This window comes from Wolffia australiana, chromosome 18 (assembly GCF_029677425.1).
Source record: "Wolffia australiana isolate 7733 chromosome 18, ASM2967742v1".
Lineage (NCBI taxonomy): Eukaryota > Viridiplantae > Streptophyta > Magnoliopsida > Alismatales > Araceae > Wolffia > Wolffia australiana.
The window spans coordinates 7,457,967-7,530,055 of NC_135852.1; the positions used below are offsets into that span (position 1 = coordinate 7,457,967).

The window sequence follows — 72,089 nt, forward strand, 5'->3', positions numbered from 1 at the left end:
TTTAACTTTAGGTTCGATGTTAGGAGCATTTAGAAGCAATCTCAATTTTACTACATCTATAAAGGGTTGGGCCACCTCGAATGACCTGAGCCACCTGTAGGGAGACCTGCAAATATGGTTTTCACGAGGTTATGGCTGAGATTGGTGGGCACCCACCCAGCTAGAGGAACTAAGAAATTAATAGAGTACAAAGTGTCTTCAAGATTTACCTTATGGTGATTGTTTAGAGGGTAATCGGGGGTTTATTTCAGAGGTTCGGCATTTGCAAGAGGCAGATATGGGATATGAAATATGACAACAACAAATGGAATGTGGTGAAAAGAAAAATATATCATAGATGGTTATAACTAGTAGATCCAATGTCCTACTAAGACTTACATATCTACAAGTGCATCCACAAATTGCAGTAAAACGAGGCATGAATGTGAGATTCCAACAAAATGATCGGCTGGATAGAGACGACACTGCTTCCCACCATGTCCGTCCTTGTGTGTCATAGATACAAAGTGAGTGCACCAAAAAAGAATGGGAACTAGGTTTTCCATGGCAAAGCATCCAACGCATAACTGCACAGTCACACGATCTTTGCTGAGACATAGGAGCATTCAATGGAACCAGTGAACTATACTTGCCTCTAGATAGATGCGTGGGACAGACTCATGGTACTGGCTTCCCACCCTTCCTTTGCATTGATAAAAATGTGATTTAATAGTGGGAAGAGCAGAAACGAAGTCTTCTACGTAGTTCTTATGCTCAACATAACATAGTTTTGTTATTCTAAATCTTCATATTCTTTATCCATCACTCTGGTCTTGCTCGTGAAATTGCACCTTCATTGACTTTCTAATATTCACCTTCATCTTCATTTACTTCCTAACATTCATCTTCATGTTCATTTACTTCATTACCCATTTGTAAAATTGCCCCCACCTAATGGAGTTTTCAGAAAGCTTTCTTGATTCAGATTAAAATGAAAGCCTCCCTCAATCCAACTCTCAGTAAAAATAAAACATCATGGTGCCTTTCCACTTTTCCAATAAATATTATGGAATAGCATTGCAGTGGCTAAGGTAATTCAAGTGGGAGAGCCGTGTTATTGGTAATTTTGTTGCACAGTTAAAAGAGTGCTTGTGTATGTAACGATAGTGAACGTGTAAGAAAAAGCTGTTGTCAATTTTTGTTGTATGTTCCATCGTTGACCTATCTATATTTCTACGATGGCCCAAGTGCAGGCATATTCTTCAGCCAGAGAGAGACTTTTGAATTGTGAGGCACCCTATCTATATATAAGTTTGACTATATGAAATGACTTTAATTTCAAATCATTCACTTGCTTCAGCTACTCATGATATGGATGTGGCAGTATCAACTCAATTACTTAATGTTTATGTGGAGCAAGAATTTTTTTTGGAATTCTCGCAAAGAGTCATTGGAGTTCAATATATGAGGAGGTTTCACACGCTTGATGAATGGCTCTCTGTTAAAATTAGCAATAATCTAGCCAATGCTAATGTTAAAAGGAATAATGAGGGAACCATGTGGCAGGTCATTCTTCGTGTACTTAACACAGTTAAAACTAGATAAGGGAACCATGAGAAGGAAAGACCCCAAGTACTCTTAGCTGTGGGACAACCGAGAACAATAAGATCCAACCTATCTCTAGAAATACAAGCCTAAGCACACTAATGTAGCTAGACAAAAAAATTAAGAAATGAAAACAAAACTGAAGGCTTTCAAGACGGTAAAAAACCACTAGATGAGTAATTTTAAGAAGTAATCATTCAGATCATCCAACTAAGGTCATGTTTCAGTTCTGTACAAGGAAATATCTCAAAAATGATGATGATCAATTTGCAAGAGTAAATTTATGATTTTTAGAAGACAAATATTTTATTTGTAGCACAGCAAGGCCCATCATTTCAATTTCATGCTTTGAACATACTTACATATTATTGAGTACTGTGAAAATGATTTTTACCTTTGTTTCATGATTATTAAGAAGGGTATTAATATGGTTCTAACCTGAATAACCATAAAGAAAATGATTAATAATTTTCTCCAAAATGTTATTCCAGAATCTGATCTATAACGGGTAAATGATAATGATATTTCTTCGTAATTAAGTGTTATCTAATCTATACTTACTCTCCATCGAGAAGCTACCTCGGTTTGAATCACTTCCTCGTTTCATTTCCTTTACAGTGATCCGTCTTTTTGGGTACTATTTGCACTAGACTGACCAAAAAATATTTCAAATAACATTAATCACATCACCTTTGAACCATTTAAGAATTTATGCTTTCAAATGTGAGGGTTTAACCTCCTTTGAATCTCTGTAGATGGCATGGAATTCTCTTCAAGAACACTGATATGTTCACATATATGAGATGGAATTCCTTGATATTTGTGCTTCTTCAGAACATCTATTTAATCATGTTTTTGTTTAGTAGTTTAAATAGCTGAAATAATGACATATAAATTTTCATTAGGGCTAAGGAAATGTTATTTAAATTGAGAAGGTAAAGGTTTTATTTGAAGTTTTAGTTGAGAGAAAAATTCAGGTGGGTTTTGAGCCTCACTTGATGAACCAGAAATGTAAGTCAAATAAAACCTTTACCTTCTCAATTTAAATAACAGAAATTCAGGTGGGTTAGAGCCTCACTTGATGAACCAGAAATGTAAGTCAAATATATCGTTCAACTCATCTGGTTTATGCAACATTATTTTTAATTTTCCTTATGAGCACATGGTAAGCAAGGCAATTGTCATACGTAACATTAGGGCGTGACTCTTCAGATAACAGATACGAAACTGGGCGCATGTATCCGAATATCTGCATTATTATATATAACAGATACGAAATGTGATATCAGGTAAGCAAGGCAATTGCCATACATAACAGATTCATTTAACATTCATTCATTATCTGCATTATCATAATCGATATCCGATATTTGATGTCGGATATCGATGTCAGAATACAGAAATAATTTTGGATGTTATCTGTTACAGGTGCGTTATCCATCTCTGTTCATTGGAATAATGGATTTCAGTGTTTCATTATCTGATATCGCGTACGGATATCAGATAACAGGAAAGATATTCGTAATGGGCCAACAATATTTATGTTTTGTTGGCCCAATACGTGGGTCCAATTTGTTTTCCTCTAGTAGGGCTTCGATTCTGACTCAAACTAGGGCTGCGATTTTGCTGGTGGAGCTGGAGGTGGCCAAGGAGCTGGTGGAAGAGCTGTTGGTGGAGTAGCTGCTGGAGACGGAGCTAGAAGTGCTGGCAAAGAGTTGCTGCTCGAAGAACAGCTGAAGGTTGAAGATGCCAGAGCCATCTATTGAAGACAATTGCTGAAGACCACTTGGAGCTGTTGAAGACGTTGTCGCTAGATCTATATGATGACGAGGGTTCTCCTCGCTTCATATCTGTCCTCCACCCAACAATGGTTCATCATGCATTGATCTGTACGTATGAATATTGTTTTTCATTATTCATAATGTTGCATTGCATACCGCCGCACATGCATAAATCTATATCACCGGTACTTGCTAGCCACACCACAACTTCCGTGTGAGCTGGTAGAGACTCTCGCGATCTCTCGATCGCGAGCTCTCACAATCTTGGTGTGATTTATATGCCGAGTATGTGATTTATTGTGCATTCTATAAATTTTGTTTACTTTATTCTAGATAAATTAAACAAAATTTATGTGAATTCCCCCAGACCCAATGCATGGGAATAAGGAGTAAAAATGATATGCAAAAAAAATTCATGACACTTTCTAACCATTTTACATTCCCAAACAAGGATCAGCCAGTTTTGCCCGATGGGTGATATCTTCTTCTTCTCAAACAACTTCAGCCATCACAATATTCATTAAACACAAATATTTAGCCTTCTCAAACAATTATTGAAGGATCTTGAAACTACTTTGTCACTTGACGTGCAATTGTAAGAGAATTCTATCTTGCACTCTATCGTCTAATCCTCCTGCGATTTCTCATTCTTTGCATTTCATTCATTCTCTCTCTCTCCCTCTTACCTACATACCTATATACCACATCATCTATTTGTCCATCAAATGAAGCAGGTTCTATGCAGTCTATACATGTTTATTTATAGTAAAAGCATCATCTATTTTTTGGTGCTATTTGTCTATCATCAAATTCCAAATTCCAAGTCATAATGTGCGACAACCATGAAGTCATCATTGGAATTAATAGACCGTCTATGTTATTTTTGCAATCTTATTTATGGAAATATTTTATTTTTCAAAATACTATTTAGATTCCCTTTTTTAACATCCATACATTAAACATACACCTTACACTTCAACCAAGCAGTTGCCATGACAACGGTAGAGAGCACTTTACCTCAAATAGATGAATAGTTGGCATTTGAGGAATTACCAACAGAGCATACTGCTGATGTGTTGGAGCCCCGTGGACGAGAAAAAAGATCACCCATTCTATAGTACTTCACAATTGAGGATTCGACATACGAGTGTGAAATTTGTCGCACGAAGAATGTGACAAAGGTGTTTCATCTGAAGCGCCCAATAGACGGTAGTACAAACGTCTTTTGGCGTCATTTCAAATTTTTTCATCTGAAAGAACATGATGGGCTTGATGGCAGAACTAGTATGCAACGATGTATAGATGACTTAGGAGACGACATGACATCAGATATCTTCGATAGAAGGTGAGTTTGAGGGCCTAACACCAAAAGAGACCAAGGACATCATTAGTGGACTAGTTTGTTGCACAAGCTTGCCATGGCATTGGGTTGATATAGATGCTTGGGAGGAGACATGGAGATTTTCCACACAGAGTGAGGTACCCTCACCGAGTGCCTAAGCCATCAAGGCAAGGACAATGAAGTTGTTTGAGAGGATGAAGATAGAGATCATTCGCACATTAGCAAATCTCGACCGTGTGGCGGTGACAGCTAATGGTTGACGATAGAAAATGGTTGTTGACTATTGGGCATAATAGTTCATTGGATCGACACTCGTTGGGTGTATTGTGAACTTGTCCTTGCCGTTCGCGAGCTTTGTCAGAACCACGACGGGGAGTCTATGACAGAAATTCTTGATGAGGTTCTTGAAGAGTATGGACTTGACTCAAAGGTGAGTAATGTTAGGAATATTGTATTTGATACTTTTCAATGTACACTCTAATGTTTAATGTGCTTTCCATTGCAGTTATGTGCCGTTACCATTGAAAACGCATCAAGCAACAAAAGAATGATGGCCATATTAGGAAGAAGATTGCGTGGAAGGAGCATAGGGTTCATTGCCAAGTGACACGTTCCATGCATCGCACATATAGCAAACATTGTCGTTCAAACTACACCGAAGAGCTTTTGTATACCCACTACGACACCCATAGTCGAGGAGGAGAGTGATATTGGCATGACTGCCAATATGTATGACAGTGAATCAAACGTGGAGGAGGGCGAAGAGGACATCTCATTGCAGTAGCGCAGCAGTTTGCTTGGGGACATAGGGACTAAAGTAAGATCATTAGTTTGAGCTATCCGTCGATCAACAAATTAGTAGATATAGTATGCTGATTTCTGCAGGACACATAAATTAAAGCCTAGATTACCCTCACTTGACTACCTGACACAATGGAGTAGCATGCACCAGATGCTAGAAGAAGCTATTGCCAAACGGGATGTGATTGATGTAGGGGCTGCATTCTTCATGACTAGGGTAGCTAGATGAAGATCTCGCGTAATGAATGGGAGTTGCTTAAAAAGTTTGCCTTCTTACTGGGACCTTTCACGTACACAACCGATCATGTTAGCAGATCGAAGGAGTCTGTCACTGGGGATATCCTCCTCATGCAAGTATTAGCACGACACATGGACGACGTCATGAAGCAGACTGTTGAGTCCACGCTGCTCACCAGCAAGAGACTGCCATAGGATGAACGGGCATCATTGGAGCATGCAGTTGTCGCCATGTAGATTAAACTAGCCGAATATGAGAAGCTGTTGTGGAACAACGATGCCGTCCTAGCTGCCTCATTACTTGAACCATTTTGCAAGGGGTTAGTGTTTGACGAGGCATCATATTTGAAGGTCATATTCTTTGTTCGAGGAATTCTCCCTACCACACCGACATCTTCCCATGACTGACGTGATACAACCATGCCCCCATAGCAACAACCATCAAAAGCTTGGGTCAAAAAGGCCCTTAGCAGCGAACCGTCTACAAGAACAACCACACCAGCTTTCCCATTGGAGGAAATGGAGACATTCGTACGTACAACACACCAAGGAGGGGGAGACTTTGCATGTGCCTGGCGGGGAACTAAGGGTGTTCTTGTCTATACATCACTATCAGAAAATAAACTTGAGTTTCTATCAGTGCCTGCTATAAGTGTTTCCTCAGAATAGTTGTTCTTCGCTGGTAGAGTAGTTGTCACTTATGAGAGATCGCGTTTGGAGGGGATGAGTATTGATGCGCATGTCTATGTAAAGTGTTAGTGTCGAGGAGGAAAAACTAAATGGTATGATATTTGCCTCGATGGTGACATTGATGTTGAGCCAGATACATCAGGTATGATTCTAATTTATCTTTAAATATGTTATACATATGTATGGTAAATTGACATGGCTCTTTATTTCAGATGTCGTGGTAGCTTTCGAGCAGTAGGACTCTTGTGATGCTGCATTACATGGGATTTATGATGAAGTCCGTGCAGCGTTGTGAAGACGAATCTAACCTTTTCCCCAAACACAAACTTTTCAGTACTCTTGTTTTGTTACAAGTTCATCGTCTTACGACACTTTAGTATTTTCTTACTACACTTACCACTTTAGTATTTTCTGTACTCTTTTCTTACTACAAGTTCATTGTCTTACGACACTTTAGTATTTGCTTACTACACATACCACTTTAGTATTTTAGTACTCTTTTCTTACTATACTTTATTTACTACAGCTTGTTTGACGTATGATAATTTTTACTTTATAATACACCCAATATTACCTAAGCCATATATACCACGACAAGTGCCATGACGTCAGGTGATGAACTAGCAATAGAACATCGACACCTTCCATGTTGGAGCATGCGCCTACTCGTTCAACGCCTGGCAAAGAAACCGCAAGCCTCAACTGTGCATGTCATCAGCTCTGACTTTGAAGATGACATCGATAGTAATGGATGGTCTGGCAAAAATAACAAAGACAAAACTTTCAATGCCCCTCAATTCTCACCAGAGCAAATTGAGTTGATTGATGCCAGTACGATACAAATCCTTGCAAGCCTTCACTTCAATTCAAGTGAGCCCATACCAGAGCCACACATCACAGTGAGCTGTGATCCATTTTCTGAGCCATTGGTAGACCACACCTATTGGATCCACTAGAACTTTACCCCAGCAATGATTAATTTTGTCGAGTTTCAAGTCGCATGTAGCATCCATAAAATGCAACATCCGAAAAGAGATGACCGCAGAAACGGATGGCTTGTGGAATGAGAACCTATGATGTTTGTTATGTTTAGTTGTTTAAGGACCATCTTCACTTTTATAATGTACATTTGGTTGAGTTCCTCAACTTTACATTCATGTGGAACATTAGTTACCGTTAATCTTTTATAATGTGCATCTATGTGTTGGTTGTTGTTAATTTTGTTGCGGATGTCGATATCAGCAATAAGCAGTCTACGACTTCCAAAAATCTTCTCAAACTCAACAATGGCATCCATGCTTCATCATTTAGTATGATTTTTCCTATACAACTTCATATAATAAATTTTATCAAAACAGGTGAACCATGTTTGTAATCCGTTATCCGTTCCGATATTGTAGACGATATCATATCTCTTATCCTCTTAACGATATCGACATCCGATATTGTTATCACACTAACAATTTCCAGAACCGTTATCCGTTAACTAAGTCATAACAATATCCATGATTGATATCTGACACAAATGTCGTCCACGTTTGACATTTTTTTGCGTATGGATAACACATACGGATATCGTTAGTCACACTCTACATAACATGCTATTTTTAGTAGTCATTTAATGTCTTTTATGTGCATATTCACATTCAAATCGTCATAAATGCATGTTATTAACACTTAAAATTATATATTGCCACTTATTAATGAATTTCATATTTTGCCTAGTTTAGAATTACATTTGTTCTGACATTAATTTGTAAATAAAATAATTTTTATTTATTAAATATTCATTTAGATTTTTTCATAGACTTTGATGGGTTTATTAAATATTAAAATGAGATTCTGATTTTTCTGTATTTTTAATTATTTTAATAGATCTCATAGTTGTCACACTCTACATAACATGCTATTTTTAGTAGTCATTTAATGTCTTTTATGTGCATATTCACATTCAAATCGTCATAAATGCATGTTATTAACACTTAAAATTATATATTGCCACTTATTAATGAATTTCATATTTTGCCTAGTTTAGAATTACATTTGTTCTGACATTAATTTGTAAATAAAATAATTTTTATTTATTAAATATTCATTTAGATTTTTTCATAGACTTTGATGGGTTTATTAAATATTAAAATGAGATTCTGATTTTTCTGTATTTTTAATTATTTTAATAGATCTCATAGTTGTCACACTCTACATAACATGCTATTTTTAGTAGTCATTTAATGTCTTTTATGTGCATATTCACATTCAAATCGTCATAAATGCATGTTATTAACACTTAAAATTATATATTGCCACTTATTAATGAATTTCATATTTTGCCTAGTTTAGAATTACATTTTTTCTGACATTAATTTGTAAATAAAATAATTTTTATTTATTAAATATTCATTTAGATTTTTTCATAGACTTTGATGGGTTTATTAAATATTAAAATGAGATTCTGATTTTTCTGTATTTTTAATTATTTTAATAGATTTCATAAATAATATTATAACTCAGAAAATACAACTTTAAATCTATTTAAATTTTTTGAATGAACATTTTGACATTTTTGCTCTTAGAAGTGCATGACATGCTAGCAATCCACAATAAAAATTGAAGGAGAGATAAGATTCGATGGCTTAGATTGGTCCAAATTAAAGTGATGATATCTTATAGTCTAGAGAGAATGTTGGGCTAAACTTTGAGGGCAGTCACATGTTTCCCTCCTCTAATCATCCATCATCTTCCGTCTAGAAATAGAACCCTCAGTCCTTGTAAAAAGGCACAACTGGGTTTTGTTCCTAATTACGATTACCGTAGTGATTTTCTTGTTAACGTTTTTGTTGGTTTACAGTTGCACTCTAAGAATGATGGATTGACGGAGTGAGGTTCAGATAAACATATGTGAAGAAAAAGTACCACTCGGCCCCTTAGGCATATGATGATCAGGTTCATGTGATGTTTATCCTTGTTGACTTATGTCTTTGTCATTTTCATGAATAATTATCCCCACTATCCTAGAGGGCACCATCCGAAAGGCCAGCTCCAACTCTGCCACTCGTTGGCATGTAGCCTCCTGCATCTCCATCACACATACATCGGTAAAATCATCATCATTTAATCCTACTCCATCACTCATTTCTGGGAATCTGCCTTCATCCTGTCACAAGCATTGATGGTATCTCTTTCATTCATTCCACTCCACTCACGTCAATCACCATCAAACATTAATTGCACCACCAAACACTGGCTAAAGTATCAAATTCAAATTATCTTGTATGTTTCTATTAGAAATATATATCAAAATTCTGAAATTTATTCTATTACATTTGAATTAATTTGGTTAAATAGGACTTATATTTATGATTTTCCTAGAACTATTAATTACCGTTTACTACTTTACTTTCATGAAATATGATTTAATTCCAAAAATAAATAAAAAATAGAAACTCAAGATAAATTTCACTATTTGATACTTGTTTACTGCAGTTTAGACTCTTACTCGGCCTATGGTCATTAGGAATATTATAAATATTCTTATATAAACCAGAATCCCGAAACACCATACTTAACCCTAGGTTATGGTTCATCAGAAGGTTTGAATACATCGAGAGTAAGTATTGAATACATGATATAAGGCTTTAATCTATATATATATATTATTATATATTTCAGAAATTTCATCTAAAATATTAAAATAACACTAATGAAAAGTAATTCAAAAGAATTATATTATTATTCACTGTCTTCTTTATCCAAAGTTATTTATAATTTATAGAATGATTTCAGGAGGTTTATTATAATTTTATGCCATGAAGATGAAGATAGATATTCCCTGATGAGTGGCGGGGTGGGGGTGAGGGATGAAGGCAGGTACACGACAATGAACAACTTAGTTGGAGGTTGCATGCATGATAATAAAATCCTAGGCTATCGACAAGGATAACTTTGGAAAAAGGACTAAGACGTGAGTAAATAAAGACAAAAGTCACTTGATCATCGTTGTCATGTGCCCACTGACTCGAGTGATGCTTTTTCTTCATGTCTTAAACTGGAGTCAATAACAGACCCAAATGAGATTTGAATCATCAATCTCTCTGCTAATCATAATTAGGAACAAAATCCATCACTGGCTTTTTATAAGGATGGGGTAACTGACTAAGATGGTGGATGATATACAAAGTAAATATGGAACCACCCTCTAAATTTCATTCTGAAAATATGAATGTTGTCAGTGTTTCAATTTGGAGCACTTTTAGCCATCTAGTTTTCTCTCTCATCTGGTTTCTTTCTCTCCTCCGTGTTGCTTGGTAAATTGCTAGTGATGAATGAAATTATAGGAATGAAAAAACAACAGATTTATTTCAAATATTTAAGTAAATTCAGAACTATATTTCCTGAAATTGAAAAATATTTTATTTATTAATTTAACATCACAAAAGTTCCATGAACCAAAACATATGTAAAATAAAAATATCTTTTTTAAAGATATGACAAAGCCCAACATATTCAAACAAATCTAAATGAATATTTATAATTTGTAAATTTGTTTTGAATGAAACTAATGTCAGATCATTATGTTAAAATGCGATAAAATCAAGAATAATTGGAAACCTATTCTAAGAGTGCAATAAATCTTTTGAAGCTTTAGTAACATAAATTTGTTTTTTAGGATCATTTTAATTGAAATAACTATATTGAATATTTTTAATCACTACTAAAATTAGCATGATCTTTACATTTATTAGTCATGCCCTCTTGATTTTTTGCTTTATAATTAAGAATAATTGGCCTAAATTTATCACTATCTTCCATAAGTCACACACACAAAAGTTACTCATGATCATCATGAAGATACTGCATGAGTCTATCTATATTTAACTCTACCTTAGTAGCCATTTAGATTCCACAATTCATTTATCCTAATCTGTTGCTGAATTTCTATGGCTTGGAATTTTCAGCCCAAATGGTTGGAGAAAGAATCTCAATTAGACTCTTCTTTCCATCTACTGCAATAAAATGTATATTTTCTTCAATTCTGAACTCTCAAAATGATATAATCTAACTTTACACAAGGCTATCTAAAAGATCCATCAACAAGCTGTTATTCTGAAAATGTAGGCTCAATGTCTCTAATCTTGAATTTATCATAACTAGATTTTGGCATGATGTTTGCCAGTCCACCTGAATCTAATAAGAATCTTGAAAACATATTGCATCTTACGTCACATGTTTGTAAGCCTAAAAATGGTGTGATTAAATGCAAGTTTAATTGTGTCCTTTGGATTTAAGCGTATGCAATAAAATTTAGAAAATTCCTTTTTCAAAATATAGAAATTATATAATGAGAACGGGTTGATCCATAGGGAGGCCATTGTCCTCAAAATCTAGTTTACAGTTCTTGGAGCAAGAAATGGAAGGAAGGAATGGAATGCCTAATTAATAGAGAGAGGATGCTAAAGAGAGAAGGGAATCAAACAATCTGAACCTTTTTCCTGAAGATTCAGATAAACTGAATGCATGATGAGAATGATTCTGTTGTTTAGGGCATGATCCCCTAAAAAGGATCAATATCTAAGTGAAGAAATGGATGGAAAGAAAATACTAACTCTTCTTATTTTGATTTTCTCTTGAGGGAAGCAAGATCATGAAGGGAAACTGGATATTATTGTTGAATAGAATGTAGGTAACAATATATTCAATCTAAATGAGATCCTATCAATGGTAGATTACTTATCTAATTTGTTTATCATTTCAGATTGCACTCTTGAACGAAGATGATGCTCTGCTCTCAATAACTCCTCTAGAGCATGAATATTTCGCCCATGGTTGGTTTTTGAATATTGAGAGGAAAGAAGAAACTCACCAGATTAACTCAAGAACTGCAGAAAAAATTTAATTCCAAGGTTTTCTATGTCATTCTTGGCCAACTAGGGTTAGGGCAATTACAAGGTGGATTTTCGCCCTTCCTGGCGTTATTTTACAATCCGTCGAGTGGATGGAAAATGATGGATATTATGCGACCGTCAAGCGAATCACACTTCTATGTTTATTTAAGTTTATTGAATAAAATATTTGCATTCATTATTATAATAAAGTTTATGAATACGTGCAATGACTTAGTGGATTATGATGAAATCAAAATACAGTAATCTCTAGTCTTTAAACATGTAGTCTAAATATTCCTATTCGATGGATAGTCGAGACAGACATTGAATTATCTGGATAGAATAGTACTAGCTGATCCTACTTATACTAAGGACATATAGCTAATCCTGTAGCTATTAGTGTGGTGACACTAAGGACAGATAGTGGGTGCTCTTTGGAGAAAGAGTTCACTGAATTGATCCATACAAATCCCTGAATGATATTATACCTAAACGTCAGTAAGGTTGATTCAAGTTATGGTTGTATTAACTTACCTGAGACACCAAGGACATTTCGTGAGGGGACGACTACATTTTGACTATGACTTAGGAGCCTCTAATCATGGATTCAAATAAGTTATAGGTCTGATATAGTAAGAAGCATATCAAGACAGGATCATCCGCCCTCGGTATAAGAGGAGATTGACTCAAGGAAGATAATCTCGAAAAATTCCTAGCCAAGGTAGTGAGGATATTGGAGAAGGCATTCTCCAATGATCCCCATTACGCATCAGTACTAATCGAATGATGGATAAGGGTTTGATGATAAGTCATACCCTAAGTTGTTCGAGAGTCTCGCGCGGATGATGGATTATACATATACGATAACCGATGACGCTAAAAGTTTCTTGAGAAATTTTGAGACTTCTCGGTATCTTCTAGAGCACGAGGTGTAGCTTGGCACCCCAAGGGCTGAATTGGGTTAATTGATCCTTAGTTAATTAATCTATATGTTGATATAGTTAAATAATAAGGTTGCTCAATAAATGTTGTTGGGACACTAAAGGTTTTAACTAGAATGATACATGGTCCTACAGGGTCACACACACAATGTCTTAAGGGCATTGTTGGATATATTTTACTTTGTTGTGTTTTTAAGAAAAAACCTTAAGTGAAATATAAAGAAGGAAAGGGGTCTCATTTTAAGCACCCATGCAAGCCTGATTGGAAAGCCCCTCCTTTCTCCATTCTCTTCTCCACTCTTCCAAGGGAGAGTGTCTTCATGGTGAAGAGATCTTCTCTATTTTCAATAAGAATAAAAGAAGAAGACGAGGAGATCCAAGTGCCGAGTGATTGTGTGGATGCTTTTAGAGGCCAGACGCGTGAAGGGCTTCAGAACAATCTCAGAGCGGCAAAGTAAAGGGTGAAATGAGTTTCCCACAAGGTACATTCAATGTTTTATTTTGAAGATTGATTGTGAATTGATCCACATGCTTCTGCATCCATGGAAACATATTTTTCGTGGACAAACCAAGGCACCGAACCCAATAATGGTATCATAGCCAGGTTCAGAGTGCTTTGATTCATATAGAAGATGAAAAGTCATTTAAAAGGGGCATTTTTCAGGCCTACTTGGGTGGCCAGCGCCCGTGCTAGCCGCCAAAGGGCGCCCAGGGGTCGCCCACAAGTGTTCAAGGGGCGCCCAAGGGCGCCCTCGACCGCCTGCAGCCACCCGCGAGCCCACGTGCGTGGTTGACCGTGGCGGCCTGTGGCTGCCGCTCTGGACTGGCGGCAGCCACTGGCATTTGCCAGCGGCGCCCAATGGTCGCCCGACTAGGGCGTAGGTGCACGCGCATGCAGGTTGCCACGTGGCTCCAGATCTGGTCCAACCCGATATGGTTTCGACGGCTTTAAAAGCTGTCGAAACCCAATCGGGTCGACCAGTCGAACCCGGGTCAGACCCAGACCGATCGGGTCAAGCCCAATGTGATCAGGTTGTACCCTGATTGGCAGGTTGACCAGGGGAGACCCGATCCGATCAGGTCGGACCCATATCAGATTCAATCAGATCCGATCCGATCGGGTCGGGTCGGGTTGGATCTGCCAAAAAGATTATTTTTTATAGGAAATGTGAGAGCCAAGATTCATACCTTGCTCCGGTGCTTTCGGGAGAAAGAAAGGGGTGGCGCAACCACTGCGCCACCCCTTAGTTTTAAATATATGTATATATATATATATATTTAAGTACTTTCTTAGTAATATATTAATTTAGAAATAAATTATTTAAAGGAAAAATAAACTGTGAAAGTTCTAGAAAAGTTCAAGAAATAATATCCTAATTTTATTAACCCAAATAAATCAAAATAAACATTATATGAGGTTGATAAAATTATGAAAAATATAAATTTGAATTTATTGAATGGAATAATTTAAGAGTTAAATTATTATAGCCTTCAATGGAATTCTAAAGATTATTTAAAATTTTTAAATAATTCTAAAGATTATTTAAGCACGAAAGTCATGTTTCTTTATGAGAATTTCAGAAGTATTTAAATAATTATGTTATATTACATTTGTTATATGATTTCATTTGTGATATAAATATGTGGGATGATGAATATGTTGTGATTAACCAAAACGTAGATGAACTAAATGTAGGTTCCCTTAAGTTAGTTGACCAATGAGATTGGAATGTGGAGTTGACTATATAAGATAGTCAACTTACACTCACACGTACAAAGTCATACACCACACATGAGTAAGGGCATATGTTAATATGAGATATTACATGTGCATATGTCATCGAAGAGTCCATATCAAGATACCTCTATTTAAAATCTGAGCCACAGTGCCAAAGTGACGAACTTAGGCATTGTCATCCGTCGTTATAGTCTTTGGGAGTCAACTCTAGGCCTACTTCTTTGGGATGAGGAACTAAGAGCTAGTGTGTGACACGAGGTCGAGATAGATGAGCCGTGTAGTTAGGTGGGGGTATACTTTAGGATTACACACAAATATATTATTGGCAAGTAACGATGGTATTGCTCAGACCAACATCAATGGTTGGTGGGGGTATACTATAGGCCGCATGAGCGTTGGAGACCAAAATATGGTTGGATATTACAAAGAGTTGCAAGTCCCATGAGATGGGTGTTCAATAATGTGTATTATGATTGGTGGGGATATACTCCAGGTCATATTACACATGTTGAAATTCTGATCCCCACAGGTCATAGGATATATCTAATGAATTTTAGTGGAAGTTAAATATATTCGATGAACTTAGAATCTGCTTGAAATAGTAGTTCATTAGATATATCTCGTGCACGCAAATATGTCATCAAGCAACCCGATGCGTGCAAGTGAACACAAAAGTGGGCATTTCAAAAACTTTATTACCATTGTATTTGACGAGAAGGCATGCCAGAAATACAGATTGAGGCCTGTCCATTGCTATAGATAAAGGATCCAATGTGTGGATATTTCTGCAGTAATGGGGTTCCAAGTGATGGATTACTTGAAGATGACATGGACAAGGATAAAATTTGTGTGTGTCATCCTAGAACTAGGAGATAAGTTCATCTTTATGGTAGTCTAAACAAAAATTGTTGTCTACCACCACGAGTTTCATGCATTTGTGTTTTATCTTAAACCATTATTTTCTCTATTACCCTATCATGTATGATGTGTTTTATGTCCATATCAAACCCGATGCTTTCTCTTTGACCATGTCAAAATATTTAAGCTGGAGGGGCCAAAAATGCTTCTAAACCCTGTCTTGATTCCTTTCAAAAAAGAAACGTTGTGCTCATATGAAATACTTGTATGTGAAATACTTTAATGTGAAAAGTTCAGAAAAAAAGAGCAGTAATCAATTTGTGGCTACTTGTATTTTTGCATGTGGTACATCATGAAGGAAAACATCCAATTGTTGGTTCTTCTGAGGAATATGGTGTTACATTCCTTCTTCATTTGAACATCTGTTGGATATCTCAGTAAAGAAACTAATCGTTTTACCCTCCTGCTAATAACTCTTCTGCTAACGTTATCTGATTTTCTTTGATACATAATTTTATCATGATAAAATTCATTTTCAATCCTTGTTACCCCACCAAGGATGCGGTTGGACAAACAAGAGAAGATGCCTTAACCTACATTACTGCCATCCCGCTGGTTCTTGAGGATTTTTTGACTGTCTAGTTCATTTCAAAGAAGAAACCTTAGACATGACAATACTGTGCCAGAAAGGATGATGAGAGATAAATATTTGAATGAAATAAATAGCCAGGTTGGCTCTATAAAATGAGCACTTGATCTTTATAAAAAATATCTGTGAACTCCATTCCACCTAGAGAGACTCACTGAAAGAGAGAGAGGCTTCTAGAGATCCATCAAGGCTCATTGGTGTCATGAGTGTTTGAAGTATGACATAGAATTGGGGAGGCTGGTACGTACTAGGAAAGTGCCTTGATCCCAGTGGACCATATGGATATAAGGTTAGTCTCTTACATAACATTGACCTGTCGTCACCTCATCCTTCAGTTAGGCCCATTTTACCACATCCTTCCATATCAATCTACTATCATCACCCATACCATCACATCATCTTCACTGCATAGCTTAGTTCTCTTCTCCATAAAAAGTTTAGGACCCTGAAAGATCAATTTCATCATCCTCTTTCCCATATCACTTACTATTATCACCTATCTCTTTAAACCATCAGCTTCTCCAGCATTTTGCTTTATCTCTTTTATTTATTACTCTCATTTGCTCTATCTATGTCTTCCCTCTTATTATTCTCCATCTCATACTTATTAAAATTTATTAATCATCTTATCACCATCTTCATTTTACCACTCCCTCTTATCCTATATGTAGCTGTTCTAGTCCGCTTAAAATTACCATATCGAGGGAGTTATTTCCCTAAGATCCACTACCTGTACTCATCCACTATCTAGAAATTTTATGTTTGTATTGATTAATAAATTTTATTAAGTAAACTCAAGGATAACATAAAGAGAGACTACACTAGTTTTCTATTTATCAGGTAGATCTTTTGAGCATATGAACTATGGTCTAAATTCATGTGATTTTCTCCTTAATTGCTAGGGTATCTGGTAGGGTAAGGAACATATATGAGAATCAAAGGCTTGATACAGTATTGTCTTAGGTTGAACGCCGTAAGGCACCCATTCTAGATCTCTCCATATTTTGATGTTACCTAGTGTTTTATCTCCATTGGTCAAAATCTCACTAGAGGTAAAGATGGTCATTTGTTCACATTCTAAGCACAAAACCACATTTCTTTGACGTACCTCAAGCCATCCTTGAAAATTATGCATTTATCCTCTTCACCAACTTCCTTAACTTACATCTAATCATTTCACCTTAAGTACCAATATACGATACTATTATCCATCTCGATATCTGCATCCGTGCTCATCTTAAGGGTTGGATAATGACTTTAGTGTCGGCTGTTTTTCTGATATGCAAAGCATACATATAAATATTATTTTATTATCAGATCATTAATAGGAAACATATATACATGCATAATCAATGAATATGAGTTAAATGTACTAGTATGGGCCCCTCCCAATGCTCGCTTGGGGTAGAGAGAGAAGACAGAGGAAGCAAGGCTGTCCTCATCGTGGAAGAGAAGGAAATCAATATCTCGAATTCTTTTAATCATAAATGTTAACAATAAATCTGCCTATGATTTAAAAAATTCTTCAATCATAAATGTTAACAATAAATCATTGCCAGATTTTGGAAAACTTAAAAAATAAACAAAAAGGATAAACCAGTATTAAATCATTGCTGAAAAATGTCGTCAATTCTTGACTCGCGTCATCACTTCTTAACTCATTGTTGACCCACTCATCTGTTGGGACATCAACATCAACTTTGTAGGACCCTTTCACCTCAGTTTCACTCGCCGATGTTGTTTTTTCTGCCAGATGCCACCTTACGTCATAAAAAAATATGAACAGAGCTGAAATCAAACTCAAACCCATCAAATTACCACAATTGATGATGCTGAAAATGCGATTGTGTCATTCATTTGATCCAAGGGAAGAACTTACTGATATATTGAGAGCAAGACCGCCTGATGGTAAGCAAGGGTGACGTCGAAAAGGGGGAAACAGCCCCCCTCTCCACGCTTTGTTCTTCTTCCACTTCTTCAGCATACATACTTGATTTACTTCAGATGCGGTGGTTGTGTTTGGCAGAAATTAGGGCAATAGAGAAGGACAAAAATTGGAACCCCGCAATCAGAATCTGAACTTTACGATAAAAAGTTAATTTTATGTCAAAATGTTGGGATCTCGATCGGATGTGGACTCTTCAATCAGAATTTGGGGCTGTCTATCAGATTGAACTTGAACTTCACGGTCAAAATGTATGGATATAAACTTTTCATTCACAATTTAGGGATTTCCAGAAAAAATGAAATTTTCTCGGTTCAAGTTCTCCATCGATTAGAATCATTTCGGTCAAAATTTACAACTCTCGGTCCGTTCTAGATAAAAAATTAGAGCTCTCGATCAAATATAAAATTTTTGACTCCCCGCAGCATACGAATTTCTAAACATTTTGGTTTATGAGCCAAACATTTGAATTTCTGTTTATGAGTGAAACATTTGAATTTCGGTTTATGAGCCAAACATTTCGGTTTATGAAACAAATAAAACAACTAAAAATTGAACTATGAAACAAATAAAACAAATAAAAATCAGAGCTTGCGATCGAATATGAAATTTTTGATTCCCCCCAGAATATGAATTTCTAAACCGAAATGTTTGGCTCTCGACCGAGAGACTGAGATCTAATTTTTAGAGCAAATAACTTTTGATCGATGAAAAGATTTTGAGTTTGATGAAAAGATTCTGATTGATGGAGAACTTTGATGTCCATCGATCAGAAATTTTCTCGATGTCTTCATCTTGCTTTATAACTGAGATCTAAGTTTTAGAAAAAAATTCAAAAGAAAATAAGGGGGCTTCTCGATCAAAAATTCGGGCTTCTCAATCAAAATTTGGGATCTCAGATTGAGATTAAAAGAAATTACATTTTCCTCAAAGCAATTGCTAGAGGAAAATCGGCTATGCTTTATCTCATATTGCTGGAGGAAATTGAAGCAGTCACCCAGCCTCCCGACCCCCACTCTCTTTTTCTCATATCGACCAAAAGCTGCATCAACTGGGTAAAAGATCTCAGAGTAACAACTTGACAGTCAAGAATTCAATAACCCATGAAATCAACACATTTTACACAGTTAAACTATCAGAACGACCAAAAAGTTCAATAGTTGATTGATATCCAAACTGTTCACGGAATAAAGAAATTCAGATAATGCAAATTCCAGAGCTGAGTGAACGATTTCTCTAGTCGATTTTCCTGGATCGTAGAGTCTATCGGTGAACTCAAAAGATCACCACTTGCGACACATCAATTCCACCTGCCAAGAGAGACAAAATCGTCATAATCATGGCCAGACATAGATTCTCCATTAGGAGGCAGTTCATCGCAAAAAAGCAGGCAAAAAATGCACACTCATAAAAAATAACCCAAAATGTGGAAGAAGCAAGCAGAAACCCCAACCAAATTGAGAAAATAAGCACTACCCATTCAAAGATAAAGAACCCTAAGAGCAGCAGAGCAACTAAACTGCGCCGATTACAAAAATCACAGAGAAATCCTCGTAAACAACATCCAACGATAGTTAAATAAAGGATTGTAGATCTACCCATCAAAGAGAAGGTCGCCTCCGCCAAGCAGCACCCGCACGGCAGCGACTGGGCCTTCCTCACATGCCGGGCCATCCGTGGAGTCGGCCGACCGCTTGTTCCGTCTTCCCTGGGCCTCTTCGGCACACATGCATCCCCAGATTGGACTGCGGGAGACGGCCCACGTCGCCCATGTTGTCATCGGCTTGGCCAAAAACCTTCTCTCCCCGGGGCGGCGAGACCCAGTTTCTGCCATAAGGCTCCGAGCGGGCCCGAGTGGTAGTGCCTCTGCTCCACGGCGGGTCTCCGAAAATCGTGCTGGAGAGGAGAGGAAAAAGCCCAAGTTGCAGTCTCCGAATAGCTCCTGTGGAGGATGCCGGGTTGCGACTCCTCTACCTTTCCCTTGAGCTCGGACGCCGGGTTGCGACTCCTCTACCTTTCCCTTGAGCTCGGACGCCGCCACCGTCTCGACTCCCCCGAACATGACGTGGACGCGAACAACCGAAGGAGGAGGGTGAGGCGGTGGCGGGGAGGGAACGCGGGCGACCGGGGGAGGAGGACGGGGCAGCGGCAGAGCGGCAGAGGGGGGGGGGTGTGGGTGTGGAGGGGGTGTGGGCGGCGGGGGGAGGGGGGGGGACGCGGCAGCGGGGAAGGGGTTGGCGGCGCCCCTCTCTTGCGCACGACCTATCCCCCCAAAAAAATTGTCGAAGACGAAAACGTTGTCAATCGTTTCCCTCTCTCTCTCTTCGCTCTCACTCTCTCTCTTCGCTCTCACTCTATCCCTTCTCTCTCACTCTCACTCTTCGCTCTCACTCTATCTCTTCTCTCTCACTCTCACTCTTTTCTCTCAGCCAATCAGCGGCCAGAAGCGCACATGTATTTGCTTTATAGTAGTACTAGTGGGGCCCGCTCATAATTGGGGAAGAGAGAGAAAGCATGGCCATTTTTTTATTTTTTTCAGAGCAGGTTTTGGGCATCAGCTATTCTTCAAATCATAAATCAGTATCTCGAATTGTTTAAATCATAAATGTTAACAATAAATCATAGCCAGATTTTGGAAAACTTAAAAAATCAACAATAAGGATAAACCTCTATAGAGAGAGAAGAGAGAAAGTAGGGTCGTTCTCATCCTGGGAGAGAAGAAAAAAATCCCATCTTCAGCCAGTTTGACAAACCAAAGAAAACTAAAGCTTGTGGATTTTCCTTAGCTGACGGTGGAGGAAGGCGGGGCGAGAGAGGATCTGGATAATTAAATGTCAAGATGTATCCAGTGTCTTGGCGGCAATGCGGTTGCACCCCCGCTTGTCTCTGGCGGCCCCGCCGTACGACAGATGGCAGCAGACGAAGTAGATCTTTTTATGAAGGAAGAAGCAAACAGAGATGGCGCCCTGGTAGGGAAAGATGAGATTTTATTGAGAGAGAGAGAGGAGGGGAGGGAATTCATGAGGAGGAGTTGATTACCAACATCTGTCGGCTCGTCATCTCTGAAGAATTCCTCAGACTGGTCCTCTTTCACGGCGTGGAACTTTTGCCCCGACGGCAGCCATGATGATGATATTGATTTTTGGATCTTTTGCCCTAAAGAATTAATGAAGACTTCGAAATCTATGGAAATCTGCGCTCACAAAATCAGAAATCGATTGTGTATTGGATTAAAGATATATGATTTCCTTAGGTTTCCATAGATTTCAAGTTATTGTATCGCAGTATTTAGAAAGGCTCCATGCCTGCTTTTTGATATTGAGTGGGCTCAAACGGAAAAAGAGAGGCGGACTATTCCATGTACAAAGTTTTTTGGGTACGGTGTTGGCCTTTTTGTAATCCTACGCAGATAAAGCTACATCAAAATGAGAACCATTTTTTGAATTGCAGTCTTTCTCTTTGTCCTCCTTCCCAAGAACTTGTGTTAGACAGTTCGCTCAACGCACCAATTTCTTCCGCATCTGCCGTTGATCCATTTTCAGCAGAAAATACATTATTTTTCAAAAATAGATTCAAAATTTGAAATTCATCTGCCGTTGATTCATTTTCAGCAGAAAATAGATTCAAGATTCATTAATTTCATTAAAATAAATTCAAATTTTCACTGAAATACATTTTCAGCAGAAAATATATTCAACAGACATTAATTTCAGTAAATAGCTTCAAAAGTCAACAGAAATTAAATTCAAAAAAAGATTCATTTTTAGAAAATAGATTTAAAAGGAAGTCACAATAATTAGACAACGTATGCTGGATCAGTACCCAACATTTCTTAAACCAAGAGTTCGATAGAAGCCTCTGATCCAAGAGTTCGCTGATCCAATTTCTATTCGAAATTGTCCTTACTAATATCTGTATTGATTTCACCAAAAATCGGCTCTACAGCGTCCAGATATTATATGGAAAGAGTTCTCAAAAGCTTTCTGTCTTAATAAGGTTGTTCACGATACCTTATCCATTTTAATGGGGTCTTGAAACCAATGGATACCGCTATAGAGTTTTGAACTTTACGGCGATGTGTGACGTGTGGAAGTCCAGCACTAGCGCGTACCCGTTGCCAAACTGCCCAGGGTGGTTCATGATGATAACCTGCGTGGTGAAGCTCGCCGCCTCCTTCGCCGGGTTGTCCTTTGAGTTCGACGCCACGAACCCACGTTTCAGGTCCTTCACCACGATGTTGTCGCCGGGGAGTGAGCATTTGTAAATATATGCACCCCCTCCCCTCCCACCACGACCTTCACCTCCGCAAACAACCACTCAATATACACGGGTTTTGCGAATTAAATTATCTTATCTTCCATTTTGCTTATGATTCATGTTAGCCTGATACTTATTTGAGCAGAAATGATCTAAGTTCAAAGTTCGAGGGTAAAATGACAAAGAAGGTTGCAAGAAATATTCAAATACTTATGCAAAAAAATTATGTGTGATTTCTTTTATTAAGGGTGGAGAAATCTTCTTCCCTACAGAACCCAATAATCAAAAGCGCGCTGTTCCATTTTGGCTAACAATAGCACCTTCAGGTTCATTCCTTCCATAAAAATACATGATTTTTCAATCCCCGCAACTGCGGACAATTCCAATAAGAATCTCATGACATGAACTTCATTTCTAACTTTGATCTCTTCTGTTGGGAAATGAACTGGTAAGCAGCTGTCAAAGGCTCCACAAACCGGTTAATATCAACCCTAACCGTCTGGTAAATTATTTGGGGACAGTAGATAACCGTCTGGTAAATTATTTGGATCAAAGTAGATAAATCAGCTAATTTGGATCAAAGTAGATAAAATGCAGCGAATTTTGATCAAAGTAGATAAATATCAGCGAACATTGATCAAAATAGGTAAATCTCAGTGAATTTAGACCAAAGAAGATAAATCCCAGCAAATTTTTTGGGGATAGTCAATAAATCTCAGCGATTTTGTATCCAAGCATATAAATCAGTCAATTTGGATCAAAGCAGATAAATCGCAGCGAATTTGGATCAAAGTAGATAAATATCAGCGAATTTTGATCAAAATAGATAAATCTCAGCGAATTTAGACCAAGGTAGATAAATCTCAGCGAATTTGGATGAAAGTAGATGAATCCCAGCGAGTTTAGATCAAAGTAGATACGTCTCAGGGAATTTAGATCAAAGTATAGATAAATCTCAGCGAATTTAGATCAAAGTAGAAAAATGTCAGCGAATTTTGATCAAAGCAGATAAATATCAGCAAATTTGATCATACCTGTAAGAGCCATGGAGCGCCAGGGCCCTCTTCGCGGCTGCTTTCATCTGCGCTCAAACCATGTGAAAATCTCAGTCTACGGAGATGAATTCATAAACTATGAGATGGAGAGAAGGCAGACCTTGAAGGAAACAATGGCGATTCCTCTTAATTTGCCGCTCTCAGGGAAGATCATGCCGTCGAGCTCGGTCACAGTCCCGCAGCCCTGGAAGAAGCTCCGTCTATCGCCTTCCGTCGAGTAGTACGGAATTTTCCCCAGACGTATACATTCTTGCCCGCGTCTTCGTCTGTGCAGATTTCAATCGGATCAAACCACGGAAGAGAAGATTCATCCCTCTTCTCGCTCGGTTCTCACCTCTCCTCGATCGTAGAAATTAATGAATCAGATCAGATCGGACTGATTTGATCGCCAGAATCAGATCGAGCGGACTGATTTTGCGATTCCGTGGCCTCCACGGAATCGCCAGGAGAGATCTGAGCTGCTGCTTCTGCTTCTTCTTCGCCAGCACCATCCTTTCGCCGATTTGTCAGCCAATCAGCGTCCAGAAACGTACAGAAGGGCTCGACCTCCGCCCGGCTTGAGCGGCGGCGGGGCGGGGGCGAGAAGGAAGAGGGGGCGCGGGCGGCGGGGAGGAAGCGGGCGGCCGGGGGAGGATCGGGGCGGCGGCAGAGAGAGAGGGGGCGCAGGAGGCCGGGGGAGGAGGGCGGGCCGACGGCGGGGAGGGTGGCGGGGAGGAGGCTCTCTCACTCTCTCTCCTCTATCCCTCTCACTCGCTCTCTTCTCTCCCACTCTCTCTCCTCTCTCCCTCTCTCTTCTCTCTCACTCTCTCTCTTCTCTCTCTCTCATTCTCTCTCCTCTCCCTCTCTCTCTCATCCTCTCTCCCTCTCTCATTCTCTCTCCTCTCTCCCTCTCCCTCTTCTCTCTCATTCTCTCTCCTCTCTCCCTCTCTCTCTTCTCTCTCATTCTCTCTCCTCACTCCCTCTCTCTCTTCTCTCTCATTCTCTCTCCTCTCTCTCTTCTCTCTCCTCTCTCCCTCTCTCTCATTCTCTCTCCTCTATCTCCTCTCTCTCTCATCTTCTCTCCCTCTCTCATTCTCTCTCCTCTCTCTCTCTCTCATCTTCTCTCCTCTCTCATTCTCTCTCCTCTCTCCCTCTCTCTCTTCTCTCTCATTCTCTCTCCCTCTCTCTCTTCTCTCTCATTCTCTCTCCTCTCTCTCATCTTCTCTCCCTCTCTCCTTCTCTCTCTCTCTCTCTCATCTTCTCTCCCCTCTCATTCTCTCTCCTCTCTCCCTCTCTCTCTTCTCTCTCATTCTCTCTCCCTCTCTCCCCTCTCTCTCCTTCCCTCTCCTCTCTCTCTTCTCTCTCCTCTCTCTCCTCTCTCCCTCTCTCTCATTCTCTCTCCTCTCTCTCTTCTCTCTCCTCTCTCCCTCTCTCTCATTCTCTCTCCTCTATCTCTTCTCTCTCCTCTCTCCCTCTCTCTCTTCTCTCTCCTCTCTCTCCTCTCTCCCTCTCTCTCTTCTCTCTCCTCTCTCCCTCTCTCTCTTCTCTCTCCTCTCTTCCTCTCTCTCTCTTCTCTCATCCTATTTTGTCAGCCAATCAGAGGCCAGAAGTTGAGTGGATGGATTTTTTAATTATTATTTAAGTTGAGTGGTTGATATTGAAATAGTTATTAGTTCATCAAAAAAAGTAAACTAAAGGTCAACGAGGATTTTTTATGTTGTCATCATCAACAAAACCGAGGATGCATGTAAAATAATAAACTGTCGCCGTCTAATTATTGCCATCCATCTGTTCCACCGACGCTGTTCGCCTACTCTCTGACGCTACCAATATAATAATCTGCACGTTCGGCATTGACAGTATCACAGTTATAATAGACGTGGAGTATAGCTAACCCCCCGGTCTCCAATAAGGGCTGATTAGTCTTAATTGTGTAAAAATCAATAGCACGCCTTCAGTTCATCATCGTCTCGCTATTTGGATCATCTGCGTTCAGGAGCAGAATACATCGGTAGCTTTAGAAAGGTACGATGAGAACGTTGCTGGTGAGCCTGCTTGTGGTTGCTGGACTCGCGTTCCTTTACGCCTTAACCATTTATGACGTCAGCGTCTTCAACTTCCTTCCCGCGAGTTTCCGAAATCCAAATAATACCTCCATCTCCGAATCTTTCAGAAAAGACGATTGCCCGAATTCGGTAAGCCACAATTTCTAGTCCTGATTGTTCGGATTCATCGGTGTTTGCTCTTCCATTTTTGTGCTGAATTTGTGTTTTCTTTCCTGGCCTTAATTATTCCGGCCCAAGGGTTGGAACAAGTTCTTTCATGGTTACTAGTTTTCGCCCAAAGGACTTCGCCATGACGCTGTTTAAATCGTGATTGCCAGGTTCTTCATCTGCTTCGCCATGCCGAAGTTTTCTCGCCATAATCTCTTTTTTGTACTAGTAAAAGAGTAGAATAAACTGGTTAGGATTTTTTGTGTTTTATGTTCTTGGACGGATGATAAACAAAAAGGGACGGAATACTACATCAGTCATCCTTCCTGACCTAACCGGGAAGGAACGGGACGGCTACACCTTACCGGCGGCCCTTCCCTTAAATTGTCTGTCGCCGCTCAATTATACTTATATGACAAGCGCAGATGGCTTTTACGCGTTCTGTCCGTCAAAACTACAGCCCGTATTGCTGATGTATTATTCCGTATAATTTTTTTTTTTTGCACTACTAAAAAAAATAAAAAATTACAGCCCGTCTTGCTTCGTCCGTCATCGAACTATAATTGAATTGAATCTGTTCGTCCTTTAACTGTTTTCTGGTTACTGACTATTGACTAATAACCTTTTGCCGGAGCAGGATAGTGACGTAGTCAAGCTAAAAAAAATTCTGGAAAGAGCAGCCTTGGCAGATAAGACGGTGATACTGACGACTGTGAATGATGCGTGGATGGCTCCTGGTTCAGTCCTTGATCTGTTCCTGGAGAGCTTTTGGACAGGAGAACGAACGAGCGGGCTTTTGAAACATTTGATAATCATCGCGGTTGACGAGAAGGCATACGAGAAATGCAGATTGACGCATGTCCATTGCTATGCGTTGAAGACTGAAGGCGTAGATTTCTCGGCGGACCAGAAGATCATGATGGAGGATTATCGGAAATTGATGTGGGCAAGGATAAATTTCCTACGCTTCGTCCTCGAACTCGGATATAACTTCATTTTCACGGTAATCGTTCGACATTTAGTTTTCAAAAGAGTGTACTTTACATTTATTGTCTACCCCCCACAAATGTCAGGGATTAGGATTTCTTCTCTATTATCTTCGCATGCATAACTTATTTCGGTTCGGATTGAACCCAGTTTTTTCTCTTTAGATGTGCCAAAGATTTTAGGGCAAATACTATGAAAGAGCCCCAACTTTCACTTTTGTAAAGAAAGTAGCCCGAACTTTCAAATTTGTAAAAAAAATAGCCCGGACGAATGAGACGTCGCCACTTGGCGTCCAAAATTTTTTTCCCCACCGCCGGTCAAAGGGTGACGCGGATGCCACCGTGGCGCCCAGGTGGACTCCACGGTGGCATCCACGTCACCGCGTGACCGCGGACGTCGCCGTGGTCCGTCCGCCCACGCCGCCGCCCGTCTCCTTCTCCCGCCGCCGGCCGAATTCGTCCCCCGCCGCCCTCCGCTTCCGGCCGCCGCCGCCCGCATCCGGCCGCCGCCGCCGCGCGTTTCCGGCCGCCGCCGACGCCGCCCGCCGGCGTTCGCCGTCGACGCCGCCCGTCTGCCGCCGCCCACGCCGTCCCTCTTCCGCCGCCGTCAACGCCGCCTCTCTTCCTCCGCCGTCGACGCCGTGGTCCCTCTTCTTCTTCTCTCTTCTTCGTCTCTCTTCTTTACAAAATTGAGACGGCGTTGACGGCGGCGGAAGAGGGGCGGCGGCGGCGGCCGGAAACGCGCGGCGGCGGCGGCCGGAAGCGGAGGGCGGCGGGGGACGAATTCGGCCGGCGGCGGGAGAAGGAGACGGGCGGCGGCGTGGGCGGACGGACCACGGCGACGTCCGCGGTCACGCGGTGACGTGGATGCCACCGTGGAGTCCACCTGGGCGCCACGGTGGCATCCGCGTCACCCTTTGACCGGCGGTGGGGAAAAAAATTTTGGACGCCAAGTGGCGACGTCTCATTCGTCCGGGCTATTTTTTTTACAAATTTGAAAGTTCGGGCTACTTTCTTTACAAAAGTGAAAGTTGGGGCTCTTTCATAGTATTTGCCCAAGATTTTAAGCTATATTGAGATTAATGTGCTTCTCATACGGATTTCAGCCCTCAGAAAATAGAGCATGTTACCTAAAAAAAGTTTTTGTTGGAAGTATGTACTAGTTTTTTCTTTAACGACTTAAGAAAAAGGTCACTGAGAGACTTTCATGCATATTGTGTTGCCAAACTTCGGTCTCCAGTAGGAAATGGCAACGCCAAGTTTGCGAGAGGGAAGAAAGACTCTGGAAAAAGAATAAAATCTGTTCGGTTCTCGTTACATTTGTTCATTGTTTTAGCTTCAACATCCTGTATCTTCTCTCTTTTCAATTTCATACTGAAGTGGAGATCCCAAAAAAGGCACTTCTGCCCTCTTGCTTGTAACACTAGAGATACCATTGTCTGATTTCCTTTGACGCGTAAATTTATCATGAAAATAAGTCATATTTAATTGTTTTAAACCACCCGTGGACTGCAAGATGCAAGAGAGTCTGGAAAAAATAGGGCGCTTGTATCCCATTCGCATATGAATTGTGGAACAGTTTATAATCATGACGTGTTATACCTCCATATAATCTAGAACGTAGGAATCTCTCAATCGCATGATCGATGTGCCTGTGTATGTCTGGTTCATTCCTAGAAACCCCAACACCCCCTTCGGCAATTAAAGTTTTAGGTCTTCATGGCCTGTTTATCAAATTTCCAATCTAGTGACTTTCAACTTTTGGGAGACTGGGAAGGAGATGGGAGAAAAAGTAAGGCGACAGGTCCAGAACCCTACGACCTTAGACCATTATTTTGTTCTTAAACTCTTATATTTTCATTTCATGCCATAGTCTTCGAAAAGATTGATTCGAAACACATACTTTGACGTTCGCACTATCGTCCATTGAAGATTTTTCTTTGAATTTATCCATTCTTAAATTGCTTATGGCACCGCAGAGAGGGTTGATTCCTTTAGTGTTCTGCCCCAGGTGTGGACTTTTGTTGGTTATATAAGAAGAAAAAGGGGCAACTCTAGATTCGGATTTGCTTGCAAATCCTGCACTTTTATTGATTGTATTCCAATAGCTGGAAATTCATCGTAGCATTGAATCTACTCGTTTCTATCTTTCTATTTAACTGTCTTTGACCATAATTAGTGCTTTGATGCAGGTTAGGACCATAATTAATGCTGTTTATGTTTGAACTTAATTCTAGGTAAATATAACCTTTTTGATTTCCCCTAAATATCTATAACTTGATAATAATGTGCAGGATGTTGATGTGATTTGGTTCCGAGACCCTACCCCATTTTTTTCAACCCGTAATTATGATTTCCAGACTGCTTGCGACTACTTCCATGGCAACCCTGATGATACATTTAACACCGCCAATGGTGGTTTCAATTTTGTGAGATCCAACAACAGAACACAGCTTTTCTACAAGTACTGGTACGAGTCGAGGCTGCGCCACCCCGGCTTGCATGACCAGGACGTTCTGAACCTCATCAAGACTGAGCCATACCGCTATGACATTGGACTGAGCTGGAAGATGCTGCCGACAGATAAATTTGGCGGACTTTGCCAGCCAAGTAGGGATTTTGAACAGGTCTACACCATGCACGTCAATTGCTGCATAGGACTGGAGAGTAAGCTGAACGACTTGAGACTTATTATGGAGGACTGGAGGATGTACAAAGCTCTAACGCCCAGCCAGAAAACCAACCACACAAACAAGTGGAGAGCCCCACAAAGATGCTGGTAATTCTAACGACCTAAGTCTAACTCTCATTTTTATTTAATACATTTTGAATACCATTTTGTTCTTCTTTAGTTTCTACAATAATGTAAAGAACTAATAATTTTTTTTAGAGTTGAAGACGATGATCTCGCCAAGCATTGGATTGACCGAGGTTCAACGGTATGCTGAAAATCTTCTTTAGTTTCTCTTTTTATGGATAATCTTCTTCTCACATTTAATGTACCCTCAGTTCATGGAGAATAATGCTGACGTAATTTTATTATTCATTCCCTCAGAAAATAATATAAGTGATGTATCTCGAACACCCTCCTGTTGATGCTTTTTCAGAAAGTCTTGCCGTAAACACTTACCCATGTATAGCGCAGATATTAGTTGTTCAGTGGATTGTCTCTTCCACTCATGTTTAGCCCGAGGTTAGTTCATTGCGTGTGTCCATTGTTGTTGCAGTATTGATCATTGTTGTTGTAGTGTCATGGTAATGTCATCCCTTACCTATTCTAGGTTTTGTGTACATCTGGCTTGGTTTGATCTTGTGTCTTCTGTGATCAGTTTCTACTATGATAAAAGTGTCTCCTACTGTGTTTCTACTATGATAAAAGTGTCTTCTACTGGGATCACGAGACTATAAAAATTTATGACCCATCAGTTGGAGTAGGCCCTACAAGCGATAAAAAGTGGAAAGTCCATGTGCTTGAACCTAGTCAAAATGAAACTGAATCAGCCTGATACATATGTAAGATAGACGAGAGAAGTACATACTATCCTAACTACTCATAAATTTTGGGATATATCTCTGGTGATAAAGAGCCCCCAAACAAAAATAAGAAGACTTTAAAGAAGTGACATGACAACAATTCTCTTATCACCAGTTGATTACTTCGCTATTTGATTCTAGATATATCTACTAACCTAGATTCTTTCACTATAGCGTCTAATTTTTGGAAGGCTACCTCTAAAATCTATATTCATGGGCAGAACAGTCTATGTTGTCCCAGGGTACATCATGAACTTCGCACACTTCTTAATGGCACTACGTCACTAACTGACTATGTTGGATAACTTTGTTGTTCATGGAATAATGTAAAATACTAGTTTTTTGTGTTTTTATTAACCCCTAACAATGTCAACGAATTCTGACAGAGGCTCGTGAATCGTTTGTTCGTTGTGCAATGTTATGTAGGAATCTTCAGCTCCACTACTTGGTGGATTTGGGCACTGTTATTTCAGAATCCTAGCACGATCATAAGGCCATACCTTGATGAGGCTATCTCCAACACACTCACTAAATAAACACACTCGAAATTGGTATTTAGAACTCCCCCACAATCATACCCATACTATGCTCTCATTGCCCAGGCCATGGCTTCTTGTAGTATTCTTTCTCAACCATCAGATGGCAATAGATCTACCCATGGACGTGGCGTTAAGATCTGAGATGATTCCCATGCATTCCTGACTCTTCCATTATCAGAGGTAGAGGTTTAGAACAAATTGGTCATGGTGGGTGTTGTGCTTGTGGTTGTGACAGAGAGGGGGCACCTAAGCACGCATATTGGTCGTTTCTTTGTCATCCCAAAGCTTTGAAAACAGTAGAGCTCCAATGCCCCCAACACTTTCTATAGATTCTTAAACCTTCAATTCACATTTTAGACATAGGTGTATCAAATACAAATGTAAGTTAATCCAACTCAAACATGTGGTGCTAGTTTGACAACGGAGATGAGTTTTTTTTCTCTTAGAAGCCATGACTTATCTCCATGCATAGTTACTCTAGTGCATCCAGTCCTATTTTGGGAAGCTCAAGGGAACTTTATTTCTTACATTTAGTTTTCTGGTCATGATCTACTACGCCCAATAGCTGGTCTATTTGCCTCCATTTCTAGAAATGGCTCTGAGAAACGTAATGATTCATTGACTCGATCATCTGTGATGCATGTAAAATAATTTTCTGTAAATTCACTCTGAATTTGTACCCTCATTCGTGAATGCTACTGAGTTTCAAGCTTTTATGAAGATTTCTGTCCTTCAGGAATTCAAAATGGGGAGAACACTAGGACTAGCACAATGCATAACATAATCTGCAACAAGGATGGCAGGTATCGTCATAGTGTCCACCCAAAATAGAAAATAAGTCTTATTTTCCCTCAAACATGAACTAATTTTGAGCCATTGAAGGCTTGTATACATCCTGTTTGACATTCTGAATGACTGTTTTCCAATTTTGTTTGATAGCTTTGAAAAATATAAATTAGGTTGTGAGGCTTGTGAAATAGCAAAGATAGCTAGTGCCTCTTACACAAATCATTCATTCCAATGTGTGGAACTCTGCGGCACGTCCGTGTTTTTTGGCCATTGACGGTTCATTGTATTTATTGATGGTTTTAGTCACTGCACTTGGGTGCATTTCATACAATATAGGCCTGAACCCTTTACATCTTTTTAATCATTTACACTATACTAACCAATGGTGTAGACCCGTCATAAAGATAGCTGTATTTTACATCAAACTTCTTGCATAACTAAATCTGGACAAAATGGAGTGGTTTAGTGGAAGAGTGGATACTTGCCAGACGTAAGCCCCTCCTTGCTTGATATATTTAATTAATCTTCCAAACTCTCTATGGATTGTGGTTGTGCTCATATTTCTATGGAGTGTAGGGAATCAATTCTCTCGTTGAATGTTTGAAAGGTAGGATTTCATTTTATGGACATTCAAATCTATTTGGTTATGTTCTTTTTCTAATTATCGCCCTCTACAAGTAGAACCAATCATCAATCAATTAGATGTGTATTTGTGGGATATTGACCTCCTAGAAAGGGGCCTATATGATGGTCTTTGTAAGAAAGAAAAATGTGGATGTGACATTCAGTGAAAATGAATCTCTCCACTTAATAGGTATGATGTTGTGGGGGAGACTCTATCAATGCATGAGAACAACCCTTGAGCTCATTCGATATGTTAGACTCCCCAATCTGATGTTCAAACTACCCAACTCAACATATGGGGAGCCATTGCTCCCATTATCCCTTACGATCTATGAAGAGATCTCTGGAGAATCAGATGTAGCTTTACAACCTAATCCAAGTAATGATGAATATTTTTGTGAACATCATTTTTTCTTTGCACACAGATGCACGCCACAGGGTCCTCCAGAAATTTGTGATAGTCTCATTTAAAAATGTGATGTTACAATTTTTTTGTCTGATTAAGCTTGTGGAACATCTCATAAAATATTTATTGCTTTCATCTCATTCATTATTTTCCATGGCAGCTAGTAATCAGTTTGGAACATCGAAGTCAAAACAGGCAATGAAATAAAACATGAGAAGTGAAGAAATCACTGGGACGCAACCTAGTATTTCCCGTGAAGAAAATTACAAATGGGACTACATATTTTTATAAGGATAAGTTACTAGCAAAAGATGTACTCAAATATATAGCTTTGATTATGAAGAGATTTTTCTGCTGCTTCAAAGATGAGTTTTAAGAAAATCTCATCTCTTGGATGACTAATAAATTCTGGAATATGTTTTAACCTGATGTTAAGAATACAATAAATAAAGTTCAAAAGTTAAGATAGAAATTTCTTTGGGATTGATATATGCCTAAGCGCGATCCCCAGTGGCATGAATCAATTCGTTCCCATGATTGTTGTTGGAAGTGGGTATCAAGAAAGGAAGGCTAATCATATGCACTTCTTCCAAACTCACACGAGCAAGATAACTATGTTTTCTTCTCTTTGTGCAATAACAACCTATTTTCTTGTGATTTTGTAGAGCTATAACAAGAAGGCTGTGGTCTAAAAAATAAACATGTATTTAAACGATCTAATTCTTCCAATGTATGCTTTATTAAGATACTAAAAACTAAAATGATGTCACACTTTCATACCAATGAGAGTTTGTGAGGTAGGAAAAAAACTGAATCCAGTATATTAACTTAACAAAGAAAAAACATAAATCACAATCAATATCAGACCCAAACACCAAATACATAGGATGTATCACTCAGGAGTTTTGGATGAGGGTCTTGTATTAATTGATATATAGATCAACAATATCGGGCATGAATAATTCAGAGAAGCATATGATAAAAATGCACCCAAACATAAAGTTTTATTCCTCTTATAGAAAGCCTAAATAGAGGATAATAAAAATTAAAATCATAAATGAGAAAGGAAAGGGTATTTACTAACCACACATTTATTTAGCGCCCAGTCATGGGCATGATAATGGCAGTGCATAAGGAGATACAGAAGGATATGGTCATGCAACATTTTTAAGATCCTAAGTGAAAATATAATGTGCTTCAAAATCTATTCCTGTACCAAGAAATTTCTGCATAGATAAGAGGTTATTATCCAGCCTCAAAAGGTAAACACAACAAGACGACCGAAATGGAAATTATTTTTAGTATTATCAAATAATTATAAACAGTAAAACAAGGGATCCCTCGTCAGAAATCTGTAGTGCTTCGGTTGGGGTTTAACCAAATCAATTGGTGGTTCTTCACCAATTTTTTTTCTTCATTCACAAAGTGATTTAAGCCAACCTTATTTTTTAAGCTATAAATTACTAGAGAGAATCCCTATATCCTTCTATCTGTGAATGTAATCCCAGTGTAAGGTCAAGCATTGGAGACTATCAAAACTAGCAAGAGCCTTATTCAGCAAAAAAAGATTTCCAGTCAGAAAAAAGAAGAGGTAAGATGCCTGCCTGAATGATATTTGGTGTATTTTAACCAGATTTTTTGAATTGAAGTCATTGAAGAGTTATCCAACTCTTATTCCACCATTCTCCACATTATTTCTCCAAGAAAATTTTCAAATTTCTTCTTAAAAATATATAATACTCATCCTGCTTATTTTCAAATATGCATATTACTAGACATTCCTAACAAAAAATGCTGCCAATTGTTAGTTCCTCATACTGAAAAATTTCCACATAATTTTATGAGTAGTTTATAAATTCAAAATTCTTATGTTTCAGAAGTCAAACTTATTGCACGTTCATGTAATTTTCCATTTTATTAAGCCAACAGAATTCCAATTTTGTCCTTTATTACGATTTATATTTCTATCATATCTATTCTGATCAAACAAGAATTCACAGGAACAATAAAACGTTGTTAACAAAGTACATATCTAATCATATCAAATATGAAGTTTTACCCGTTTGTTAATTGCTGTGAAGTTTCTACCAAGTTCATCAGATGATTCTTCATGGAAATTTTGCTTCTGAGAAGGGGCATAGAACATTGTCTCACATTGAAAAATAAAATAATGTATCTGAAGTTTGAGAAATTTTTTGTTCCATTGGATTTGGAATATCTGATTCTACTAAGTTTTCTCCCAAAATCATTGAAAAAGGAGAACTAAAACTACAGTTGAAGAATTTTTCAAGATTGAAGGTGATTACTATCATAGAATGTCAAAATTCCAGGAGCCTCTAATATTGCTATTTGGTATTGTTTGGACTATCTTCAATAACTCCATCGATTGTGTTCCATGTTTATATTTTAATGTTTTTTCTTGTGTAAGACCATGCAAGCTAGTAGCTAAATGTGTCAAATCTGAGCTGCATTTTTGGGCCATGTGAGTAGGCACCTGACATGGATGTTAAGTCTAATCATTCTGTAGTGTCTGTGTGAACAATAAGATGCATTGTGGCTGCTCATTTCGACAACTAGGATGCATATAATGGCCTTTGACACTCAAGGGAAACATATGCCTCGATTCAGTTAATCCAGTTGGTATTAAAGGCCAACTAGCAGTTGGTTCATGAAAAAGAAGCGTATGGGCAATTAATTATGGTAATAAAATACAATGAAATGGGTGGATAATTTTGATGTGTGTATCACTGGTAGTGTTCAATGCCTACTAGACATCATCTCTGTTATCAGAATCAATGGTCATCTTAAAACTCATGAATAGTTGTTGTAAATTATGATCATGAATGATAGGAAACTGCTTAGTGCCCTTGCTATTTACTATTTCCACATCATCATTTGGATTTGGATTGTGATACAAATTGGGAACCAATGATGTGGATATCTCCAGAAACAATAGGTAATTAAGTCCACCAAAGTAGCATTGGCTTGCCTCACTAACTGGGAATAGAGACAGCATGCATATAACAGGTGGCATATCTCAGACATCTTCCATGAAGATAAGGCAACCCCAACCAAGACATCATGCATGTGTGTATTTGGGAATCCAGCATAGCTTTTGTCAAAAAAAATACTCAACGCCATCCTATCAAGGCATGAATCAGATAGATCCCCATTCCATGTCAGGTTGACTCATGCCCAAAAACCAAGTATATAAGAGACGAACAAGTCTTGTAAACCCAATTCTGGACTCTAGTTAACCCAAACACACACACCACGTAAATTGGATTCGATCATAACTCGGACACTACTTTGACGAAGGCTGACCCAGTCAAGGCCAAACATTTAATTAGGGTTATTAGGCCAATCTCAAAACAAGTGTTTGGAACTGGCCAGACTAAGGCAGAATAATTGATTAATGCCAAACATTATGAACTCAAAAATTCATAAACGGTCTCAAAAAACACACTTGGGCTTGCCTAGCCAATATCACACTTTCACCCAATGCCAAAATAACAGGTAAACATTCATGGAAATATATGTGGTTGACAAGCCAGTCACACATTCCATGTGTCATTCTATTTTCATTCATAAATGTATTCATTATAGTGCATGTGATGCTTAATGGATTATGATGATATCATAATACAAAGGTAACTAGTCTTTACTCATGTATTCTAAATTCATATTTGAAAGATACTCAAGAAGGAGATTGAGGTATTCAGATAGAATATCACTATCTAGCCTTGCCAATCTGAATAGTATGCCTAGTCCCATATCGATTACTGAGGATACACTACGGATTAATAGTATGTGATATCTGGTGGAGACAATTAACTATATTGATATGTACAACTCCTGAATGGTATTAGACCAAAATAGGAATCAAGTTGATTCACGCCATCATTTTGTGAGTGGCCCTTAGGCTTGAGACACCAAAGACATCTTCTAAATCAAGAGTTTTACTTTCACTATACCTACACATTCCTGATTATGGGATTCTAAACAATCTTATTTTGATTGTATCAAGAAGTTCTAGAAGACAATTGAGTGGTCAAAATAGTGTCAACTGCCCTCAATATAAGAGGAGGCAGCTCAAGGAGGATGATGCAATGAAGTCCTTACTAATGCAATGAAATTTCAAATAAGGGTTCTCTGATTATTTATGAGTGCAAAAATACTAATTCAAATAACCGATTAGGGTTTGATAGTTAACCATACCCTAAGTTATACTGTAAGTGTCAAGTGGATGAGTGACTATGCATACACAATAACCAATGACGGAAAAGTTCCTGAGTGAGTCGATACACACTCTTTTGTATCTTATAGAGCATAAGGTGTAGCTTTCATCCGATGGGCTGGCGAATTGACCTAAATATTGAGTTAAATCAATCCAACATTAAATAGTCGATATAATAATATAGCTAACTAATTTGGAAGTCTAATAAAGGTTATCTTTTAACTAGAGTCACTCACTAGGCTGATATATGGGCATGGAGGTTCACACCTAAATGGTCATTTGGATTTGGAAAGATATACTTAAAGTTTAGGGGGTTTATCAAAAATAAATACTTAGTGTACATAAGGGAAGGCATTGAATGAAATTCAATGAGGCTAGAGCTGGTTAAGGGCCTTCTCCTTATTCTCCCTGCTCCCCATACCTCTTCACCAATGCCAATGCCGTCTGCACAGCATAAAAACAATGATGGAGCTTGAATGAGGCTCGTCAAGATGAAGCAGGAGATTTAACATGATGATGATCATACGGATACTTCTAGAGGCTGCATGGATGTGTAGCTAATTCGTACCAAGCTGGCATGTATTTTAGTGGACCCTTGATTTGGACTCAAACAAACTAAGAGGACCTAACATGTAAGCAAGATGCAGCCAAACAGAATGAAAATAGACCGAGTGGGGTTTATTCCCTTAGCTTATTTATAGATGATAAAAATTCAAGACCATAAAAAATTTCATCAATTAATAATCACCTCATTTATGTATTGAGTGGTATGAAAACTAGTAGTAACCATTAAACTTGTCCATTGGGGGGTGGTTTGTAGAGGCCACCATCCTCTTGATCAAAATAAAATACATTCTTGGATCTAGGAATCTTCCATTTTTGAAAGATAAATACAAGTCTCGGCAACGTCATTCATCTCTAATTTAAGTTAGCTGACTTTGGAAGATCTGGTTCAATTTTGCCTGCTCATCATTGGACACCGAATCATCAAAAAGTGCACGAGATCAAGATCTACAGCTGGTCCTGTTCAAGACAAAGTTTTGAGGACTTTGTCCATGTATCATTAATACAAATGCTAAAGATCTATAGGCTACCATTAATCGTACATTTATATGCCTTAATAAAGATATAAAGTGTTCAACCACCGTAGATAAGCCAAGGAGTATGCAGAGGTGAACTGGCTGGAACCTATATAGTGGATGATACTCATGAAAAAGAGGGACAACGAGATGATCTATTGGCTCATCATGTATAATAACTTACATCAATTTTTTTACTTATCCTAATATACTAGATTTCATTATATATATGTTCATCACACGATTAATGTGGTTTTATTCCTCCCATCCTTTTCATATAATGAATATACTATAGAAGTTAGAAAAACTAAATATGGTATTAGATTTTCTTCGATGTCAATACATATCCTAACACCTGCCAAAAGTTGGAAAACCTAAAAAACTTTGCAATACTAACATCTGAATCATATAAATCTTGTCTCATTACACCCACCGCATGTACAAAACTACTAAAATCGACCAAGTAATGTGTAAAACAGAGAGCTGATTATTGCATGCAAAATAAAACTCAAATATCAAGGATTTTACATGAAAATCTTCATCAAAATATCATTATTTGCATTTTCAGATGGTTTGAATGGATAAAAATAACATTCAGTATAGCTTTATCGGTTTTCCAGGTTTTCTAGTTTTTGATAAGATTTTTTTTAACTTTAGATTGATTAAAATATTAATTATGCAAGCTAGATAATGTTTTTATAGAATTACGGAATCCATTGATTAATTTATAATGTATTGCATATTTTTTGTAGATTTTTTGTTAAGTTATTATATAAGGAATTGAAAAAATGTATAACAATATTTTTGGACTTACAAAATTTTTTTAATAACCTTTTATAGGCTTAAATCATTGCCTGCAACGTTTTATATTTTCTTGCAAAATTATTAGCCCTACAAATCGTTATAAAATTAATCATTATGGCATCATGATTTTCCATGCCAAAACAATTCAATCATTATCTCATTTTTAAATTAGAGGACGTATGTGTGATGAACCCAAAATAAGAACTGAAAACATACACATCTTAAGACCATTTTGGCATCATATTAGTGATCTAACCTTTATTTTTTTTTGGAATTCTCTTTCATGCATTAAATTGGCCACTTTCTAATATAATTTCCACATAATTTTCATGCCCATAAATTCTCATTCAAAATAAACTTTAATATTATTAGTTTTCATGGATTTAATTCCCTCTCCAGTAAGTATTGTAAATTTCCCAGGTCTTAATTTAAGTAAAAGTAGGTAGTGTTTGCAAGCTCCCTCGTCACTAGCGAGTGCTAGCGTGGTCGAAGCACGGCCCAGAAGCAGAAGGAAGAAAAGGAGCCCAGGGATGACACCTAGCCCACAAAAGCTCACACATATAGGTCTGACATCAATGAAACCAAAGTCTGGTGTGCATGGGGGGCGGGGCAAAGTACCCTATTTAATTCACTAGGTGCATCATCATGACATTTATATAGCATTGTCTTTTTTTCAAATCTCTCAATGTGGTTAATGTTTATCTATCTTCCCAATTTTAGGTAGAGATAATAGATAAATTGGCCGCCACTGAGAAAAAGTTTTGAAAAAATTAGAAGTAAAAATTTATGGGGGTTTGAGCCAATCTGGCTAGAAGCCAGTATCATAATGGGCCTACTTTTACCATTGTCGGTGACATTTCATATTCACCACTACTTTTATTCTTGAAATCCTAAAATTCAGTGTTGATTGCCAAAGAGGACAGTTGGGCCACCTAATGGAGCCTCTAGAAAATGAGCTGCTACCGAAGTTGCTAACGAGGCAGATGACGTGGGACAAAGGGGTATACCGTAAAAAATGGGTCCATGGCTGCAAATTCATCACAGTCGTTGACCCGGTTCTTGTGGAGATTAGATGGCAAAGGGGTAAAACTATCCTTCTCTACTCCTTGGCTGTCATCCCCATCAGCCGGTCAATAGGGGCTAATGATAAGCCTAAAATTAGTGTTGATTAGACGTGAATCTCACCATGCCTTTGGCTATGAAGCTAATTGAATAGAATTTATTATGCTTTTTTCCAGATTTTAGAAAAGATGAAATGTGATTTTATCACCTCATTAAATTTATTAAAAAGGATAGAATTTAGTAATTACTTATAGAATTCTTGTTTTTATTATTTCAGCATATTATGAGAATTTATGGATCTTTAATAATTAGGTTATAAGGTTTCAGAAAACAAATATGGCAAACAATCTTTCAGGAAAAACCTAGATTTATTTGAAAATATTAATGATGTTAGATTGAACTATTAGAATTTTTTGTATTTGTTGAGGGATTTCAAGACGAAGATTGGAAATTCAAATCAAGGATGGAGATGAACAAATTCGTTAATGAAATTTAAGGGAGACCTAAGCTTCTTGTGGAATTGAATTGTTAGACAATAAAATTAGAAATCTATAGAGAGAAAGCAGACAGTGATTGAGAGATATAAAATAGAGATAAAGTGGAGTGAAATTGGGAGAAACTGGACTTTTAGGGTTGTTTTATATGGATCTATGAATATAATATGTATATGGAGATAACAAACATATCATAAAAGTTCACTATGCTTGGATATTGATTCTGAATGCCAATAACTGCTCGTAATTATCAAAAATACTCCTAGAACATGAATATTCTGCCCATAGCTTTGCATTTTCATAATGATCAAAAAACAAATTGAAAACTTGTGAAGGAACATACAGATTAGATCAAGAATCAAGCAGTTTTGATTGAGAAGCAGCAGCTGTGTTCTTTGAAGCCAACTATGTTTGGTTGAGGTTCCTTGGTCCACGTTTTCCAACATCTTTCCCTAGATGCATGTTGATGAGCATAAAGGTGTTTATAGCTTGGTTAGGGAAAGGACATGTTTTCATTTAGTGGAAAGCCAAAAATATCCCACATGTTAAAACACCACATTATAGTACCTCTTACTAATACCACTATATATGGCTACCCTCATTCCCCTCCCATCCATTTGTGCATGTTCTTCTGTCTGCTCCTTCTACCTCTCATTATCTCATGCCAATGCTTGTGCTACACCAAGCTTCCCCTAATTCACAATGCATCCCCTAGGGCACAAGTCTTACAAATGTGAATCTTTCTGGCAAAGATTCCTTGATAAAATTAAAATCATCTCTTTTTTCTCTCATAGGGGAACTCTCAAAGTTGCCTCATATGGCTCCACCATTGATATAACCCCTTTATAAACTTACCATTCAGATGCCCGAAAAACTACTCTTTGAATGTCAATTGGAAAATGAAATGATTTTTTTACCGACATCCTATATGTTGACATCATAATGTGCCATCTAAAGGCTGTTCTGTATGCCCATGATGAACAACTAAATTTCTCAGTCTAGCGTTTCCCACCTAGCTGAACAATATTCTTTGGGATGTTCTTATTCTTGATTGCTCATTTAAATTTGGCATTTTGCTTGAGGATGGCATGGGGCTGTGACTTATGGCCTACCATGTACATATTGAGTAGTGATGTGTAATGTGAGTAATAAAAATAGGGTTCGCCATTACAAAGGCTTTCAGTTATCAAAACCAGGATAATATATATCAGTTCATAGATTTCAACACAAAATTATAATTATCTATACAAGTGTTGATTGCTTTAACCCACTTATAAACATAATAAAGAGCTATAGATATATATTTAAATAATGAAATTATATACGATGGGTAAGGGATATTTTTTATTGAGTATTCAAAGTTGTCAAGTCAGATTTTACACTGCAAAAAATAGGATGATCGAATCATTTTATCTGGAATAGGTACCACTCTTACTCATTCCTAGGAATTGTAGCTTCAAGCTGTTCATGTGTTAAGCCTCCGGGTGTTTTCACGCTATCACTTGAATGAGGGATCTCATTTTCATTCTCTTAAATTCTTATTGAAAATTTGGTTGATATGCTCAACTCGTTCTCATGAAAACGATATAATGGTTATGACAGGGAGATTAGAAAGAGGACGCCCAAACCTATGTTGCATGAATATGTGAAATGGAAAAAAAAATGTTATTCCAATATGGTGTACCTTCTCTCTTAATACACACAAGTCAAAAGTAAATGTCGAGAGATTTCCGTGATGATGAAGTTGTGTCCGAGTTCTAAGATGATGGGCAGAAATTTAATCCTTCTCCACATCATCTTCAGATAATCTTCCGTCATGAACCTCTTTCCCGCCGAGAAATCCACACCTTCGGTCTTCAACGTGTAGCAATGGACATGCCTTAATCTGCATTTCTGGTATGCCTTCTCGTCGAGTGCAATGATAACCAAGTGTGTCAAAAGCTTGCTCGTGCATTCACCAGTCCAAAATCTCTCAAAGAGTAGATCAAGAAGAGAACCAGGAGCCATCCACGCTTCGTTCACTATCGTCAATATCACCGTTTTATTTGTCATGGCCGCTCTTTCAAGAATTGTCTCTAGGTGGTTTTCCTGCTCAGGAAAAAGGGTTAACCGATGAGTCTACCCGTGGAAGGGCAATAATTTTATTTTACTCTCTTACATGTCCAGTAATGATATCCGGATGAGAAACACTTCCCGGTACGAAGAACTGTCAAGACACCTACCGACGCCACATCATCCAAAGGACCTAACGGCCCTCCGCCGCCATCGTCTGTCATTTCCAGCTCCCTAGACACACCCTTACCGACATCATTATCGCAGTGTCCCAAGACACGTCATCATGAACAAGAGGTCCCCAGACACACGGTGTCTCCAGAAGCTTCTCCTGATACTATAAACAAGTCTTGAAGCACCTTGTACAACAACACTAATCTCCTTCTTTCTTCTTCTACTTCTTCGTTTTCAATACATCTACTCTTTATTGTTTGTTCATTCCAATCTTCTCGTCTCAATCGGCTCTTCTCTCATCGACGGTTTCAACAAGAACAAGCGGGGCACTGCTTAGCGACACAGATGAAAAACTTGGCCGTGACGATAACCAGAGCGCCATGGCCAAGTTCTTCGGAAGAAACTAGCAACCAGAAAAAAACGAAAGTTCATGACAGAAATGTAAGATTGTTCACGACGTATCTAAAAAATGCTTGACATATATATCAGAAGAGGAAAGGTGGCGCACCGTATTAGGGCAAGCGCTTTTTCCCCGAATATGGAGCCTAAGGTGTTGTTTCGATGGTGGAAGCTCCCCTGAAGGAAGTTGAAGACGCTGACATCGTAGAAGGTTAGTGCGTACTTGAACGCGACTCAAGCGACCACAAGTAGGCTCAAGACCAACGTTCTCATCGTACCGCCCTCAATCTGCCGTTTGAGTCTGCTACTGATCATCGATGATTCTAACAGCCTTATGATTATACACAATGCGGACTGATGATTTTCACTGTTTTAACATTCCTCAACCTTTGTCAGCTTTCGTAAAAGTCGTGCATAGTCAGCGTAACCCTTACTAGTTCTGACGTTGCCTAAAAAAGTTATCAGTTATCAGTTACGCTGCCTACAACGCGATCGCATCCGAACAAAAAAAGTTATCAGTTACGATCACATTCCATGGCGACACACAACAGTATTCTTTACCAACTTGGAAATGTTGATAATCCCAATACAGGATGCCACACTAATGATTCACGTTGAATTTTGGTTGAAGTTGTAAATTTGGAAGATGTTAAATTGGCAAATGGGTTTGCTTTAACAAGTAAAGAACATAGAATGTTGTACAACATGACCAGCCGCCCACCAAACTGAAAACTGGATCGAAGTGTATTTTTTTATATTTATGATATCAACGAACGTCTCTCTCTCTCTCTCTCTCTCTCTCTCTCTCTCTCTCTCTCTCTCTCTCTCTCTCTCTCTCTCTCTCTCTCTCTCTCTCTCTCTCTCTCTCTCTCTCTCTCTCTCTCTTTGTCTGTCCCTATCTCTCTCTCTATCGCTCTCTCTCGCTCTCTCTTTCTCTCTCTCTCCCTATCTCTCTGTCTCTACATCTCTCTCTTTGTCTCTCCCTATCTCTCTATATGTCTCCGCATCTCTCTCTCTCGTTCTCTCTTTCTCTCTGTGTCTCTATCTCTCTCCCTCTCTCTGTCTAGCCCCATCTCCCTCTCTCTTGCTCTCTCTTTCTCTCTGTCCATATCTCTCTGTCTCTCTGTCTCTATCTCTGTCTCTCTGTCTGTTTCTCTCCCTCTGTATGTCTCCCTGCCTCTCTATATTTCTATGTCTCCCTGCCTCATCTCTCTCTCTCACTTTGCATCTCCATGTCTCTTTCTATCTATGTCTCTCTGCCTCTATCTCTCTATATTTCTATGTCTCTCTGTCTCTCTCTCTCTGTTTCTCCCTATCTCTCTTTATGTCTCCCCATCTCGCTCTCTCGCTCTCTTTCTATCTACTTCTCTCTATCTCTATCTCTCTCTATGTCTCTCTGTCTCTATCTCTCTCTATGTCTCTCTGTATCTATCTCTCTCTTTGTCTCTCCCTATCTCTCTCTATGTCTCTCTGTATCTATCTCTCTCTTTGTCTCTCCCTATCTCTCTCTCTTGCTCTCTCTTTCTATCTATTTCTCTTTGTCTCTATCTCTTTCTCTCTTTATGTCTCTCGGTCTCTATCACTCTCTTTGACTCTCCCTATCTTTCTCTCTCTCACTCTCTCTCTCTCTCTATGTCATGTTCATCATGTTTGCCATATGACTGCGCCACACGGAATGTTCATTGCCCCCATCTCGGCCATCATGGCTTTGTGGCTCATCGGCTAGCCCCCTGGTATCTACCCATTGTTTTTCAGACCACTGCCACCAGCACTGAGCTTGCTGGTAGAGAAGCTTGCCGGCTGTACGAACCGAGAAATTGGCACTTGGTGTGTTTTTCTGTATGTTTTTTCAGGAAATAAGTTGGACCTGGAGAATGATGCTGGACCATACGACCGAGGGGGTTACGTGAGGGGCTATTGGGCCCCATGGACCAATGGATAGGCCACCTTATGGTTATGGCATAAAAGGTTTGGTCATTTGAACTTCAAGGCCTTAAAGTTTTTGAGTAAACAAAACCTTGTATATGGCGTACCGTTTATTTTTTAAGAAGATGATATTTGTGAGGGTTGCATCTATGGCAAGCTGAAGAAGATAAACTTTTCAAATGAACATCCATGGAGAGCAAGAGCACCCTTGAAATTAGTTCATGCAGATGTATATGGTCCTATGAAAACCTCATCTTTCAGTAGAAGTATTTCTTACTATTTGTTAACGATTACTCTAGAATGTGCTGGGTTTATTTTTTGAAAGAGAAATCAGAGGTATTTCATAAATTTATTGAATTTAAAGCTATTGATGAAAATATGTGTGGACATGCTTTGAAAATTCTACGTATAGGTAGAGGAGGAGAATTTATTTCAAACCCATTTGAGGACTTTTGTAGAAAAATTGGAATTCGGAGACAATTAACTATGAGGAAGACTCCTCAGCAGAATGGAGTTGCTGAGAGGAAGAACAGGACACATGTTAAAGTTGCTAGGAGCATGATGCATGAAAAAAAAATTGCCTATTGAATTTTGGGCTGAAGCTGTAGCTCTTGCAGTTTATATTCAAAATATTTGTCCTACTAAAGTCATAAATGAAATGACACCTTTTGAAGTCTGGTATGAGAAGAAACCAGTTGTTGGTGATTTAAGAGTATTTGGATGCATTGCTTTTGCTTTAATTGATTAAAGTGAATGTGGCAAGTTGGACAAGAAAAGTGAGAAATAATTTTTTGTTGGATATAGTAATGAAAGCAAAGGTTACAGATTGTATCATGCTTTAATAAAAAATATGATTATAAGAAGAGATGTTATTTTTTATGGGGAAAACTTTTGGGATTGGAGTGAAAATCCTAAGTATCAAGAAGGAGAGAGGAATGGAGAGAGTATGTTTCCATCCCTGATTCACATAGAGATTCTGGATCATGAGTGATTGGAGATGCATCCCCATCAGCACAAAGAAAGACAAGGTCAGTAAAAGAGTTATATGAGACAGGTATTTTTGCACTTTTGTCACATGATGAACCAGTAAGTTTTGAAGAAGCTAAAAGCAAGAAAAAATGGAAGAATGCAATGGAAGATGAAATTAAGTGTATTAGGAAAAATGACACATGGGAGCTTTTGGATTTTACATCTTCACCTAGACCTATTGGAGTAAAATGGGTTTACAAAATCAATCATGCAGCAGATGGGAGTATACAGAGGTATAAGGCAAGGTTAGTAGCCAAAGGTTATGCACAAAATTATGGAATTGACTATTGTGAAACATTTTTGCCTGTTGCACGAATTGAAACAATAAGAATTTTTTCAGCCATTGCAGATTAAAAAGCATGGAAGGTATATCATTTTGATGTTAAATCTGCTTTCTTGAATGGTATTTTAAATGAAGAAGTTTATGTTATGCAACCTGAAGGATTTGTGGTTAAAGAAAAAGAGGACAAAGTTTAAAGTTAAAGAAAGCTTTATATGGTTTAAAACAAGCACCAAGAGCATGGTATGGCTGGTTTCATTCTTTTTTGATATAGTATGGTTTTCAAAGAAGTGAAAATGAACATAATTTTTATATCAAGAGGAGCAAAGGTGATGTTATGATTGTGAGTATTTATGTTGATGATATGATTTATATGGGATTGTCTGATTCTCTTATTCACGAATTCAGGAACCTAATGATGTCTGAATTTTAGATGAATGATCTTGGTTTACTTCATCATTTTCTTGGTATTCAATTATTTCAAGATAAAAAGAGAATATTTATCTCTCATGAAAGATATGTGATAGAAATGTTAAAAAAATTTAATATGATATCATGCAAATGAAAAGTTGACTTTGAATGATGGTAATTTCACAGAAGCATGGTGGGGATTTTAAGGTATTTGACAAATAAAAGACCAGATATTATTCTATCTGTGAGTTTGGTGTCAAGATTTTTAAGTTATCCTACTAATCATTTTGGAGCAGTGAAAAGAATTATGAGATATATATGTTGAACCAAAGAGTATGGATTACTCTATGATCGATCATCTAGTCTTCAGTTGACAGGATATGTGGATCGGGATTGGGAAGGAGATAGAGATGAAAGAAAGAGTACAAGGGGATATGTTTTTCTCATCGGCTCAAGAGCTGTTGCATGAAGTTCATAGAAGCAAGAGTCAGTGGCATTATCTTCTTCAGAAGCTGGGTATGTAGCTTCAGCAAGTGCACGTCCACATGGAATATGGCTCAAAATGATTTTAAAATATCTTTGTGTAGATCAAGAAAAAGCTTTTATTTTATTATGTGATAACATGTCAACAATTGATACGGCCAGGAATCCAGTAATTCATGGAAGAACCAAACACATTGAGATCAATCATCATTATATTAGAGAACAAGTCAATGACGGAGTGATTATTATGCAACATTGTACATCTCCTGATCAAGTTGCAGATGGGTTCGCCAAGGCTTTGGCTCAAGGAGGATTTAAGAAATTTAGAGATCATCTAGGAGTCAAACAGTCAACATTAAGGAGGATATTTTAGAAATGTTGACTTTTCTAAATATTCACCTGTAGGTTACTATGTCGGTTGGGACATAAGTCCCTATATATGTACCTAGTTTGAAAATAAAAAAGGGTTTTTACATTCCATTTTCTGTGTTTATGATGTGCTGCATATCCAAGTGAGAAGTGAGAGTTGTTCCCAAGCCCCAATAGTTATATGAGGGGCTACTGGGCCCCATGGACCAATGGACGAGCCACCTTAGAAATGCCGGGGCTTATCAATAAACGCAAAGTGTTGGACGCAATGACATGTACAATCGGAATGTTCACTGATAATTGATTTTATAAATTTTTGTATCGCTTCTTCTTCTCCCTTATGTTGAGTGCTTTCAGAATCTTGCGAGGTTGTTTCTTGTTGACTACTGTTGAGCTTACATTGAACTCCTATCCCAGGAATTCGCCGAATCGTGGACTTGAGTGCCTATAGGAGAAGAAGATGAACTCCGAAAAATGGAATCAGTTCTTTACATGTGCATCAGAACAAAGCAAAGGAAAAATATTACAGAATGCGAAAAAATTCAATAACATCAATCATAGGAAAATAGGCAAGTAACCGACATTGGCCATTTGCATTACTAGCATCTTTGTGGGGCTCTCCATTTGTTCGTGTGGTTGGCTTTCAAACTGGCCGGCCGAGTTTTGTAAGCCCTCCAATCCTCCATAATAAGTCTCATGTCATTGACCTTATTCTCCAATCCAAAGCAGCAATTAATGTGCATTGTGTAGACCTGTTCAAAGTCTCTACTTGGCTGGCAAAGCCCACCAAATTTGTCCGTCGGCAGCATCTTCCATGTCATCCCAATGTCTTGGAAGTATGGCTCCATCTTGATGCGGTTCAGAACGTCCTGGTCGTGCAAGCCGGGGTGGCGCAGCCTGGACTCATACCAGTACTTGTAGAAAAGTTGGGTTCTGTTGTTGGATCTAACGTACATGAAACCCCCGTTGGCAGTGTTTGACAAATCATCAGGATTGCCATGGAAATAGTCACACGCTATCTGGAAGTCGGAACTTTGGTTTGCAAAAAGAGGGAGAGGGTCTCTGAACCAAATCACATCAGAGTCCTGCACGTTAATACGGAGATTTCAATAATTGATGGCAACAAAAGATGGCTGTGTTCGAAAAGAATTCAAGTAAAATATAAACAACTATAGTTGAAGACGGATAAATAAAGAGGTAAGAAAAATGTCGATATCACTGGGAATAGAAATGATTCTTAGGTATGGGAACATATTATTACTTTTTACGTTTATTGTCTTATATTTATTTACCATTATTTCCTTGATAAACCGGCCTTCTCGACAGCATTCCGGTAGGGAATCAGATATTGGGAGGCACGCTGATTGATGACAAAACAAAATTGGGATTGAGAAGTTAATATTTTATGGACTGTACACAAGAATTAAACTTCAATATGATGGTCTAATTTATATCTACACAATTCGTCTGCTAATTGGGTACCCTTGAATATGGTGTAAAAAAAGAGAAAGGAGTTTATGAGTTTAAGACGCAACCATAGGATATCAATTCTGCCCGAAGGTCCAAAAGCAGTCAGAGAAGGAACTAAAAGGCTAAAACATCGAAGAGTTGATGCCGTAGGTCAAGGCATTTCTAATTCATCTTCTTTACACGATCTCTTGCTGTCCGTCTTACCACATCCTGGGTTCATTAACATGGATTGAAGATGAAATTTGATCATGATAAACTAAGTTCCAAAGAGAATCAGATCATGGTACATGCAGAGTTATTAGCAAGAGGGTTGAATGGCTTACTTTTTATTGAAGGGAAGTGACGCAATGTTTCTTTCTAAGAAGGTATCTGGCGCAATGTTTCACAGCATAATGCCACACGATGCCGCACAAGCGTAATTTTTTATGTTGAAAAAAATCCCAAGATGGTATGGTAAAATGCGGAATATACCAACCCAGACACGATCAATATGTCAATAAGAAATATTATCATAGATTACATATAGAGATAGATAATGAGAAATGTTATCATAGCATCTTGATTTCAATGTCGAAGGTTCTTAGTGCAGGGCATATGCCCCAGACAAGGAGTAAGCACCAAGGAATAATCAAGACATTAAAACCAAGGGAGAGACAGGGAAGAGAGGAAGAAACAAGAAGAATGAACAACAAAAACACCACTTCGGCTGGGATTAGGGTGAAACTGCTTTAAATAATAAGGAAATGGATCTCAAATGGGCTTCGGTTTCCAATTGCCCCCTCTATTTGGGGGGTTGATAAGTCAAGGCCCCCCTCTCTCTGATGTGGGGGGACTGACACATCCCAAACATATTGTTTTTGAGGACGCAAACACTTCAAGGTTAGTCCAGCAGAAGGGTAAAAGGGTCTATCGTTAATAAAGATTTCCGGATGAAATAGAAATTAAGAAGGAACGTCACGCCATGCTCCACAGCACAAATAAAACTGATAATAGATGGTTGACTTTTTGTTCAATCCAGCTTACAGACTTCAACACGTGTTAGGAGAACTCATCGGGTTCAATGTGGACACAAACATATGTCATACATGATTTCGTGCTGGTAGGTAGACCTTCACTGCTAGTACATAATAATGAAAAGTCAATGTGGAGAGATTACCGTAAAGATGAAGTTGTATCCGAGTTCTATGATATCGGGCAGAAATTTAATCCTTCTCCACATCATCTTCAGATAATCTTCCGTCATGAACCTCTTCGCTGCTGAGAAATCCACACCTTCGGTTTTCAACGCGTAGCAATGGACATGCCTTAATCTGCATTTCTGGTATGCCTTCTCGTCGAGCGCAATGATAACCAAGTGTGTCAAAAGCTCGCTTGTGTGTTCTCCAGTCCAAAAGCTCTCGAAGAATAGATCAAGAACAGAACCGGGAGCCATCCACGCTTCGTTCACAGTCGTCAATATCACCGTTTTATCTCTCATGGCCGCTCTTTCAAGAATTGTCTCTAGGTGGTTTTCCTGCTTAGGCAAAAGGGTTAACCGAGGATTCTCAGGGCGAAGGATAATCATTTGTTTTACTATTTTATGTCCAAAAATGTTATCGCGATGAGAAAATCTTCCCGGTAAGAAGAACAATCGGCACACTGCGTAGCGACACAGATTAAGAACTTGGCTGTGATGATAACAAGAGCGCCATGGTCAAGTTCTTTGGAAGAAACTAGCAACCATGAAACATCTTGCTGATTCCGACCTTCGCAGCGGAATAAGTACAGAAAAAAAAATGTAAGAAACACTCTCCGGTCCGAAGAACAAGCGGCACACCGCGTAGCGACACAGATTCAGAACATGGTCGTGATGAAACTGGAAACCATGAAAGAACTTATTCCGATCTTACAAGCAGAATAAGTAAGTTCAGAACAGAAATGAAAGAACAGCCATCGATGATTCCGAAAAACGAGAGACTCATTAATCAGATCTAGCAAAGTCGGCTCACCAAATTCGGGCAATTTTTTTTTCTGGAAGATCCAGAGACGAGGGTGTTGTTTGGATGTTGGAAGCTTTCCGGAAGGAACTTGAAGATGCTGACGTTGTAGAAGGTAAGTGTATAAAGGAACGCCACTCCAGCGACCACAAGCAGGCTCAACTGCCACACTCTCATTGTATCTTCCTGAATCTGCTATTCGAGACTGCCCCTGATCACCGAAAATCCTAATATCAAGACGATTCTGAGAGGAAAATGCACTGTAGATTTTAACATTTTTAAGCCTTCCCAGCCCACGTATTCTGCGTTCGAACAAGTAGGCTGTAGTCCGCATCTACCTTAATCACTGTGACGATGACTACACGAAACGTCCAGATCACAAGTTAGATCTTGGGCAACACAGAACTACATTTTTGTTCGATCAAATGTCATGGTAACCCACTGTCTACCTTGTATTAACAGTAATCTACATAAACTTGGAACAGTGGATGATAACAAGACAGGCGCCGCACTAATGATCCTTGTTGACTTATGGATAAAGTAATAAAATGGAAGATGATAAATTCCTAGATGGGATTGAATTTCCCAGTTAACAACCCCTGAAGATGTTTAGATGTGGTCTCACGAAAAAACGACCCGATGTGCGCCCTTATGTTTGAGGAATTTAACATAACGTTTACACTCACCCTCTTTATCCTCTTCATAACGTTTACAGTCGCCCCTCTTTATCCTCTTCTCTTTCTTCTTCACTTACTCCTATATCTAGTCCACTACTATCTTCTTCTTTAGTTCTTTTACTCTCAGTAATTAACACAATAATTATGTATGATAAATGAAATGAGAGAGAGAGAGAGAGTGAGATAAAGAGGAAGTGAGAGCCAGTGAGAAAAAGAGAGCGAGCGAGAAAGAGAGAGAGAGAGAGAGAGAGATCGGGCAATAGAGATTAAGATCAAGAGAAAGAGAGAGAAAGAGAGAGAGAGAGAGAGTGAGATCGAGAGCAGGTGAGTGAGATCAAGAGAGAGAAAGATTGAGCGAGAGAGAGAGAGATCGGGCAATAGAGATTAAGATCAAGAGAAAGAGAGAGAAAGAGAGAGAGAGAGAGTGAGATCGAGAGCAGGTGAGTGAGATCAAGAGAGAGAAAGATTGAGCGAGAGAGAGAGAGATCGGGCAATAGAGATTAAGATCAAGAGAAAGAGAGAGAAAGAGAGAGAGAGAGAGAGTGAGATCGAGAGCAGGTGAGTGAGATCAAGAGAGAGAAAGATTGAGCGAGAGAGAGTGAGATCGAGAGCAGGTGAGTGAGATCGAGAGAGAGAGCGGTGAGTGCGATCGCGAGAGAGAGAGAGAGAGAGGGAGAGAACAGGAGAAAAAGAGAGATTGAGGGAGAGAGATATAGGCATCGGATCGGATTGTTAAGGAGTCAGCACAAGATGGACAGTGTGTTTGATGACAGGGCTAAAGGTTTCAGAGAAGTCGAAGCCTTCTTGTTGATTGTAGCCTTTGGCTACAAGCCTTGCTTTCTATTTATCGATATCTCCATTAGGTTTGTACTTGAGTCTGTAGACCCATTTACATCCAATGATGATAGTTTGGATTTCTTGGAACTAAAATCCAGGTTTGGTTTTGCATTAGAGCATGCATTTCCTGCTGCATAGCAGCTATCCAATTCGAGTTTTTGGATGCAATGCTATAGGATTTTGGTTCCTCAGAACGGGATAAAGTGGCAGAGAGGCATTGTGGCATGGGATATTTGATTGCTAGGAAGGACATACACCTCTGAGCTTGATTGGATAGGGTGTCTTGGAGATAGACATCCTCTACTGATCTGGTTTTCAGAATTTCACCAGGTTCTGGAGAGTAATCCAACATGTTTAGAATGGGAATTTCTGAGTCAGAAGGATTGTTTGGATCAAAGTTCTGTGTAGAGGAAGGATTGAGACGATCAGGAGTTTGTACACCAGATGCGGATGTTGGGTTGGCTAACTCAGTTTCTGGTTGACTGTTTTGGGAATAGGCTTCTTTGTCGACCTCGTCTGATGCAGGAGCTTGAGAGAAAGAGTGGATGTTATCTGTGTGAAAGGATCCTAGAATTCCAGATTCGAGTGAGCTGGAATTTAATTATGAAAAAGGGAATGAGTCCTCAAAAAATATTACATGGCGAGAGATAAAAATATTACCTGAGTGGAGAGACAAACATCTGTACCCAAGGTGCAGGGCACTATATCCAAGTAAGACGCACTTTTCTGATCTGGACTCCAGCTTATGTTTAGCATAAGGTTGAGTAAAAGGATAACATAAACAGCCAAAGGTTTTAAGCATTGTATAATTCGGTTTGTGATTAAACATAATTTCATAAGGTGATCTATTGTGCAGAATAGTACTTAGGCGATTGATGAGGAAGGCTGTTGTGACAACTGCTTCATCCCAAAATTTCTTAGGCATTCTGGCATGATGATGCAAAGACAGAGCGGTTTCAATGAGATGTCTGTGTTTTCGTTCAGCGGTACCATTTTGCTCAGGAGTGTAAGGACAGGATACCCTGTGAACAATTCCTTGAGTCTTAAGGTATGAGTGGAGAGATTGATATTCCCCTCCCCAGTCAGACTGAACATATTTTATTTTAGAGGAAAATTGATTTTCTACTTGTTTTTGAAAAAATTCAAAAACATTTAGAAGGTCACTTTTCTTCTTTAGAGGCTAGAGCCAGATGTATTTACTGAAGTCATCAACAAATACAACATAGTAGGAGAAACCAGAGTGGGATAGAACTAGAGATGGTCCTCATAGATCTGAGTGAATGAGTTCAAGACATTTGTTTGTTTTTTGAATACTCAAAGAAAATGGTAGTTTGTAGGATTTTGAGACATTACAAGAGTCACAAATGAAAGATTGTTGAGAATGAAAAAACGGGGAGACCATATGTTCGAATAAGAGACTTTAATATTTTGAGTTGGGGGTGTCCCAATCTCCAATGCCAGACTTCTTCAAATGCTTTTTCTCCTACGTAGGCTGACTTAGAACTGAGCTCGTCGAGGTAGTAGAGCCCATTTCTAATTGATCCTTGAAGGAGAGTTTTGTTAGTGGCTAGATCCTTCACAAGACAAAAGGATTTATGAAATTCTACAAAAACGTTGTTATCCGATGTAAGCTTTTGAATAGAAAGTAAATTTTTAGAGATAGATGGATCATGCAGTATGCTATTCAGAGAGAGAGTTTTATCTGATGTGGTAATTTTAGAATTTCCGATGGCTAAGATGTGCAAACCTGTTCCATTACCTATTTGAAGTTTTTCTTGCCCTTGGTAGCTTTGGGACTGGTGTATGTTGCTTGGATCAGCTGTAACATGGTGAGTAGCCCCACTGTTGGGGCACCAACCTTGATGTTCCAAAGTATCATCACCGTGTTCAGCAGAATATGCTTGAGGATGCCTGAATCCATTCCTTTGAGAAGAGGAGAGCCTTATAAACTCGTGGCATTCCCTGGCTCTATGTCCATACTATGCGCATATTTGACAGCGAGGTTGATATTTCTGATTATGTCCATGACCTTTGTTCGATCCTTGCTGTGGACACCAGTTTTCAGTCCTAGAGTTGTGTTCTTGATCATTGGAATTTCTTTGGTCATTGTGCCAATTCTCCGTTCTTGATCCGCGTCCATGATCAGTGGACCTGTAAGATTGCTTTTGTACTGAGTTTGCCATTAGTGGAGTTTCGTTTCCTTTCCCTTTATGATGATGGGTAAGGTAGTCATCGTGAGCCTTCAAATTGGTGACAATCTGCTCAAAACTTAGATGATCAAGATTAGCATTGATACTAATAACGAAAGAGGAATATTCAGGGGGCAGGCCTCTTAGGAAGGTGTAAATTTTCGTCGGCTCATTGACTGGATGTCCAACAATATCCAGGGCTTCGACCACCGTCCTGAAGTGCTTGATATATTCTTCTACTGACATCGTCCCTTTCTCAATATTTGCAAATTGCCTGTTCAACTCTATTATTCTTGATTGACTCCTACCAGCAAATGTGTTTTCCAGAGCGTCCCAAGCCTCTCTTGCAGATTTGGCTTTAATCACGCAACGTAAAACGGACTTGGAGATGGAGGATTGAAGGAACCCAAGAACTTGTTGATCAATTCTCCACCATTTCTCATATTCAGGGTTCTCCGAGAGATTTCCAAGATGATCTGTAATAGAGACAAGGGGAGAAACTGCTCCATTAATAAATTTATACAGACCATACCGTTGAGAAGAGGCTGGACGACATTTTTCCACATTTGGAAATTGTTCAACCCTAGCTTGATTGCAATAGTCGCTCCTGGAGGGATCACGATGGGCACTTGCCCTATCCCCGTTGAGCTTGATGCAGCATATGGAATGGCGACGATGGAGGAGGAATACCTTTCATCTCCCACGTTGAGACCGCCTTGCTCTGATACCATGTTGAGAATCTTCGATTGAGGTAGAAGGAAGAAGATAGAAGAAGTAAGAAGAGAGAAGAAGAGAGGAAGAACACCAAGAGAAGAGGTGCAAGTGTTGGATCATTGTTATTCCCACATCAAGATGTTCGTTTACTTTATAGGCGTATAGCTGATACAAGAATAGTAATCTTCCGTTATTGAGATATATCCATTGTAACAGTTTACAACGGATATATTTCGTTTGAATGCAGATTTAATCTGCACCGTTATAATCCAAAGAGGTACACCGATCGTGACTGTCGATCGGTCCCGTGTACTCTCTCCTTATAACACTGATCAGATTAGATCTGGACCGTTATAACTAAGTGGGACCGTAGATCGGTGCGGTGGACCCACTGTGATCCTGACCGTTATAATTCTATCTAGATTTAATCCTGTCAGTCTAGGTTTAATCCTGCTTTATATTTGAACTTATATTTGATCCTAACATGTAAGCCTATAACGAGTATAGTGTATAGGTTGATTTATTACTAAACTAATCTTGATTAGATCCGAGACGAAGACCGCCTGGTATGTGCTTTGACTTGGCGAGTTGGCGCACTGCCAATCTTGTGCTGACTTGGCGAGAGGGAGAGAGAACCGGAGAGAACGGGAGAGAACGGGAGAGAAAGCGAGATTGAGGGAGAGAGAGAGAGATAGCGCGAGATAGAGAGAGAGAGAGAGGGAGAGAGAACCGGAGAGAACGGGAGAGAAAGCGAGATTGAGGGAGAGAGAGAGATAGCGCGAGATAGAGAGAGAGAGAGAGGGAGAGAGAACCGGAGAGGACGGGAGAGAAAGCGAGATTGAGGGAGAGAGAGAGATAGCGCGAGAGAGAGAGAGAGAGAGAGAGAGGGAGAGAGAACCGGAGAGAACGGGAGAGAAAGCGAGATTGAGGGAGAGAGAGAGATAGCGCGAGATAGAGAGAGGGAGAGGGAGAGAACGGGAGAGAAAGCGAGATTGAGGGAGAGAGGGAGATAGGGCGAGAGATAGAGAGAGAGAGAGAGCGAGAGAGAACGGGAGAGAAAGCGAAATTGAGGGAGAGAGAGATAGCGCGAGATAGAGAGAGGGAGAGGGAGAGAACGGGAGAGAAAGGGAGGGTGAGGGAGAGAGAGGGAGATAGCGCGAGATAGAGTAGAGAGGGAGAGAGAGAGGGAGAGAACGGGAGAGAAAGCGAGGTTGAGGGAGAGAGAGAGATAGCGCGAGAGAGAGAGAGAGAGAGGGAGAGGAGGGGAGAGAAAGCGAGATTGAGGGAGAGAGGGAGATATAGCGCGAGATAGAGAGAGAGAGAGAGAGAGAACGGGAGAGAAAGCGAAATTGAGGGAGAGAGAGAGAGAGGGAGAGAACGGGAGAGAAAGCGAGGTGGAGGGAGAGAGAGAGAGAGATAGCGCGAGAGAGAGAGAGAGAGAGAGGGAGAGAACGGGAGAGAAAGCGAGGTTGAGGGAGAGAGAGAGAGATAGCGCGAGATAGAGAGAGAGAGAGAGGGAGAGAACAGAGAGAAAGCGAGGTTGAGGGAGAGAGAGAGACAGAGCGCGAGAGAGAGAGGGGGAGAGAGAGAGAGAGAACGGGAGAGAAAGCGAGGTTGAGGGAGAGAGAGAGAGATAGCGCGAGAGAGAGAGAGAGAGAGAGGGAGAGAACGGGAGAGAAAGCGAGGTTGAGGGAGAGAGAGAGAGATAGCGCGAGATAGAGAGAGAGAGAGAGAGAGAGGGAGAGAACGGGAGAGAAAGCGAGGTTGAGGGAGAGAGAGAGAGAGATAGCGCGAGATAGAGAGAGAGAGAGAGAGGGAGAGAACGGGAGAGAAAGCGAGGTTGAGGGAGAGAGAGAGAGACATAGCGCGAGATAGAGAGAGAGAGAGAGGGAGAGAACGGGAGAGAGAGAGAGATAGCGCGAGATAGAGAGAGAGAGAGAAGGGAAGAGAGTGAGATCTACTGAGGTGAAACGAGAGAGAGTAACATTAAGAGAGAGAGAGAGAGAGAGAATGAGAGAGACATCGGGCGAAAGAGCGAGGGTGCTAGACAGAGATGGAGAGTCCAATCTCGATAGAATAGTTAAATTAACTCTTCCATGGACTTCCATTACTGAAATCTAATCCATCAGATATCAAGATCCAACTCGAACCAATTCATTATTCAATCAAAAAGTTCGAATCGCTCGGTCTATTGACTTCTGTTGCATCGAAACTTTCGATCAAATTTCAACCGCAACTCACGATCCCTACCTGATGGAAGTCATATAAGGATAGTGCGTTTTGGTTCACAAATCCATCAAATAATATGCAGGCTCAACAGCAATTTTCTCATCGTACCTAACTAAATCTGCCGTTTGAGACTGCCTTAATCGTCGATGATCCAAATGATGATCCAAATTGTACTGCAGGTTTTTATATTTTTAACAGTTCTTCGCCTTTGTTGGCGTTCCGACAAGTGGGCTGCAGTCAGCGTCAGCCTTAATAACTTTGACGATGCCCACGCGAAACGTCCAGATTATAATATAGATGTTGGCCAATATAATACGAGAGCATCTTTGAAATAAAAATAGTTCTAAATTTTGATCACATGTCATGAGGAGACAATGACTATCAACTGTATTCAACAGTAACTTGTAAACGCAGATTACAAAGTGGAACCGTACAAGTGATCATCCTTGGATGGACTAATAAAACGGAAGACGACAAATTACCACATGGGCATGAATATCTAAGAAAAGAAACTCGCATTTCCAGGTAAACTGGATTTCCAGACATGAATATCCAAGAAAAGAAACTCGCATTTCCAGATATATCTTTTCTCTACATATAATATTATGGAACTTGCCTCTTTCACCTAGGAATGGCAAACACCATCCATCACGTCATTTGTCACACTGACAGACGAGGATTTAGCCCCATGACGGGGACGGATGACGTGACGAGAAACCTGTAAACATTTGTCCTCACTCAAGAACGAGAAGAGATGAGAAGAAAAGGAAGAAAGGGGAGAGAGAGAGAGAGAGAGGACACAGTCGTAAGACTAAGATCGTTGATTTTCCATAAATCTTGTGAACTACATTGGTTCGTATTTATAGCATGTATTTATTGTTATATAATGTAACAGTGTTATGTTGTAATCATAGCCGTTATAACAAGTTATAACGGCTATAATGGAATCAATAGTGACCGTTAGATCCTATCTACGTGTAACAAATCTATCTTTTTTTTTAGTTTCTTTGTTTTGTTGTAAAAGGGCCCCTAAATGGACCCCTTACTTGACCTACCTAAGGGGCCCATCTTGACCCCCCATATAAGGGAGAGATGGGTCCCCTAGGATGGCAGATATGGACTTTCATTTATGGCAGTTACACCTTGTCTTCCAGATCTCACCTAGAAGAGAAGGAGAGAAGAAGAAGAGAGTGAAATGGGACAGGATCAAGATAGGGTTCCACATTGTCATCCATCGTCTGCTATCTCTCCCAAGAGGGCGTACATGTCAACCATCGGCCAGAAGTCCCACTCACTTGGGACAGAGTCCGGAAAACGTCCCTGCACAACGGTGCACGTCCACGACCACACTCCTGTCGATCCCACCGCTGGTCAACGTCAAAATTGTGTGGCCGCCCTTCGGCAAACGTCCACACTGAAATTATTCCCACGACCGGTCAAAAACAACTCAATTGACCGGGTGGGAGAAAGGGGTTGCCCGTGGTGTAATAGAGATTGCGGAGATGCATTCTCCCATCCCTGGGACCGTCCATGGCCGTTAGTTTCCCCGACACTTGCGGACATCTCTGCTTGCGCCGCGCCAACCAAGCCAGTTCGACTCCACCTCAGCCTACAGAAGTCAATCTGCAATTGGCCCTGCACCTCCCCCCCCCTTGGATGATAACCTGCAACCGTGAACGTCTAGGTCGTGAGATTTACTCATGACCAATCTATGCGACTGGTGTATGCGCACATCCGGCATGCACCAATGGTCATGCGGCTCACAATGGTACGCAAGAGCGTTCACCGATGCTCACGCCCCGGGTCACTACATCGTGTTCTGAACAATAGGATAGTGGCCCCGCACCCTACTTGTTTGATCCTCATTTTTTTTGCATCGTTGTTGTGCCACTCGTAAAGGCTCCTCCCACTGTAGCCATTGCTTGCGCCGCTTTCCCAGAACGGGTCTCACCCAATGAGTTCAGTCATCCGTTCGAGCCACTCGACGGTAGCTCTTACATTCTCCTCTCCTCCGACCTCCGCACCACCGCTCCTACGCCATTACGCCAGTCAAGCCACGCCGACCCTCTCCGGCTCCTCTCTACTGCAACCCATATTGGCTGTTGCACTTGACAACAATTCTTCACCACGAGTTGATCGCCGACGAGGTACATCATCCTCCCGCTCTCTCGTTATATTACCTTTTGCAATATATCATCAGTTGACCCCACCGCGCTCGGGCTAGATAAGTGAGAGAGGAAGTAAGAGAAACTACAATAATCAAGCGTCTTACCGGTACGGGTCGAGCCCATCAGTTACATGTGAGCCCCTACGGATAGACTCCGTTCGGCACCGTAGGTGCCTTCGTCCCTCCAACGAGTCTCGAGAGGCCACCATCGTCATCCTCGATGACCCCCTTCAAAGCACTGAGTTCGGCATATCCTATCGAGTTGGGGCCTGCAAGTACGATCACGTAGGACGCATCATTTTCATTTGTAGTTACATACCCGTTAGGGTTTTTTATCCGGCGGACAACAACACCGTCGACATCTGACATCACTATCCCAGTATCCGAGCATCAACTCAATATCGACCGGACGACGTCTTAGAGGACGCCCGTCATCAAATAAATTCTTAAGCCAATTAAATTTTAATAAGGAGAAACTATTAATATTGGATAAAGGGCATAAAACATCCAGATCAAGCTATTTCAGTTTTCAGTAACTAAGAAAATATATTTGTCATAGAGTTTTCAGGTTTAGGCGAATTTCTTCAATCCTTTGAAACAAAATATTCTAAAGAGTCAAATTTATTTATCAATGAATTCAAACTTTGACGATAAACTTTCTACTTCATACCACAGAAAATATTGCAAAAGATAATTACAGGTTAGAATGGTGAGTTAACTATTGTGAAAAGTTAAATCCTATGTATAGAAAATGAAAAGAAGAGATAAGTTTTTAAAGCCATTTAATATCATCAATGAGAAACTATTAGTCTTTGATAAAATTAACAAACCATCAAGATCAAAGTCTTTTAGTTTTTTGTAACTAAGATAAGTTCAATATGTTACAGATTTTAGAGTTGTAGGTAAATCTCTTATTTGTTTTGGTAAAAAATATTCTACAGAGTCAAATGTTATTTATTTAATAAATTAAAAGTTTTCAGATAATTTGTTTAATCATACTACAGAAACATTGCAGAGGCAAATTTAGGGTTAGAATGGTTGCTTAACTCATGTACCAAGTTAAATCCTAGATATGGAAATTTTAAGAAGGGATAAATTAATATCAAGTGAGTTTAAGTAAAGAGAAACTATTAGTATTCAATAAAATAAATTAAAGCATCAAGATCTAATTCTTCCAGTTTCTGCAACTAAGACAACAATAATAACCTTTACAAGTCATAGCATGAACAGTCTCTCAGGTTGTCAAAAGCTAATAGAGACAGAGACCAAAAAAGTGAATTATGCCATTTTAAAAATATATCATTTCTAAATTCTTTAAATGGATCTTATCACATATTAGGACATCCTCATTAAACACGGGGTCAAAATTATTTTTATATGTACTCAGTAATTTATAAGATTTAATGCTCTAACAACCTTAGAAAACATGTTATTGCATCATAATGTATCATTTTATTCAAGCTATCTTTTAAAAATTTCCTCAAAAAATTAATTTAGATAAAATTTTCAATTAATTTAAATCTAATAAAATAGGTGCATTCAAAACATTCAAAATAATAAAAATACAACCAAATAATATCATAAAGAATACTAATAATATTCTCAACATATTTAATGTATTTAATTTCCCAATAATAATTAATCAGAAACCTCATGAATTAATTATACCAACATACATATTAATTCATCAATTATTGGTTTAACCAAATCCATGGTTTAAGTTCCTACATGTGTGGTGCCAAACTACATCCTGTGCTCTAGAATATACAGAGTAGTAATTGAACTCTGTCATGTAACATTTGACATCATTCGTTACAGTATATGTATCAACCCTCATCACTGTGACACTTCTCAATGACTCAGATTATGTTTCATCTTCCAACCCTAATCCATCATTTGGTTAGTATTAATGCATAATTGGAATCATTCTAGAAAATCTTTTCGAATATCCACACTACCCTACTAGGGATTTAATGTGTCTTCTTTCTCAAGTCAATGTCCTCTAGTACTGGCGGTGGATGATCCCATCTTGACTGCTCCAATACCATCAACTACTTTTTTGATATATCCATGCAAAGATATGTTTGAATCCCATAATTAGAGACTCATACATCTTAGTCAAAACATAGTCATCCATCCACAAGATCTCCTTATATCTTGAGTTATTGGAGCACTTATAAAAGGGTGAAATGAACCGACTTGATTAATGTTTATGTTTAATACCGTTCTGGGATTCATATGATTAAATTCAGTGAAATATTTTCCTAAATAACCAACCATCTTTCTATTGTATCCACACTTATGGTCACAAGATCAGCGATACTTATTGTATAAGTGGGATCAAGAGTTTTACTCTAAATGAATAGTTTTATGTTCGTCTGAGTAGCCATTGAATAGGAATATTTATAATACACACTTAAATATTAGTGATCATTATATTATGATCTCGTTATAGTTCACTAAGTTATTTTATGTATTTAGAGATTTCATTATAAAAATTACATGACAGTAACAATGAACAGTTATATTTATTTGAATGAACTTAAGCATAACATAGTTGTGTGATTAGCTTGACCACCACATAAAATATACATCAGAATAAATGAGTGCATCAACCCAAATAAGTAGAAGTTATGTGGATATTTTCAATAATGTGTGCATATGGAACACAAATAATGTGCATATATAGATGGATGTTATTCTTCGTATTTAATCTCTGGTCAACTTTATATAAAACTTGTTTTGATATTTTGAAAAGCCTAACTCTCTTTAAAGAGAACATGACACCTTTCAAATGAGATGATGATGCTAAAGCTAGAATTTTCACTCATAGATTCAGAGCATTTATTGGAACTAAGATGAGATAAGAGTGTTGAATCTTCCAAAAAAACTTCCATCCCAACTACCAAATCATAAGATAAACATCAAATCATGTTTACATAGGTCTCACATTTTCATTCAAAAGGATGAAGTCAATCAAAAACATACATTTTTTCTGCTTGAGAGATGGGAAAGTATTTAAAAGATTCATGCAAAGACTAATTGATAGATGCAGATGATGAACCACACTGTGACAAGGATGAGCTCATGAATCAAATATGTGAATTAACGGATGACATGCTTACATGATGTCTTGGTATGGCTCAACACACTTGAGATTAATGGTAAAGAAGAGTATATGTGCAAGGAATTTTAGAATGAGATTATTAAATATGAAAGCTACATAGACGTAATGCAGACTTCTAGTGTAATAAATATAGAGGAGAAAGTGAACAAGGAAGTCTACCCAAGTGAAATACCATGTTATAATGGAGAGTTAAAAGAAATACTATTGAAACTTGGCTTTCTCATGAGAATCATATTGCACATTACTTCATAAGGTTGGATTAGAGCACAATGAAACATCATCCTGAGCTTAATGAACCTTTGTACCCCATATGTGGCAAGAACACATTATCATGGGACCAATACTTAAAAAGAGGTCATGACGAAATAAATATCATTTGTGCATATAAATTGTCAGATTTTTTTGAAAGCCAACCTAAAACCTATCTTATTTTTTTTCACACATATGGTGGTCTTCGGAGGGGGAACTTTCATTTTATATTTATAGTTTTATTTTAATTTTTTGTATACTATTTAGGGAAAATGTTAGACCTTCATAATGAACCCAATAGAGACAAGAAACTGAGAGGAACTCAAAAGACTCACCTGGAATCTCAATATACATGTAATGCATAAATCCTTTAGGACATGAAAGAATATGCTCTATCTTTATTCAACATTGAAATTTAGAATTTAAATTTTTAATGATTTTTCTCAAACCCGGTTGGTATCTTTATGGAGGCCTCAAGCTTCTTTGGAATTTATGGAAAAGTGACACATTACTTTTGTAGGTCTTATGTAAATTTTAGGGAACACCCATCGGATCTAATCAAGCATCTTCCACACCAATATCCATACTTAAAATCTTATTTACATGAAAAATAGGCAAGATCGATCGGTTATAAACTGGATCTGAATACAATTCCTTAATAGGCAAGATGAATGTACAGCCCGGTGGAAAAGGGTATTAAAAAGGAGATGATGATCCAAACCAGTTCCCAACCCAACACAATAAGGAAAAAAGAAAAAGCATTTGAAATTCTGATTTATTTACCTTCTTCTCCTAAAGTTTTACCTGATATTATTAAAGAACAGAAAACCTTTGGAACCTCAAACAATATAGAATAAAACCATTAAAAGAATAAAAGGTCTAGTAGATATTTTCTTATAGGTTTCAAATCATAGCCCCTATTATGGGATGTCAAGTTCTGAAGTAATGTTGAAGGTTATGATAATAAATAAATAATAATAATGATAAATACAAATCAAACAAATCTCACTTTTTCTTGTGAAATGAACAGGCTTTGACCATGTCTCCAAAAAACTTTCAGGACGCAAGCTTAGTTCAAAGTTACTCTACACAAAAATATTTGTACCAATGTACAAAATTTCTCCCACGTAGCTGATACTATTATTGACAAAATCTCTTCGGCACACTAAGTGATAAAGAAAGCTCTTTGGGGAACAAAATGCATGTCCATTTAAGTAACATTTGGACTTGCACAACCATTTAGACCTGTACAAGACGTATTGTGGACGGACGGTTATACTTTGACTATGGCCAACGAGTCTCTAATCATGGGATTCTAAACGGTCTAAGTTCGAGTACATCAAGAAGTTTACAAAGACGATTGAGTGGTTTAGATGGGATCATCCGCCCTCAGTATAAGAGGTGACAGCTCAAGGAAGACAATGTGATGAAGTCCTTGGCCAAGGTAGTGAAATATGGGAGCAGTGTTCTTTGATATTTTCTGAATGCATTAGTAGTAACTCGGATGACCGATTAGGGTTTGACAATTGACCATACCCTAAGTTTTCCAAGGAGCATCAAGTGGATGATGGATTATACGTACACGATAAGCGATGATAAACAGGTTCCTTGAGTGATTTGATACACACTCCTTTGTATCTTCTAGAACACGAAGTGTTGCTTGGCAACCAACATGTCGGAGACTCGACCTATCAATTGGGTTAAATCGATCCGACATTAATTAATCTATATGATGATATAGTTAATTAATCTTACTGGAAAATAAACTTTATTGGGCAATTGGAGTCATTAACTAGACTGATACATGGGCCTAGAGTGTCACATGCAAATGGTCTTTTGGACGTTGGAAGATATACTTTAGTTTTGGATTTTTATGAAAAATATTCACTAGTATAAATAGGAAAGGCACTTAATGAAATTCACCCATGCCAGAATTTTTCGAGGGCCTTTCCCCTTTTTCTCCCTTCTCCCCACACCCCCTCTCCATCTCCGATGTGATCTTGACGATGTAACGATGACGATGGAGATTGAACGGGGCTCATCAATAAGGAGGAGGAGATTTGACATGCCGAGGATCGTGTGGATATGTCTAGAGGCTTCATACTTGAGCAGCTCGACTCGTCTCGCTCTAGAATCCAAGAAATTACAAATGCTATCCGTCCAAAGGTACTTCATTACATGGTTTTATCGATGCCATTCGATTCCGTTGAAGTCTTTTGTTGCGGAATGTTTTGATATGGATGAATTTATTCATCCATATCAAGGCCTCTAGAACCCAACAGTTACACCATCTCGATCACATCAAGAATGGGAGGAGCTTTGTGGAGAAGGGAGTGTTGGATTCAGTGCCTTGGTTCGTCCATGGAAAATATGTTTTCATGGATGCAGAAGTGTGTTGATCAATTCATAATTGATCTTTAACACATACATTAAATGTACCTTTTGGGAACTTGTTCCACCCTTGGCTTTTCTGCTTCAAGATTGTTCTAAAGCCGTTCACACATCCGGCCTCTAGAAATATCCATCGGATCTCTCAATGCTTGGATCTCTGCGTCTTCTTCTTTAACTCTTCTTGAAAATGTAGAAGATCTTCTCACCATGAAGACACTCTACTTGGATGAGTGGAGACGCTCTCAAATCTGGCTTGAAATGAGAGCCCTTTTCCTCTTTATACTTCACTTAAGGTTTTTCTCAAAACCATAAAAGTAAAATATATCCAACAATGCCTTATAACCTTATGCGTGTGACCCTCTGGGTCCATGTATCATTCTAGTTAATAACATTAGTAGCCACTAACAATTATTGGCCAGCCTTATTAATTAACTATATCAACATATAGATTAATTAAATAAGGATCGATTTAACCCAATCGATAGGTTAATTTTCTAGCCCATGGGGTGCCAAGCTACACCTCGTGCTCTAGAAGATACCAAGTAGTGTTGAACTCTCTCATGGAGCCTTCGCTGACATCGGTTGCCGTATATGTATAATCCATCATCCACGCGAGACTCTTGAACGACTTAGGGTATGGTTTATCATCAAACCCTAATCCTTCATTTGATTAGTACTAATGCGTAATAGGGATCATTGGAGAACTCTTTCTCCAATGTCCTCATTACCTTGGCTAGGGATTTTCTACATCGTCTTCCTTGAGTCAATCTTCTCTTATACCAAGGGCGGATGATCCCGTCTTGACCACTCAATCATCTCCGTAAGCTTCTCACTACATCCGAACTATGACTTGTTTCAATCTCATGATTAGAGGCTCGTAAGTCATAGTCCAAATGTACTTGTCTCTTTGCGAGATGTCATTGGTGTCTCAGGTCAGTGGATCACTTAATACAATCGTGACATGAATCAACTCTTCTTGATTGACATTTATGTGTAATATCATTCAGGGATTCGTACGGATAAATTCAGTGAACTCTTCTCCAAAGAGCATCCACTATCAATCCTTAGCGTCACCACACTAATAGCCATAGGATCAGCTATACTTATCGTATAAGTAGGATTCCCTAGTGTTATTCTATTTGGATAATTCGATGTCCATCTCGACTATACATCGAATAAGAATATTTTGAATACATGTTTAAAGACTCGTGATCAATGTATTATGATCTCATCATAATTCACTAAGGCATTGTACATATTCATGGACTTCATTATAAACATCACACAGAATAATAATGAACGTAAATATTTTATTCAATGAACTTAAATAAACATGGTGGTGTGACTAGCTTGATAGTGACATAGTATCCATCAGGGAGAAGAAGGGGAAGGCCCTAAAAAATTTAGGCCTGGTTGAATTTCATTCGGGGCCTTCAGTAATGTATTATAAATGGGTATTTTTCATAAAACCCCCAAGCTTAAGTATATCTTCTGATGTCCATAAAACCATTTGCGTGTGGCACTCTAAGCCTATGTATAAGTCTAGTTAACGATGTCAGCATCCCACAAACATTTATTAGCCTTCAAAATTAATTAATTATATCATAATATAGATTAATTATTGTTCAACCAATTTAACACAATTGATAGATTGAGTCTCCAACTTGTGGAGCTCCAAGCTACACCTTGTGCTCTAGAAGACACAAAGGAATGTATAATTAATTAATTGTATCGACTCATGGAACATGTTTGTCATCTGTTATCATGTATGTATAGTTAGTCCCTCGTCTACTGGATGCTCTAAAGAGGACTTAGGTTATGGTCTACTACCAAACCCTAATTGATCATCTGAATTAATACTGATGCATTTGAAAATCATCGAAGAACTTTTCTTTGAGCTTTGTCCAAGGATTTTATCGCACTGTCTTCCTTGAGCTGTCTACTCTTATATCGAGGGTGGACAATCCCATCTTGACCTCTCAATTGGCTTCATGAACTTCTTGATATACCCGAACTAAGACTTTTTAGAATCTCATGATTAAAGATTCGTAGCCCATATTCAAAGTAAAATTGTTCACCGACAATACATTTTTTGTGTCTTAGGTCTAAGGATCACTTACACAACCGTGACATGAATGAACAAGTGTGACAATTTGGTATTATATTATACAGATCAATTCAGTGAACTTTTTCCACTAAGGAGTACCCATTATCTATCAGTAATGTATCCACACAAATGGCTATGAGATTGACCATATTCATCATATGAGTGGGGCTAGATAGTGGTATTCTAGCTTGATATTTTGATATTATTCTAAAGTGTTCTTTGAATAGGAATATTTAGAACACAAGCTTAAAGACTAGTAGTCTTCGTATTATGATATCATCGTAATAACTAAGTCTAATCATATATTCATGGATTTCATTATAAGCATCACACGTGCATTATAATGAATATGTTCTATTAATGAACATCCAGTGATATATGGAATGTGAGACTGGCTTCCTAGCAACACATGCTGATGTTTTAGCACATGTGAGTCCTGCACATAAAAACATGGAGCATCAGTTTCCTGCCATATGTGATTAGGCTCTACAAAAAATGGATAAGCAGCAACATGGGTGACAAAGTCAGTTGCTGCATCTGTGGATGGGGGACAAAATGATGGGACATCAATTTGAATATTTAACTCAATGTAATATTTTGGTTCCCATTTTTCTAGTATTCAAACAACTAATCGTAAGGTGTGTGTGTGTACATTTATATATAAATCTATAATTTCTGAATAATGAAAAGGTATGAATCTTGATGTGTGAAAAGAGTATAGATTTCAACCCTCTATTGGTTAGTCATGTAATCATGTAACATGACAAAAATGAAAGAATTAAGTAAAATTTTACATTTTTTTAACACACAGATAATTAATACTCATGAGTAACTATTTTCCAGAAATATAGAAGTTAAAAGTTATGAAATACAGTTGCATAAAACAAGAAAAAGATGGAAATTCACAATATGAAAATTTTATGTTTCTCTATAGGACTTGATGGTAATATATATTTATCCATCATTTCTTTCAAATGTTATTATTAGCTGAAAATAACTGCATAGTTGAGTTCATATAAAGAGTAACTCAGGATGTGTTACCTCTCAACATGTCCCTTAGCACCATGAGCATTGTTGGTGCACAAGGAATTTATAAATTATGTAATTATGGAATAAAAAAATGTTTGTCTCCTATGCTTACAATGCTTACTAGGGGGTACTATATTGACCATCTAAGATGAGCCCTGGGTGTAACCTTATAGGAAAGGCTAAGAGAAAAAACATTAAAATTTAATAAATATTATTAATTAATTTTATAATGTATACAACCTATTAGGGATAAATCTAATACCATGTTGATACTAACTCTCATGAAGGAGAATAAATCAGTAGGAAAACATGTGTAGATAACATACCATGACAAAGTATTTCTGGGAGACTGATAATAAGCTAACTCGTAAGGTATTATAAAGTTGGATTAGTCTCATGCATCTAGTTCAATTTTATCATTTTTTAAATCCGTATATCTATTAAAATAGTTCAAGTTTGTCATTTAATTTCTGAATAATTACTTAGTCATGCATTAATATATAGTTAAATGTAATCATCAATTTATGTTTATTTACGAGATGAGAGTAATTTATTTTACTTTCAAGATGTCAGAAACAAATTGGTCTAGGCAAAGGAGTCTGAGCATGGGCCAAATGACTCGACGGCCAAAATCTAAGATCAGCAACAATCAAAAATATTGGCAAGTCCAACATTATTGAGAGAATTAGAATGCAAGCCTGAAAATCAATACATGGAAGGCACAGGGCTGCAAAGAAGTTGGTATTAATCAAAGAACACCGACACTGTTATCATCAAATTGAGATCAGACTGTAAGCCCCCTCTTGTCCCTATGTTTTTTGTCTTCAATTTAGTTTATGTTTAGGTATTCTTTATGAACATTTGATCAAGTGAAATAACTGATGCGCTCTTAGGCATATCCTCTGTTTGAGGATAAGAAAAATTAAAAATAACATGAATATAGGTAATTTTGTAAACACAATTTGTTAGCTGATTTATAAACCTGAAGTGAGTTCATCTCTGAGTATGCCTTATCCTGAAACATTTTGTTCTCTATTTCTTCCTTAGTTCACTTTTTTAATGTTTTTGAAAATATCCATTGTCTTCATAAGTTTGCTTCATTATGTTATCATAAAGTCTGTTTCATTATTTTTACTCTCATTTTTCCTTATTTTCTTCTTTCTTCAAATTATATCTCAATCCAAATTAAATTTATCTCAATATAAATAAAAATCATCTCTATCTACTTTCCAAAATTAATTACAGTCAGCCTATTAATTCAAAAGATTTTTTATTCCCTACTAGAATAATAACATGCAAATATTCAACCTATGAATTTTTACCTTTAGTTTACAATTCTCATCTTCTTAATCCCATCTTCATCTTTGTTTGCTCTTGATACTCCTCGACAGCTCTGCTTCAAGGCCAATCAATCAATACAGCAAATCAGAAAAAGGGCCCCAAAACCTCAGCTCCAAGGTAATCACTTTATTGAACATTCTTGATTGCCTCTAAACTTAAACTTCATGTAGATTGGTTTCAAAGGTGCTAAAGAATGGCTGGAATATCAGGAGACTGACCAGCAGATTAGAGCAAGAAAAAAATGATCAGAAATCCAGTATATTTAGGAATTTGATGATGCTGCTGCTCATGTCTCACTGGTTCTCAATTATTATTTTTCAATATAGTATGTTTACGAATTTGATGTTGATTATTTGATAAATCATTACTGAATAAGTGTCATAATGTCTACACATTGAAAAAGATTATTTCAGAGATGATTTCATTAGGATGATAGGAGACTTACCTGCAATTTCATCTAACATACATGCTTGGAAGTTGCAAATTGATCAGTAAACTAAATACACAAACATATTACAAGTATTATTTTACTTTAAGTGTTGTTGTTTTGTTTCCTATTTTTTCATTATCTTATGAGTCCCACCATTATCAGATCCAAAAGATCAAAAACTTTCAACCAAAGAAACCCCCTTCATCCCTGGGCACTTAAATTTAATACTTTAGGCTGTGTAATTTCTTTACATTACAGAATAGGTGGCATACACCCCATGTTCTTCCCCCCTTCTTACTGGTACATAGAGTAAATGTTTACATTAAACGATGATTTTCATTCAACTCTTCCTAGATGTTTTTTATATGGAAATTTGCATTTTTTCTTCTCTTTATCGGATCATCACTGGGTTTTATCAGTGGATTTGAACGAAACTTATTCAAGTTGGTAGGGTATTGAGAATCAGCAGATGTCCAGGCAAGAAATGGGGGAAGAAGAAATCAAAAGTGTAGAACGTTCAGAGCAAGACGAAGGGGGAAGTGTTCTTTCGCCGTGGGAACAACACGCTTCGGTGATCAATCTTCCTCGCTACGACTATCGAACTCCTTCCCTCCTTGCAGAGACTTCGCGTTCTGGGTTTCTCATCACATGCCCAATCAGTGAGTGCGATGACTCCTTTTTTTTGGTTCGCATTGCTCTGAAAAGTTTACTTTTTTGAATGTGTTGGAATTGAACTATTTTTAATTCCTCAGTTTCTGGGTCAGTCGTGATCCCTCTTTTTTTTGGTCGTATTGCTCCAAAATGTTTCTTTTTTTGAATGTCTTGCAGTTGAACTAATTCAAATTCCTCAGCTTTTGGGTCAGTTTCGATCCCTCTCTAATTTTGGTTCGTACAGCTCTGAAATGTTTCTTTTTTTTTAATGTGTTGGGATTGAATAATGTTAAATTCCTCAGCTTTTGGATCAGTTTTCATATCAAGAAGAGTGTTTTACATTTTATAATTGGTTTTGGAATGTGAATTCGCCCCATGTTCTTGCTCGAATGAAAATAAAGTCTTTTGCTCGAGCGTGCATCGACAACTCGTTGAATCCTATGACAGAAAACGATCATTTCTGCCAATGATCATTGTTGAACTGACATATATCCATAATTTACTTCCAGAGAGGGAGAAAAGTGCTACCAAGGAGGCTATCTCAATTTTAGAGAAGGTATGTTCTTCTCATTTCGCCACTGATTTTCTCTTTTTGTTTGCAAAAAGTTGCTCGCGGAATCTTCTTAAATTTAATGACTTGAACGAAAACTCTCGCCGATCATGCATTCTAAACACTCAGTGCACTTTGCCCACTGAGACTGTTGCATGCAGAATCTATTTTTTGACAAAAAATTAAGAGATTAACTTAGAATATTTGTTGCTTTCCCCTCAGATTTTTTCCACCTTTATTTCCCCTTACTGACGTTCTAGGTAATCTATCTCCTGAATTGGACATCTTGAAATAGTAATCTCTCTTGCAGTTTTGTCATTTGGGTG

The 72,089-nt window shown here is 38.5% G+C and overlaps 5 protein-coding genes and 1 pseudogene across 13 annotated transcripts in view; 2 read left to right on the forward strand and 4 right to left on the reverse strand.

Moving 5' to 3' along the window:
• Positions 1–19,606: 19,606 nt before the first annotated feature.
• Positions 19,607–20,704, reverse strand: LOC144715164 (uncharacterized). Its single transcript, XM_078590061.1, has 2 exons — positions 20,047–20,704; positions 19,607–19,758 (listed from the first exon to the last, which is right to left on the reverse strand). Exons 1-2 carry the CDS (start codon positions 20,508–20,510, stop codon positions 19,749–19,751), a joined length of 474 nt encoding a protein of 157 aa, XP_078446187.1. The 5' UTR covers positions 20,511–20,704; the 3' UTR covers positions 19,607–19,748.
• Positions 20,705–21,078: 374 nt separating this feature from the next.
• Positions 21,079–25,355, reverse strand: LOC144715111 (uncharacterized). 3 transcript variants are annotated; one of them, XR_013584533.1, is made up of 5 exons: positions 24,095–25,355; positions 23,861–24,026; positions 23,740–23,786; positions 21,488–22,743; positions 21,079–21,414 (listed from the first exon to the last, which is right to left on the reverse strand). XR_013584533.1 is itself a non-coding variant. In XM_078590002.1 (4 exons), exons 2-4 carry the CDS (start codon positions 23,912–23,914, stop codon positions 22,972–22,974), a joined length of 291 nt encoding a protein of 96 aa, XP_078446128.1. In that variant the 5' UTR covers positions 23,915–24,026; positions 24,095–25,349; the 3' UTR covers positions 22,750–22,971. The 3 variants fall into 3 exon arrangements, 1 of the variants encoding a protein (XP_078446128.1); XM_078590002.1 differs by lacking the exons at positions 21,079–21,414; positions 21,488–22,743 and adding an exon at positions 22,750–23,161 and having other exon boundaries at positions 24,095–25,349; XR_013584534.1 differs by lacking the exons at positions 21,079–21,414; positions 21,488–22,743 and adding an exon at positions 22,985–23,237 and having other exon boundaries at positions 24,095–25,328.
• A 272-nt stretch (positions 25,356–25,627) lies between these two features.
• LOC144715185 (uncharacterized protein At4g15970-like) lies at positions 25,628–31,942 on the forward strand. Of its 6 annotated transcripts, none has more exons than XM_078590092.1 (5): positions 25,628–25,934; positions 26,590–26,955; positions 29,233–29,717; positions 29,829–29,877; positions 31,733–31,942. In XM_078590092.1, coding segments are annotated over exons 1-4 (1,017 nt in total). In that variant the 5' UTR covers positions 25,628–25,769; the 3' UTR covers positions 29,830–29,877; positions 31,733–31,942. The 6 variants fall into 6 exon arrangements, with proteins under 6 accessions (XP_078446218.1, XP_078446217.1, XP_078446221.1 ...); XM_078590091.1 differs by having other exon boundaries at positions 31,748–31,942; XM_078590095.1 differs by having other exon boundaries at positions 29,837–29,877.
• Positions 31,943–42,198: 10,256 nt separating this feature from the next.
• On the reverse strand, positions 42,199–42,782 carry LOC144714828 (uncharacterized protein At4g15970 pseudogene; annotated as a pseudogene).
• A 5,088-nt stretch (positions 42,783–47,870) lies between these two features.
• Positions 47,871–51,350, reverse strand: LOC144715324 (uncharacterized protein At4g15970-like). 2 transcript variants are annotated; one of them, XM_078590258.1, is made up of 4 exons: positions 51,088–51,350; positions 50,256–50,612; positions 48,212–48,714; positions 47,871–48,074 (listed from the first exon to the last, which is right to left on the reverse strand). In XM_078590258.1, exons 1-3 carry the CDS (start codon positions 51,250–51,252, stop codon positions 48,229–48,231), a joined length of 1,008 nt encoding a protein of 335 aa, XP_078446384.1. In that variant the 5' UTR covers positions 51,253–51,350; the 3' UTR covers positions 47,871–48,074; positions 48,212–48,228. The 2 variants fall into 2 exon arrangements, with proteins under 2 accessions (XP_078446384.1, XP_078446383.1); XM_078590257.1 differs by lacking the exon at positions 47,871–48,074 and having other exon boundaries at positions 48,078–48,714.
• Positions 51,351–71,046: 19,696 nt separating this feature from the next.
• Positions 71,047–72,089, forward strand: part of LOC144714829 (uncharacterized) — a 3,385-nt gene continuing 2,342 nt past the window's right edge. The window contains exons 1-3 of the mRNA XM_078589620.1: positions 71,047–71,221; positions 71,723–71,769; positions 72,074–72,089. The exon at positions 72,074–72,089 is cut by the window's right edge and continues 78 nt beyond it. Coding sequence (XP_078445746.1) covers positions 71,047–71,221; positions 71,723–71,769; positions 72,074–72,089 — 238 coding nt within the window. The remainder of the gene's footprint in view (positions 71,222–71,722; positions 71,770–72,073) is intronic.

Coding starts and splice junctions, on each gene's coding strand:
- LOC144715185 (XM_078590092.1), top strand. CDS start 25,770: ATGAGAACGTTGCTGGTGAGCCTGCTTGTGGTTGCTGGACTCGCGTTC. Junction 25,935..26,589: donor AAGACGATTGCCCGAATTCG/GTAAGCCACAAT, acceptor TTGCCGGAGCAG/GATAGTGACGTAGTCAAGCT. Junction 26,956..29,232: donor GATATAACTTCATTTTCACG/GTAATCGTTCGA, acceptor AATAATGTGCAG/GATGTTGATGTGATTTGGTT.
- LOC144715324 (XM_078590258.1), bottom strand. CDS start 51,252: ATGAGAGTGTGGCAGTTGAGCCTGCTTGTGGTCGCTGGAGTGGCGTTC. Junction 50,613..51,087: donor AAAAAAATTGCCCGAATTTG/GTGAGCCGACTT, acceptor TTGCCTAAGCAG/GAAAACCACCTAGAGACAAT. Junction 48,715..50,255: donor GATACAACTTCATCTTTACG/GTAATCTCTCCA, acceptor ATTAACGTGCAG/GACTCTGATGTGATTTGGTT.
- LOC144715164 (XM_078590061.1), bottom strand. CDS start 20,510: ATGTTCGGGGGAGTCGAGACGGTGGCGGCGTCCGAGCTCAAGGGAAAG.
- LOC144715111 (XM_078590002.1), bottom strand. CDS start 23,914: ATGATCTTCCCTGAGAGCGGCAAATTAAGAGGAATCGCCATTGTTTCC. Junction 23,787..23,860: donor TCGCCATTGTTTCCTTCAAG/GTCTGCCTTCTC, acceptor GTTTGAGCGCAG/ATGAAAGCAGCCGCGAAGAG. Junction 23,162..23,739: donor GCGCTCCATGGCTCTTACAG/GTATGATCAAAT, acceptor AGCCTTTGACAG/CTGCTTACCAGTTCATTTCC.